The 72089-nt window shown below is 39.3% G+C and overlaps 1 protein-coding gene across 6 annotated transcripts; it reads right to left on the bottom strand.

Moving 5' to 3' along the window:
* Positions 1–14159: 14159 nt before the first annotated feature.
* Positions 14160–70941, bottom strand: LOC137628721 (uncharacterized). Of its 6 annotated transcripts, none has more exons than XM_068359881.1 (17): positions 70811–70941; positions 63210–63393; positions 61096–61359; positions 50064–50273; positions 49451–49540; positions 48721–48816; positions 46473–46553; positions 45021–45110; positions 40805–40906; positions 35463–35561; positions 33182–33283; positions 24854–24961; positions 23979–24070; positions 23645–23701; positions 20350–20551; positions 18557–18723; positions 14160–16569 (listed from the first exon to the last, which is right to left on the bottom strand). In XM_068359881.1, exons 2-17 carry the CDS (start codon positions 63378–63380, stop codon positions 16551–16553), a joined length of 1950 nt encoding a protein of 649 aa, XP_068215982.1. In that variant the 5' UTR covers positions 63381–63393; positions 70811–70941; the 3' UTR covers positions 14160–16550. The 6 variants fall into 6 exon arrangements, with proteins under 6 accessions (XP_068215982.1, XP_068215983.1, XP_068215984.1 ...); XM_068359882.1 differs by having other exon boundaries at positions 24854–24958; XM_068359883.1 differs by having other exon boundaries at positions 35487–35561.
* Positions 70942–72089: the final 1148 nt, after the last annotated feature.

Below are 72089 nucleotides of genomic sequence, written 5' to 3'. Positions count from 1 at the left end.
GTCCCCGCGTGCAAGCCCTGTTTGTGAGCACGGGAAGGACGAAGAGGAGGGTCACCAAGAATACCATCTCAGCTTGGATTCGAAGGGTCATCCACCACGCCTTGAATCCAGATCCTCCTCCGTCACGTCGTCCCAGAGCACATGATGTCAGAGGTATCGCAACATCTCTGGCTTTTAAGAGAAACTTCTCGGTGACGAAGGTGCTACAAGCTGGGGTCTGGAAGCGTCAAACGACCTTCACAGCCCACTACCTGCAGGACGTGACCCACAGGAGCCTTGATACATTCTCTATTGGCCCTGTGGTGGCTGCACAACAGCTGGTCTAACCTCAGGATCCTTAATGGACAGGTAGCAGAAGGTTGAGGGCATTGTTACCCGGTTTTAGACTGCATGAATGAAAGAGTATGTCTGGCCCTTGCTTCTTTCTTCATCCTCCCCTCTCTTGGGGAAAGCAGCATCCTGGATTCTCTGCATAGCTGACCTCAAACCTCTGCAGGTAAACCATGCTTCCTTGTGTTCCTAGTATTTAGATAATACTGTCGCATCCCCCATACCCTGACGAGGTGGTATTGGGAACGTCCTAGCCTAGAATTCCATCTAAAGGACTTCAGGTCAACTTCCTAGGACGAGTCACTCTTCATTCCTCCACACACAAGCTTATGTAGGCCGCACGTTCCTTGCGGAGCAAGGAACTTGCGAGGGGTAGGGACTCCTTTTCTCGAGTGCTGCTCACTCGGATTCTGAGTCCCCGGGCAAAGCCAAAGCCAGTAAGGATGGGACTTTCCACCCTACCTATGGGTTAAGTCACCCTATGTAAATAGCGTGGTTTGTATTTCGGTTACGGAACAAATGACAAATTCAGAGATAATTTGTATTTTTCCTAACCATACAAACCTTAGCTATTTACACATATTTGCCCGCCAGCCCTGTCCCCCAAGGGAAGTCCTACCTCTAAGTGAAGTGAAGCAGTTCACCGGTGTGTGAGGGGGGGGAGGGGTAGCTAGCTACCACTCCCCTACCCCCTTGCTAACTAGCGCGGGGGTAATTTACCCTCGTTAAAATTCTAATGGCTCGTCATTTCAGCTACGCCGAAAGTAATACCCTATGTAAATAGGTAAGGTTTGTATGGTTAGGAAAAATACAAATTATCTCCGAATTTGTCATATTGGCAAGGACTTGCACCCTCCTAATGGGTAATTCAGCCCCTATATATAGCATTGGTTTGTACTTGGTTACAGAACAAATGACAAATTTGGAAGTACTAATTTGTATTTTTCCTAGCGACACAAACTTGTAGGTATCTGTACAAATTGGCCCGCCAGCACTAGTCCCCCTTGAATTCCCACCTCCATGCAAAGGGAGGTTCACCACTCAGGTGTGTGAGTGAGCGGGGTAGTTCCTTCCCCCTCCTTCCACTACATTCTGAAAAAAGATGATGTTTTGTATCTATAAAACCTTAGATACATACATACATACAGATACCAAGGGGTAGCCGACATCAAACAAAAGAAACAAAAAAAGGGGACCTCTCCTCTGTACGTTTCTCCCAGCCTGACAAGGGACTCAACCGAGTTCGGCTGGTACTGCTAGGGTGCTACAGCCCACCCTCCCCCGTTATTCACCACAGATGAAGTTTCATAACACTCAATCCCCTACTGCTGCTACCTCCACGGTCATCTAAGGCACCGGAGGAAGCAGCAGGGCCTACTGGAACTGCGTCACAATCGCTCGCCATTCATTCTTATTTCTAGCTCGCACTCTTGCCTCTCACATCTATCCTCCTATCACCCAGAGCTTTCTTCACTCCATCCATCCACCCAAACCTTGGCCTTCCTCTTGTACTTCTCCCATCAACTCTTGCATTCATCACCTTCTTTAGCAGACAGCCATTTTCCATTCTCTCAACATGGCCAATTACCTCAACACATTCATATTCACTCTAGCGGCTAACTCATTTCTTACACTGTTCTCACCCTCACAACTTCGTTCCTAACCCTATCTGCTTGAGATACACCAGCCATACTCCTTAGACACTTCATCTCAAACACATTCAATTTCTGTCTCTCCGTCACTTTCATTCCTCACAACTCCGATCCATACATCACAGTTGGTACAATCACTTTCTCATACAGAACTCTCTTTACATTCATGCCCAACCCTCATTTTTTTTTACCACTCTCTGAACTGCCTCCAACACTTTGCATCCTTCATTCACTCCCTGACATACATCTGCTTCCACTCCACCATTTGCTGCAACAACAGACCCCAAGTACTTAAACTGATCCACCACCTCAAGTAACTCTCCGTTCAACATGACATTCAACCTCGCACCACCTTCCCTTCTCGTACATCTCATAACCTTACTCTTACCCACATTAACTCTCAACTTCCTTCTCTCACACACCCTTCCAAGTTCTGTCACTAGTCAGTCAAACTCCTCTTCTGTGTCTGCAACCAGTACAGTATCATCCGCAAACAACAACTGATTTACCTCCCATTCATGGTCATTCTCGTCTACCAGTGTCAATCCTCTTCCAAGCACTTGATCATTCACCTCTCTCACCACTCCATCAGCATAGAAGTTAAACAACCATGCGACATCACACATCCCTGTCTCAGCCCCTCACTCCGGAAACCAATCGCTCACTTCATTTCCTATCCTAACACATGCTTTTACTACCTTTGTAGAAACTTTTCACTGCTTGCAACAACCTTCCACCAACTCCATATAACCTCATCACATTCCACATTGCTTCTCTATCAACTCTATCATACGCTTTCTCCAGATCCATGTCAAATGTGTTTAAAAAATTTAACGTTATTTTGAGCTGTGGGAATTATATACACTAATAGAATTTAGAGTCAATATGTTGGAAAAGACACTGTCAATTCAGAGCAAATTTTTTTTTAAATAGAAATTTTATTACTTTAGATGAGTATTAAAACTTGATTACCAGGGATACATTTCTTTTTTTTTTTATAATTTTTTTTATTTTAGATTATTTTACCCTATTCAGTGATTTGTTTACAAAGAATTTTATATCTTCAACAGATACTCTCAAAACTACCCTATTTGAAGAAGTACTGTAACTGCTTTAGTGACATATTTTGCAGAGCTATTTTCAAGACTACAGCATTTGTAAGTACCTAGCAGAGATTTATTTGTATTCTAATAAAAATTTCTGTAATAAAGTACTAAGTCCTTTATATTACGTGAAAGATGATTTTAGGGGTACTGTCATAGATGGGATATTTAAGGCATCTGACTTGCGTACTTTGGAGATAATGTAGCGTAATGGTTGATTCTAGAATAAGTTCAGTCACAAAGTAGTGGGAACAAGGAAGGTAGCTGGTTGTAAGTGAAAACAGTTGGAAATGGGTTTATTTTCAAGCTGGAATGTTAGAAGGGATTCTTGGATAACTTTTCCTCGGTATAAGTTTCTTGGGAGTGAAAATGAAAATGCTAAGACTGTTATGATTTAATGTTAGAAGGGATTCTTGGATAACTTTTCCTCCTTTAAGTTTCTTGGGAATGAAAAAGAAAAAGCTGAGACTGTTTATGATTTAATGTTAGAAGGGATTCTTGGATAACTTTTCCTCGGTATAATTTTCTTGGGAATGAAAAAGAAAAAGCTGAGACTGTTTATGATTTAATGTTAGAAGGGATTCTTGGATAACTTTTCCTCGGTATAAGTTTCTTGGGAATGAAAAAGAAAAAGCTGAGACTGTTTATGATTTAATGTTAGAAGAGATTCTTGGATAACTTTTCCTCGGTATAAGTTTCTTGGGAATGAAAAAGAAAAAGCTGAGACTGTTTATGATTTAATGTTAGAAGGGATTCTCGGATAACTTTTCCTCGGTATAAGTTTCTTGGGAATAAAAAAGAAAAAAGCTAAGACTGTTATGATTGAATGTTAGAAGGGATTCTCTGATAACTTTTCCTCGGTATAAGTTTCTTGGGAATGAAAATGAAAAAAGCTAAGACTGTTATGATTTAATGTTAGAAGGGATTCTCTGATAACTTTTCCTCGGTATAAGTTTCTTGGGAATGAAAAAGAAAAAAGCTAAGACTTATGATTTAATGTTAGAAGGGATTCTTGGATAACTTTTCCTCGGTATAAGTTTCTTGGGAATGAAAAAGAAAAAAGCTAAGACTGTTATGATTGAATGTTAGAAGGGATTCTCGGATAACTTTTCCTCGGTATAAGTTTCTTGGGAATGAAAAAGAAAAAAGCTAAGACTTATGATTGAATGTTAGAAGGGATTCTCTGATAACTTTTCCTCGGTATAAGTTTCTTGGGAATGAAAAAGAAAAAAGCTAAGACTTATGATTGAATGTTAGAAGGGATTCTCTGATAACTTTTCCTCGGTATAAGTTTCTTGGGAATGAAAATGAAAAAAGCTAAGACTGTTATGATTGAATGTTAGAAGGGATTCTCGGATGACTTTTCCTCGGTATAAGTTTCTTGGGAATGAAAAAGAAAAAAGCTAAGACTGTTATGATTGAATGTTAGAAGGGATTCTCGGATGACTTTTCCTCGGTATAAGGTTCTTGGGAATGAAAAAGAAAAAAGCTGAGACTGTTATGATTTAATGTTAGAAGGGATTCTTTCCTCGGTATGTTTCTTGGGAATGAAAAAGAAAAAAGCTGAGACTGTTATGATTGAATGTTAGAAGGGATTCTCGGATGACTTTTCCTCGGTATAAGTTTCTTGGGAATGAAAAAGAAAAAAGCTGAGACTGTTATGATTTAATGTTAGAAGGGATTCTTTCCTCGGTATGTTTCTTGGGAATGAAAAAGAAAAAAGCTGAGACTGTTATGATTTAATGTTAGAAGGGATTCTTGGATGACTTTTCCTCGGTGTAAGTTTCTTGGGAATGAAAAAGAAAAAAGCTGAGACTGTTATGATTTAATGTTAGAAGGGATTCTTGGATGACTTTTCCTCGGTGTAAGTTTCTTGGGAATGAAAAAGAAAAAAGCTAAGACTGTTATGATTTAATGTTAGAAGGGATTCTCTGATAACTTTTCCTCGGTATAAGTTTCTTGGGAATGAAAAAGAAAAAGCTAAGACTTATGATTTAATGTCTATGATACAAATCGATTTAAAAAAATTGAAATGGTGAGATATTAAGTGATTCAAAAAAGTGGTAATCAATGTACCGAAGTAGTCTAAGAGGAGTAGGAAAGTGTGTCAGTGAAAACAGTGCTTGTTATAATAAGGGATTAGATTTTCATGATGATCTGTAGTTTCTTTATAATTATACATATATATCCCTCTTGAGATCAATATTGTATAGTTCTAGTGATAAATTGATGGTCTATGGTTTATATTACAATCGGCAGGCTGTGGTCAACTGTGGACAACCATTCGTACAGACATAAAAAACTTCATGTTAAATAATGTAGTGTTAGGTGTCCACTAGATTGGTTATGGTGACCTGACCAATCAAATCACACAAGGTAATTGGTTTTGGATATATGGATTAAGTGGTATTTTTGCTTTATGTGCCATTTCTGCCAAAATTGGACATTTTAGTTTGTATGTGGAAGTTAAATTTTCCATATATTGTACAGTAGTTGCTATTGAAATTTATGAAGGAAGTACTCTTTGCCTAAATGATGATAATCATGAGTCATTCACAAGTAATTTACACTGCTGGGATCCATTCTTATATGTGAGCAATTTCCTTAGGTTTCTTAATTTTGTAAAAGATATATTTTTCATCTTATATTTTCTTAATCTATTTAATTCATAAGGTTCGGCATATGAAGGAGAGGAAGACTTAGTAAGTGCAAAATAGACGAAGTATAAGCGGCATATTAATGTAATGCCTTTGTGTATCAAATAGAAAGTGTGTGCTTGTAAGTGAATGGTGCTATACAGGAAGGATATTTCCGTAGCTGCAAAGGAACTGTGTTTGACTAGTTGCGAAGGAACTGTATAGCTTCATGTTGAGGCTGATTTTGTACAGATTTCTTGTAAAGTATATGAAGTTCATCTTTGGTATTGAAAAGATGAATGTGGTCATGCCTTGCTTTTAGATGGCTTATTACTAAAAGTTATTGTGTAACCCAAACTTGCTAGTTAACATTTACTTAATCTTGCGGTCAGGTTACTTAGGATAGTCTCTAAAAGTAGAATAAAATGGTGCCGGTTTCTTTCTAGTATGTGGCCTAATCTTACCTAACCTAACAAGCCAGGTAGGCCACATACTAAAACAGAATAAAAAAGGTAGGCTACATACTATACCGGCACCATTAAAACGTTATTTAGGCCAGATATCCTACCGTTTATTTCCTCAGATGTTCTCAATGGTAGTTAGGCCAAGTAATTTCCTGTGTATTTAGCATACAAGCGAACCCTTTCTGCTATTTTTTCACCCTTTGTAAATACACCTGATAACCTTTTGAAGTACATACTATTGTTCATTGCTACTACTGTAGTGTATTACATCCTGAAGAGCAGATTTTTTTTTCTATGATTCTCAAATGAGGCTCATAAGGATATTGGCATCAGTGACCTTTTGATGTCAGAATGCCACAGAACTCAAAATCAATCAATCAATCAATCATAAGGCTTTCTTTTCAAAGCTACCTAAATGTCAACATCTGTTTAAAAGATCAGAAATTTCCCTTTTTTTTTATTGTACAGGAGTAGCCATGTCCCTCTAGTGGCGTACAGTATTTATATGGCAATTTATAGTAATAAGAGTGCTGGAGAAAGCCAAATCGATACTAGCTGTAATAATTGGTCGTAATTCTGGGAGTGTATGTATGATAGCAGCCACCTGTATGTATGATTACAGCTAACTGAGAATATGGTTAGGTAAGTAGGTAAGGACATGGCTTGTAGCTTAGGTTAGGGGGGAAAATTTAGGATAGTTGATGTCAATTTTTAATCCAAATGGGAGGAAACTGGCTGCTGATATGCAAAGGTTCCCAGTTCTGTTTTGCGAACCCACGTTGTGTTCTTCCTATAAAGGTGGTATTTAACTTCAGATTGATAGGGAATGTCTTCTTCTGGCTTCCCTTGACATTCATGTGTTAAATATTGAAGGGGTTTATTGCTAGAGGCCAAAGATCCTTATTCCCTTTGTTTGACATGTTGAGGACAAGAAGTTGATTTTGACAGCATGTTAGCTTACCAGTCCTTCTTATGGAACAATATGTTTAGCTTATGGCTGACCAGGTTTACGTAAATGACTTCAAATGGAAAAGGAAAGCATTTTTTAGTTTAGTATAAGGGAAAATCAAGAGATGTTTGGCTTGTGGGTTATAGTTATAATGATGGTGATAGTTCTCAGGCTATGACTTGAGTATCATGGGTTGGTAGTAGTAAGCTGCATAAGGTTTCTACTGAATTTGTGTTTCTGCGATTTGAGAAGGCCAACACACTTTCGGACAGAGGCAGTGATACTAGCCAAGTCTGCATTGATCCAAATCATAGGCTAACCTATCATCTTTTGCCCATTATTCCAGTGTACCAGATACTCCAGTAAGAGTTCTGATGGTCTAAAAGGCATTAAAGTTGATAGCTTTATCACGAGCCTCGCTCTCTTAATTTATTTCAAGCCCTTCCAGTATGGAACCCTCTCTCTTTTGTGATCCAGTCAGCTCTTTATGATCATTGGATTCCAAGATTCCATCTACCTGCTGAAGTAATTGCTCATGAGTAATGTTTCTTATCGTATATGGTGCTGTAGTTCCTAGGGAACCAGGAATCGTTATCATCATCTCCTCCTACGCCCACTGATGCAAAGGGCCTTGGTTAGATTTCGCCAGTCATCTCTATCTTGAGCTTTTAAATCAATACTTCCTCATTCATCATCTCCTTCACGTTTTATATTCCTCAGGCATGCTGGCCTGGGTCTTGTAACTCTTGTAGTGCATATAGAAGAAGAAGAACCAGAAGATGAACAAGAAGAAGAAGAAGAAGAAGAAGAAGAAGAAGAAGAAGAAGAAGAAGAAGAAGAAGAAGAAGAAGAAGAAGAAGAAGAAGAAGAAGAAGAAGGAAAAGAACAAGAACCAGAAGAAGGAAAAGAACAAGAACAAGAATACCAACAAGAACCAGAATAAGAACAAGAAGAAAAAGAACAACAACAACAACAACAACCAGAAGAAGAAGAAGAAGAATAAGGAAAAAAACACGAACAAGAAGAGAAGAAGAAGAAGAAGAAGAACAACAACAACAACAACAACAACAACAACAACAACAACAACAACAACAACAACAACAACAACAACAACAACAACAACAAGAACTAGAAGAAGAAGAAGGAAAAGAACAAGAACCAGAAGAAGTACAAGAAGAAGAACAAGAATCAGAAAAAGAACAAGAACCAGAAGAAGAACAAGAACCAGAAGAAGAATAAGAACCAGATGCAGAACAAAAAGGAGAAGAAGAAGAAGAAATAAGCACCAACTAATCTTGGACTGGAATCCACTTGCTTAAGAGGTGTACAGTTCCCGTTAACTTGCCAAATTGGTGTATATTTATTAGTCCTACTTTTTTCCTTATCACTAATCCAACTGTCTGTTGCGATTACCTAATTTACATAGCTAGTATGTATTAATCCTTATTGTTAATTGTGACAATTTGTTGTACGTTACGTTTTTCTCATCTCAGCTGTGGTTATATTTGCCTTTGAAGTTTTTCTCCATGGCGGCAATGCACAAGTGGCACCTGTCAGCAGTCCATCTAGCAGGAGTCCGGAATGTGGTAGAGGACTTACTTTCCCGGACGACCCTGCTAGAGTCGGAATGGTCACTAGACAATCGATCTTTCCAGTGGATGATATCTCAAGTCCCGGGTCTCCAGGTGGATCTGTTTGCGACGGAATCCAATCGCAAAATAGATTGTTACGTAGCCCCCAACCTGGACCCTCAGGATTATGCCACGGACTCTATGATTCTAGATTGGAATACCTGGAAGACGATTTATCTGTTTCCTCCGGTGAACCTCCTGCTGAAAGTTCTGCACTAACTCAGATCCTTCAAAGGTCAAGTGGCTCTCGTAGCCCCCAACTGGCCCAAGAGAAATTGGTTCCCCTTGTTGCTAGAACCAGGTCTCCGCCCTCGGCGGATTCCCAGTCCGGTGTTAACAAAGACAGTGCAAACTCGCAATGTGTTCGCTTCCTCAAGGATTCTGAATGCCCTAACTTTATGGTCTTCATGAAGTTCGCAGCCCGACGGGGTGCAAACATCGATCCTTTGAATACTATTTTCCTGGAATCTGACAAAAGGGAATCTACTCTCCGTCAATGTGACTCGGCTGTCAAGAAATTAGCTAAGTTCTTGAAAGATTCCCAAGTTGAGAAAATGACGATGAACCTAACTTGCTAGTAGTAGTATGATGTTGAACGGCACCTCGCTGTTCGGGGATGTTGACAGGAGATATCTAAATGGTGCGAGGCCTCTGGTTGTGATTTATTCAACGCCCCCGTAGTATACCGACACCTTATTAAGGTGAGCGAGCTGGGTTCAACCTAGCATTCCTATACAAATTTTTCTCTGGTAAATTCATAGCAGTTTTTACCTTAGAAATGATGTTAAAGGAGCATTTCACTGGGCGGCACGGGTCTCTCGCCTAGAAATAGATTTTTCCTTCATCAAAATCCCTTTTTTTTATTATTTTTGTTTGGGCATTCAATTCTTCGGAAGCATGTTAAACAAGTTCAAGGCCTTTTGGCTTATCCCAGAAGACTACGTGCATATTATAAATACTATTATAAATTTATCCTTAGTCTGGTCCCACATAGATTTCCTTGTGGAGCTTGCTTACATCCTACATTACAGTATCGTACACTGTACTCCATACTTTTTATACAGCGCAATGAATCTTAGAATATTTACAAAACACTTGCACTTGTAGAGCAATTTTCCTAAACAGCATTGAATTACTGAATTAAGATTCAAGAACATTAGAATTAACAAAAACGTACAAGATCAACTGGATGGAAAAAGTTGCTTTTCAACTTCCCAGTCTATCAGAAAGATGATGATCAACATTCACTGTTAATATAGTTGTCTCTACAGCATAAGATATTTTATAACTCTGACCATCCTTTACATTCAGATCTCCCTGGACAATTCTATTCTGTTCGTAATACTAGGCAGGCAGTTAATTCTAATAGCCAGGCCTTCTCCATCATGAGGCTCAATACTACACAGTATTCTAGAAGTTTTATTCCAGCTGTGACCAAGTTGTGGAATGATCTTCCTAATCGGGTAGTTGAATCAGTAGAACTTCAAAAGTTCAAACTTGCAGGAAATATTTTTATTTTGACCAGGCTGACAAGAGACTTTTTATAGTTTATATATGACATATCTGTTTGTGACGTTGTTACTGTTTTTAGAATGATTTATTGTTAATTTATTCTCATCATTTATTTATTTCCTTATTTCCTTTCCTCACTGGGTTATTTTTCCTATTGGAGCCCTTGGGCTTAGAGCATCTTTCTTTTCCAACTAGGGTTGCAGCTTGGCTAATAATAATAATAATAATAATAATAATAATAATAATAATAATAATAATAATAATAATAATAATGTATGAAAGTCGGTAAGCAATACTGTAATTTGTCTCTAACCACTAAGAAATATCACGTCACTTCTTAATAAACATTTACATAAGTCATTACGGCTGAGGTATTGAAATGATGGTCTTCCACTGCCTTGGGTTAGAGTTCTCTTGCTTGAGGGTACACTCGGGCACACTTTTCTATCTTATTTCTTTTCCTCTTGTTTTGTTCAAGTTTTTATAGTTTATATAGGAGACATTTATTTAATGTTCCTCATCTTGAAGTATTTTATTTTTCCTCAAGTTTCCTTTCCTCACTGGGCTATTTTCCCTGTTGGAGCCTCTGGGCTAATAGCATCCTGCTTTTCCAAATAGGGTTGTAGCCTAGCAAGTAATGATAACAATAATAATAATAATAGAAATTATGAATGTATGTACTGTATTGCAATAGGTAAAATTAGTGTGTATCAAATCTTTAAAGAACTTTAATTTAAAATTTACAAGCTTTCATTTAATGAAAAATGACCACCAGACAGTCAACTGTTTAAAGCGCTGTAAAAATACTATTTACTCTTAAAGTATGTAGTGATCCATTTAACATGCATTCACCTTTCTTCAAATAACCTTGGAGAAAATAGAAACAGTTGAAAGAATATTTAAAACTGAATCTACTTCACTAGGCTAATACTAGACCAAAGAATTTACATTGGAATGATTCAAGTTTTCTACTGATTAAAAAAGGAGTTCTCTTAAAGAGAGAAAAACTGAAAAATAAACCTACATTAATGCATGTTAACCCTTTTATCCTCAGGCCATTTGGAACTTTCCAACCCTTCCCCCAGGGATTTTTTTTTCAAGCACATTTTGCGATATATATTTTTTAAATTGCTCTAACAGCCTTAATTTTTGTCATAGAGAGGTCAGGTTGGTGTCATTCCCTTGGAAAATGCCTGAAGTTTCTCAAAAAATTATCAGAAATATGCAAAAAAAAATTTAAACAGCAGTTTTTTGCAAGGACGTACCAGTACGTCCATGGGTGTAAATGGATGAGTTTTGTGAAACGTACCAGTACGTCCTTTGGGGGGAAAGGGTTAAAGAGAAAAACTGAAAAATAAACCTACACTAATGCATGTTAATGCAAAGCTAGTCTTACACTTACTATCACAATATACCAAAAAAAAGGTGGGGTATAAAATACTTTCAGGCCTGCTGTTCAGTAAATACAAAACCAGTGTTTCATAGTACTTTATACAGAATATGCACTTGATTCTTATATTTTATTGATTTCAAGACCATGAAAAAATCTCAAAGGAAACTAGGATAGTAAGCTCTGCGTGACTAAAAATAACCTGAGCTTGAACTAACATTGCATTGGAGGATAAAATGAAAAATTAGATTTAGGTAAAACAGTTTTCACAATATTTATCTATACCATACTTGGCAAACAAAATACAGTTGTTTTGCAGCATACAGGTAAACTGATTCTATAAAAGAAGGGCATTTTAAAATAGCACAATATGCATTTTAACATCTACACTTTCCTCTGGAAATGTTGAATATAGCAGGAAATCCGTGCAAAATGATGTGAAGAAAGTTTCTATAGTTTTGCTATACTGCGGTGTACGAGTACATTTCAAATTTAAATATTTTAACCCTTTTACCCCCGGGGTATTTGGAAATTTCCAACCCTTAACCCCCAGGGGGCTATTTTTTTTCCCAGCACATTTTGCAGTATATATATTTTTTAAATTGCTCTAACAGCCTTAATTTTTGTCATAGAGAGGTCAGGTTGGTCTCATTCTCTTGGAAAATGCCTGAATTTTCTCAGAAAAATTATCAAAAAAATATGAAAAACAAATTTTTATAGCATTTTTTTGCAAGGAGGTACCGGTACGTCCATGGGGGTAAAGGGATGAGTTTTGTGAAACGTACCAGTACGTCCTTTTGGGGGTAAAAGGGTTAAAAGGGATGCCTTATCATGTCTAGGGCTCAGTTTTTAGAATAACTATCGACTAATGAATCTAAGATTAGTTATGTTGCACTTTCAAATAAAATACATAACATTTGCTCACCATTATAAAGCCCTGTCCACACGATCGAGCATGCCCGACGGGCAAACAGTGATACCAGACCACAACAGTTAGTAAGAATGAGGGTTAATGACGTCAGAAGCGGGAAAACCACAGACAGGGATCTGGCATCATACAGTGTTGCCAGATCCCTGCCTTTAGTTTTCCCGCTTATGACGTCATCAACCCTCATTTTCACTAACTATTGTGGCCTGGTATCACTATTTGCTCGTCGGGCATGCTCGATCGTGTGGACAGGGCTTAAGAGCTGTAAGTCAGTTACACATGGTTAAAGAAACTTTAAAACAAAAGCAATTCAATGTAATTGGCTATCTTCAGTTTTAGTTTTGCATTGTTTTTTTATTACCTTTACTTTGCCCGATATTTTTATTTAAAATTTTTTTTTGTTGTATATTTTTTATTACTTTCAATAATCATGTATAGTAATAAAAGTCCAGTGCCTTCATGTTTTCCAGCCTACATATTTGTTAATAAAATCATTATGCTAACCTGAATTTACCAATGATATTCACATTAGTCTCCTAATAATTCACTAGTTTCTAAAAATTAAATAAAAACCCCAAAAAGCTTTTAACCCTTTTACCCCCAGGCTATTTGGAAATTTCCAACCTTTAACCCCCAAGGGGTTATTTTTTTCCCAGCACATTTTGCAGTATATTTTTTTAAATTGCTCTAACAGTCTTAATTTGTGTCATAGAGAGGTCAGGTTGGTCTCATTCTCTTGGAAAATGCCTGAATTTTCTCAAAAAATTATCAAAAATATGAAAAAAAAAATTTTATAGCATTTTTTTGCAAGGACGTACCGGTACGTCCATGGGGGTAAAGGGATGGCTTTTGTGAAACGTACCAGTACGTCCTTTGGTGGTAAAAGGGTTAATAAAATCATTATGCTAACCTGAATTCACCAATGATATTCATATTAGTCTCCTAATAATTCACTAGTATCTAAAAATTAAATAAAAACCCCAAAAAGCTTTTAATGGTATACAGTAATGTAGAAACTACCAACAGGAAAGTTATCCCTGATCTTCAGAGACATCTAAAGATGATTACAGCGATGTTATGTACAAAATATTCATATTTTTTTTATTTTAATGTCGTAAAGACAAGTTTTAAATAATCCACTAACAGATGACAACATAGTAATTCATTAGGGAATTCTGCTCTTATAAAATTTAGTAAAATACTATTTGTATATGAAGGCCTACAAAGAGTTCTGAAACCTTCTAACAGTATTATTATACTTGACCCTTCTACCCCCAACGCTATTTGGAACTTTCCAACCCTTAACCCCCAGGCGTTTTCTTTTTCACGCACATTTTGCAATATATTTTTTTAAAATTGCGCTAACAGCCTTAATTTTCGTCATAGAGAGGTCCGGTAGGTCTCATTATTTTGGAAAATGCCTGAAGTTTCTCATAAAGTTATAAAAAATATGCCAAAAAAAATGTAGAGAGCAGTTTTTTGCAAGGACGTACCGGTACGTCCATGGGGGTAAAGGGATGAGTTTTGTGAAACGTACCAGTACGTCCTTTTGGGGGTAAAAGGGTTAATGTCGTAAAGACAAGTTTTAAATAATCCACTAACAGATGACAACATAGTAATTCATTAGGAAATTCCACTCTTATAAAATTTGGTAAAATACTATTTGTTTAAGAAGGCGGTACAAGTATTCTGTAAATGGCCTACAAAGAGTTCTGAAACCTTCTAACAGTATTATTATACTTAACCCTTTTACTCCCAACGCTATTTGGAACTTATCAACCCTTAACCCCCAGGCGTTTTCTTTTTCACGCATATTTTGCAATATATTTTTTGAAAATTGCACTAACAGCCTTAATTTTCGTCATAGAGAGGTCCAGTTGGTCTCGTTATTTTGGAAAATGCCTGAAGTTTCTCACAAAGTTATCAAAAAAAAAAAATAGCAGTTTTTTGCAAGGACGTACCGATACGTCCAAGGATGAGTTTTGTGAAACGTACCAGTACGTCCACTGGGGGTATAAGGGTTAACAGATTGCAATCTATAGACTATAAAAAAGAGTATGGGAATGGCGGCATATTATTATACTGTCCATATCACCTCAAAATTTTTCCTCTAGGGAAATAAAGTAATGTATGGCTGGGAAAAAGTATATCATTATATCACCATGAAAAAAAAAAAAATCTTGTGGTATAGCATGAGGACCAAAATTCATTTTAAATGAATCCGATTCCAAATCTCCTTAAAAATATTCATCTATTAGAGTACTTGACAGAAAATTCCTTATGTACATACATATTTTTTCTGTTGAAACTTACATTTAAATCTAAGGAATTCAAGAACTCGAATGAAAACATACGAATGGGAAATAAATTGCAAACTGCTAAACTAAACAGTATATGGCATTCAATGAAAATCATGTTATAGCACCTATTAAGCAAAATTATTCAAGATTTTTTTTCTTTTTCATTATTTCTAAATAATTTATTTGGTACTGGATTCCCTTTTCTAACTGGGCTACTTTCCCTGTTGGAGCCCTTAGGCTTTTAGCATTCTGCTTTTCCAAACAGGGTTGTAACTCGGATAGTAATAATAATAAGAATAAATGCAGATATGAAACCTTAGAACTACTTTTAAGCATCATTTAATTGTGACGATAAAGTGATGTACAGTACTTTAGTCCTGCGAGTTATACTGTACTGTTCTCGTACATACAAGTTCTAGGGACAGGTATTCCAGAAGTTTAAAAAAAAAGGTACTTAGCTTTACCAAAAAAATATTTAAGGTTATTCTGTATAACAATAATTCATTCAAATTATTCTGTAAAACAATAATTCATTCAAATTATTCTGTAAAACAATAATTCATTCAAAAAAAAATTAAAGAGAAGCTTTAAGAGATTTTTACAAAGTACTAAATTTAATGTTGAAGCTAAACTACTTTTGCGCACTATACGGTATTAGAAATTATGAAGCATGATCTCTGAAATTATTAGGACAAGTTGATGTCACATGATTGGTCCCTAAACAAATGAAAATATTAAGTGTCATAATTGGTCCCTAGAAATAATTTAGTCTTCTTAGTTGTTATTCAGAGGTAAAAAATATATTGGTTCCTGTGCATAATACAAACATTCCGCTCTTTGCTGAGGAGTATTATTTCGGCGAAAGAATACTCCTCGGTAAAGAGCTCCAGCTTTATATTGCTAGGAAAAATACAAATTACTTATAAATTGGTCATAGTTACAAAACGATGTACGTGCATTGCTTGCATTGCTGTACGTACCTATTGTGTCAATGTTCTTACTTTCCTTTTCTTAATAAAAAAAATATTACAAGTATATTTGGGAAGATGGGGAAAAGCACCTATTAGATTCCCTCAAAGCTACAGCTTTCAGCTTTGTAATACCAGGCACTAACTTAGTTTTCTACTTGAGTTATACTCTTAGAATATTAAAACAACAAACCCATCTAGAGCTCCAATTTTTAAGAATTCTTGACAGTTTTACAAAACTTGCAAAGCCTTCCCATAGACATTGAAGTGTTGTAAGTCCTTTAAGCCTAGATTTAACCCTTTTACCCCCACCATAAGGTTAAATTTCAAGCACATTTTGCTATACTGTATATTTTTTTTTAAATTGCTCTAACAGGCTTAATTTTTGTCCTAGAGAGGTCAGGTTTGTCTCATTCTTTTGGAAAATGCCTGAAGTTTCTCATTAAATTATCAAAAATATATAAAAACATGTAATTAACAGTGTTTTGCAAGAACGTACCGGTACGTCCTTTGGGGGTGAAAGGGTATTATACATAGGCCCAAAAATTGAGCAAAAGAAGAAATTTCCTAGAATTTCAAATACTGCACAGCATTGTACTTTTCTAAATATGGCAACTTCTCCTGAGACTTGATTTAAGAAGAAAACAGCTTTCCAAGAGACTTCAAATATCGGCATCAGTGTGATTGTTAGTAGTCGGGAATAAACCTGGAAAATAAGAAGCAATTTTCACAAAAAGTAAAATATAATAAAAAATATTCATTATTGAATGTATAACTATGGGAAATTCAAGTTTACTTTGACATCACAATTTAAGAAATTAGTATAACTCAACAGACTATTAAAACTATTAAGCCTGAATGCAAATGCTAGCGAAATAACTGAAAAGATACAGAGCAAAATATTAACTGGAAAGAAATTATTTTCACACACCAAGGCCCGCCTGAACAGACTTTTAGTGTCTGATGGAGGGCGAGAAATAAACCCGTAAAAGTATATACATCACCCAAGGCACCCAAAACCTTGTTTCCTACTACATTCATTCTTATAAATGTATAAGGGATAGGAAATTTTAATAAAGGGTTTAAAACTGGAATGAAATGATATAAAAATGTAATAACCCATGTAAAAAGTGAAGGGTCAAAGGAGATTGTACTTGTCTCACAATGAAAAAAATACCCAAGACACTACAATAGAGTACCTCCTCATGTGCAGTATTTAAGGTTCGGTGAAGTTTCACTTCAGCCCAGTTCAACCCTGATTGGTTTCCAGTTTACAATTTTCAGTGACAAGTGGGACCTGTTTCCAGTTTACTATTTTCAGTGACAAGTGGGACCTGCAGAATCAGATGATGAGGTTATAGAATTCTTAAAAATTAAAGAGTGAAATGGAGAGAAGATTGAATATCAACGTATGTAAAGAAAAGCTTTACTCTCTTTAACCCCTAGTAGACCAGCCACAACAAATATGTCCTAATGGTCTAGAAATACAACTCTGGTCTAACTAAACTAACTCACGATATGGAAATCTATAGGAAAAAGAATCTACCTAAACTCTGCATAACATGCGAATGTCTTATTTTTTTAAAGGATTATCCAAGTACCTTTTAGAGTAAAGTATAGTCATTTAACCCTTTTACCCCCGGGGTATTTGGAAATTTCCAACCCTTAACCCCCAGGGGGTTATTTTTTTCTCAGCACATTTTGCAGTATATTTTTTTCAATTGCTCTAACAGCCTTAATTTTTGTCATAGAGAGGTCAGGTTGGTCTCATTCTCTTGGAAAATGCCTGAATTTTCTCAAAAAATTATCAAAAATATGAAAAAAAAAATTTTTTATAGCATTTTTTGGCAAGGACATACCAGTACGTCCATGGGGGTAAAGGGATGGCTTTTGTGAAACTTACCAGTACGTCCTTTGGGGGTAAAAGGGTTAAGTGACTATTAACTCGCATGTCGACATATGGATTTGTTCCTAATAAAATAAAGTTAAAATCAGAGAAGGAGTTGAAGAATTTGGGGAGAGACGTAAAAAGACAGAAAATGATGCAATTTGGAAACTTATTGTATAGCTCCTCAGTGTTTTCAAAATGAATCGGTCAAATATCACATTACAATACCAAGACACAAAAAAAAAAAAAATTTCCTCTCAAGTTTCTAAGGGAGATTACCGGGTAACCGTTTCAAGATTTCAGAATCCGCTTAAATCGGTTCACTAGAAAGAGAGAAAATACTATTATGAAACATAAAACAAAGGGGTAAAACATTATAATACACAATTTCCTGTGTATTTATGATAAATAAAATAACCCACAATGTATGAAAAATGAAATTTATTTAGCTTTCGAAGGGACCATCTCCCTTCCTCTTCAGAATACAAATGGTTACAAATTTTTGAAAAAGAGGTACAGAAAGGTTCGTAGAGTTAAAAAGCCTGTTACAGTCTTAGCGATCATTAACAGAATTTCACGGTGGTATGTTTACATCTTTTAACAATTCCTTAACAATAGTTACATTGTTTTTTATAATATTATTTAAAAAATTATTTGTAACCATTTGTATTCTGAAGAGGAAGGGAGATGGTCCCTTCGAAAGCTAAATAAATTTCATTTTTCATACAAAGGGGTTAAACCTTACAAACTCCTACTAAAGGAACATTGCTCTTAAAAGGAAAAACTAAGGATGAAATTAACTTACACTCCCAGGACAGGGTATGACTGCTTGAAGTGACGGTAAAAGTCTAGAGTTTGGTGGTTGAAGATTCTTTCGATGTCAGAAGGATTTTGATAAATGGTTTCACAGATGAAGTTCACTACTAGCTGAGAATGATTGACTTTCAATACACTGCTTAACAATGTGTCACCCTGAAAATAATTAATTTTTCTAAATAATATATCATACCATTTTGGCTGAAGATAAATTAATACATTTTAATGACATTAAAACATTAAAGTAAACAGGATTTTGGTTATTTTTACTTTGCAAACACCATACCGAATTTGTCATAATGTTTGAACTATGGATATATTCTCAATGCCACACAGGATCAGTCCTTGAGTATTTAAAATGCAATAAATTCCTTGGAACAAAACATTTTATATGCTGTAAAAGATTCAATTATCTCAAAACAGGGATAAATGAATGCATGTAGATAAGAGTTACGGGACATTAAAATAGTGTTATTTTGGGTTGCATTAAACTCCTACTACTTTTTTGTATCTCGATCCATCTTTTCTATTTAAAAACAATTATTATTGTTATTTTTATTATTATTATTACTAGCTAAGCTACAACCATAGTTGGAAAAGCAGGATGCTATAAGCCCATGGGTTCCAACACGGGAAGTAGCTCATTAAGGAAAGGAAATAAGGAAACCGATAGATCAGTATACCTGAGTGTACCCTAAAGCATGTGAACTCTAACCCAAGACAGTGGAAGACCATGGTGTAGAGACTATGGCACTACAGATAATTAGATCCTGCTTGGGAGACCAATTTACACAAACACAATATTACTGGTTTTCGGTGAAGGAGTCGCATGTGTCATGACATATTTACATAAATTAAACAAACATGCTGAAATGTATATGATACTTTCGGTTAAAAGTAGCATTCAAATATAGTACCCTGAAGAACCACACCACTTAATAAGTAAATGTCTCTTGAAGTGGGTAACTCAAACACAGTTGACAATGAAGACACTAATTTTCTAGTGTTTACAAGGCTAGACAATATCAAGTCAAATTGTGGCATTATTACTGCTACAGAAAATGAATCTAATACCATATACGTACTGAAAACATACTTTCATGTAATGATTGAAATTGGAAAAATACCTTTAACTTGCAAACTCTTTTAGTTTTCATTAAATAAAAGACCGACATGAATTGAATATGATCCCCTTTTCAGAAATTATTCCTAGTGGCTACCTCCTTTTATGATTACTTTTAATGCTCTGTATAAGGAGAACCAACACACTACCTGTAACTAACATCAGTAGAAAGGTACTATAGTACATTGATATATAAATTATTGTTGAGAATACGCAAATCTGCATCAAATATACCACCAAGGCAGTAATAAACTGACATGGTTATCCCTTTCACCCCCAAAAGGACGTACCGGTACGTTCTTGCAAAACACTTTTAATTACATATTTTCACATACTTCTGATAATTTTACGAGAAACTTCAGGCATTTTCCAAAAGAATGAGACCAACCTGACCTCTCTAGGACAAAAATTAAGCTTTTTAGAGCAATTTAAAAAAATTATATAGCAAAATGTGCTCGAAATTTAACCTTATGGTGGGGGTAAAAGGGTTAAGACTCCATCGTAGCAGTAAATATCAACCATTCGTCTCGTACACAATTTTTTTTCTTTTATATATCACCCTAAAGATAAATCAATTCTTAACCAATACTACAGAGTAGTAAAATGTGAATATATAATTTTTTCAGCTTAAAGGCTACAAATGCATTCAATTTACTAACCTGGTTGTTGACCATAGCAAATGGAGAGTAGAAAGTCTGCTCATTCGAGTTACCACATATCATGCACCTTTTAATGGGAGTTTTATTATTTATTGGGTGTTCACAGCACATTTTAATGGTCTTTGCTCGATTCACCATTGCGCATAAATTCTCGCGGAATCTGTCGCTGTCTTCTTGCTGGCAAGCCACTACCATGCAAGGGCTGCAAAACAATTTTTGAATCAATATTCCCTCATACAACATTTTGAGATAAAAATCCTCTCTGCATTCAGTGATTACATGTTATCTCATTTATCCCTTTTACCCCCAAAGGACGTACAGTACTGGTACCTTTCACAAAACTTATCCCTTTACCCCTATGGACGTACCGGTATGTCCTTGCAAAAAAACTGCTATTTAAATTTTTTTTTAATATTTTTGAAATTTTTTTTTGAGAAACTTCAGGTATTTCCCAAGAGAATGAGACCAACCTGACCTCTCTATGACGAAAATTAAGGCTGTTAGAGTAATTTAAAAAAAAAAAAAATATACTGCAAAATGTGCTTGAAAAAAAATAACCCCTGGGGGTTAAGGGTTGGAAATTTCCAAATACCCTGGGGGTAAAAGAGTTAATCTCCAGTTGTCTACATTAAAAAAAATTGATTTTTCTAAAAACAAAATTACAATATTCATTCTAACTCATTACTTGTTATTAACCCAATTTCATGGATGGCTTTTAGTCATTGTTTAATTTATAGCTTTATGTATGAGCCTACCAATCCCCGAGTCTCCCAACAGCCAATTCAATTACTCTTCCTATTGTCTGATCACTTAGATGCAAGAATATTAATTTTAGAATTAGGGATTCAAACAAGTAATGGCTTTATATCTAAAGTATAAATCAATTTTCATTATTTAAAAATCATGGTCTTTGCACAATTACTCCATTATTTATACATACATACATATACCAAGGCCCTTCCCCCAATTTTGGGAGGTAGCCGACATCAACAAAGAAACAAAAGCAAAAAGGGGACCTCTACTCTCTACGTTCCTCCCAGCCTAACCAGGGACTCAGCCGAGTTCAGCTGGTACTGCTAGGGTGTCACAGCTCACCCTCCCACATTATCCACCACAGATGAAGCTTCATAATGCTGAATCCCCTACTGCTGCTACCTCCGCGGTCATCTAAGGCATCGGAGGCAGCAGACGCCTACCGGAACTGCGTCACAATCGCTCGCCATTCATTCCTATTTCTAGCACGCTCTCTTGCCTCGCTCACATCTATCCTCCTATCCATTATTTATAACTGGCACAAATTGCAATTTAGGCAAGGAAGGATGTAGCTTTTGAAAACCTCAGGCTTGCAGATTGAAAATTAAGAATTTGTCTTGGAGCTCCTGGGGTTTGAACCAAAGACAGTACAGGGAAGACAGAAATGTCACTTGGATTTCTGAGCATTTGTCCACAACAGATGACGCTGACATATTGTGCACTTGTCTTCTGCTACTTGCTTACTCAAGTCAGTGTTGCCAGAGGGAAATATTTCACCTGCGTTCTTTTCAAACTATGATGGGTGTTTTTTTTATAAGGCATGATACAAATATATGCTACACCATGAATAAAACAAAATTTAACTTTGAAAAAAAAAATTTACTCATTGTTTTTCTATTTAAATTTCAGCTCATGATTATATTTTATTTCCATCCTTCTTAGGGGAATTTAGAAATTAACAGTCTGGTAACACTAACTCATTTGTAGAAATGCTGTCGCCATATGTAAAACAAGAAGCATATGTTGAATATATTGCCCCTCAAGCATAAACTATCATTTAATAGTGCATTTTTTTCTCGCAGATATCATTGCAAAGTTAAGATAAGGTTGCATATAAAATGTATATATGATTATAACTTGCAGAACGTGTATTTTACCAAAGTCCGAGATTATACATTGAAAGAGGGCCTAATAGATGCTAAAACCACTTTGAGAGGGCCTTATTTTACTAATGTAAGCGCAAACTCGTACCCCTAGAAACAAAAATCACAATAAATGCAGAAAAATTGGAGCATCTTTCCTGACCATATCTCTATATGGTATGAGAAAAATGTGACTTAACAAGCCTGAGACAAGACTAGACCACCCACCAATAATCTTCACCTCTCCTAATTTAGTCTTACGCAAAGGTCCTATTTTGGATGCGTGTCTTTCACATGTTCTGTAAGTTATATTTGAAATATTATATGCAGTATACATGAAATACACACTTTAACCTTGACTTGTATTTTGTAAATGAACAAGCAACAAGCTACTGTATATAATTATGGAAAAGAATATAGGTAGTTTAATGATCAATATGATTTAATATAGATCTATGGAAAATCACTAGATGAATGATAATAGACCAATTACTGGATAACTTTTATAGTAACATGTGAACCTTCTGAAATACCGAAACCCTGTAGAATTTTTTTTTTATAGCTAATTAGTAGGGCACATCAGCAATAGATGGCACTGATCATGCATGGGTTTCGTATAGGTAGGCTTTTCTGTCTTCCCTTTAATGTCTATGGTTTGAACTAAGCAACCTGTTTTCTTTATGGTTTGAACTATGCAAACCATTTTCTTTAAAACCAACTGTTATTCTTCATTGACATAAAATCTGGGTTATTTATAGGTAATTAGTTTATTACATAACAAATATAGGAACAAATAAAACAACAATATTCAAGGCAGTAGGACCCTTCAGTACACATCACATATATACCAAGGCACTTCCCCCAATTTTGGGGGGTAGCCGACATCAACAAATGAAACAAAACAAAAAAGGGGACCTCTACTCTCTACGTTCCTCCCAGCCTAACAAGGGACTCAACCGAGTTCAGCTGGTACTGCTAGGGTGCCACAGCCCACCCTCCCACATTATCCACCACAGATGAAGCTTCATAATGCCGAATCCCCTACTGCTCCTACCTCTGCGGTCATCTAAGGCATCGGAGGAAGCAGCAGGGCCTACCCGAACTGCGTCACAATCTCTCGCCATTCATTCCTATTTCTAGCACGCTCTCTTGCCTCTCTCACATCTATCCTCCTATCACCCAGAGCTTCCTTCACTCCATCCATCCACCCAAACCTTGGCCTTCCTCTTGTACTTCTCCCATCAACTCTTGCATTCATCACCTTCTTTAGCAGACAGCCATTTTCCATTCTCTCAACATGGCCAAACCACCTCAACACACTCATATCAGGTCCGGAGCTAATGTGGACGAATCATGGTTACTAAGAATGACCCTTCAGTACTAAAAGATTAATAACTTACTTGTCTCCCTCCTTGTCTTTCTGTGTGAGTTCTTCATTGCTTATCTTTGCCATTTTCCTGAAAATTTAAATACGAATGACTTTATATTCAAACGAAACCTTAGCCGTAAAGACCTGAAAGTTGAGATCAATCATACATTTTCAATGCCCTTTAATAATATCCAAACAAATGTTGAAAATATTCTCCCAGTAAATTTGAATATTTCTTCAAGGATTTCTTGTGATAAACTGCAAACACACTTATTAAAGTAAAGAAAATGAACAGCATTAACAATTTTCACTAACAATTTTACATTACAAACAGATTAAGCTCAATAATTTAATGCAATACATACTTGGATGCCTTCTCGTACAGCTTCTCATTTAGAAATTTGTGAATTTCCTTCCCAGCTTCCCTTCCGGATATATCAAAATCAAGCAGTGGTGGCTGTAAAGATACACAAATTGTAATCAACTTGGCAAACGTATTTGTTTTTAAACAAACAACCCTTGTTAAAATCAAGTTATAGTTGATTCCAAAATTAAAAATGTTAGGGGAAATCTCTGCATTTCCCGTCATTTAACCCTTTTACCCCCAGGCTCTTTGGAAATTTCCAACCCTTAACCCCCAAGGGGTTATTTTTTTCCCAGAACATTTTGCAGTATATGTTTTTTAAATTGCTCTAACAGCCTTAATTTTTGTCATAGAGAGGTCAGGTTGGTCTCATTCTCTTGGAAAATGCCTGAATTTTTAAAAAAAAAAAAATATAAAAAAAAAAATTTTTAGAGCATTTTTTTTGCAAGGACGTACCGGTACGTCCATGGGGGTAAAGGGATGGGTTTTGTGAAACGTACCAGTACATCCTTTGGGGGTAAAAGGGTTAATCTATCTTTTGCTGAAATATATGCTTGTCATTAACTAGAAGGCACAAACACCTCACTTTCAACTTTTAGCAACATAGATGATATAAACAGCTATGCTGTTTTTGGTCTTTACACCATAAGAAATTAATTCTATGATGCGATAGACTGAGGAAAGTGTTGGTACCCTTAATATTTCTTAGGAAAAAAGATGAAAATGGGGAGTACAGTACAGCTAGAATTATGAGAATATCGCTAACCACCAAAATCGTAAACAATACAAGCAACTATGTGAGGGTAGGCAGTATATATTTTCGTATTTCTACTATGCCATCATCTGTCAAAGTACTGTACAGTAATATTTACATACCGTTGGTTCTGCTGGTGGATAATTGAAGAAATCAATACCATTCTGAACACCATTTTCAAAGTAAGTTGCGATGTTCACATCGTCACAACTGTCACAACTATAGTCCTGCTGAAAAAAAAAAAAATTATAAGAAAATTTTAGATTTAGTATTTCCATTATGGTACAATAGGCTAATCCCCATTTGTTCCGGCAGAGATACAAACCTTCGCTATTTATCAGGGTATTACTTTCGGCGCAGCTGAAAGACGAGCCATGATAATTTTAGTGAGGGATAACTACCCCATCCGCTAGTTAGCGGGTGGGGGGTGGGGTAGACTGGCTACCCTGCTCACTCACACCTCTCGGCTGAGTAACCACTTTACTTTCTGGCTCGGTAGAGGACGGACGTACTGCCCTTCTCTCCAGCAAAGACTGGCCTTGATGTTTTTCTGTTTATTCTTTATTTTTTGTTTTTCTTGTGTGTTTTCATTTATCTTACATATATTTGAGTGTACTGTATATATGTATAAATGGAAATATACGTTGCTAGGTACGTGTAACTTTAATTGCTGTTGACATCGTATCCAACTGCCTCCGCCGTAGGGAATTGTCATTGCCGCCCTTCCCTGGGACTGACGGGCGGCAGGTTCTCAACACTGCCGTGTGTTTGTTTCGTTACAGAATTAAAGTGTATAACAGTTCAGCTCCCCTTCAAGGAATTATCTTAAGAAGGTGACTTATTCCCCGAATAGTGTATTTTGTGCTACGGAGCATGAATTGTAATTGATAACAACTTCCTTTTTTTTTCCACAGGTAACAGCGACGTAGAACACAAGGCTGAGTGCAACATGCACCCTGTTCGTTATCCTGCGCTCCATGTGGTAGCTTGTGAGCTGCCCTTATTATGAGGTAGCATTCGCTGTTGACCTTCAACTTGATGTTCCTCCTCTGAGGGGACACACACACACACACACACACACACACACACACACACACACACACACACACACACACACACACACACACACGCACACTCTCTCTCTCTCTCTCTCTCTCTCTCTCTCTCTCTCTCTCTTTCTCTCTCTCTCTCTCTCTCTCTCTCTCTCTCTCTCGAGAGAGAGAGAGAGAGAGAGAGAGAGAGAGATATTTTTATTTTTGCCTATGCTTTTTTCCCATAGAGCTGGGAGAAAGCTTTACTTAGGCTATGTCCTCTTGCGGGAGTACTTCTCTCGCGTTTGCGAGAGAGATTTTTACGCCTACGATTTTTTCCCATAAAGCTGGGAGAAAGCTTGCCTTAGGCGATGTCCTCCTTCGAGAGGATTTCTCTCTCGTTCTTGAGAGAGAATTCTTACGCCTACGCTTTTTTCCCTTAGAGCTGGGAGAAAGCTTGTTTTAGGCAATGTCCTTCTTTGGGAGGACTTCACTCTCGTTCGCGAGAGAGAGATTATTAAGCCTACGCTCTTTTCCCATAGAGCTGGGAGAAAGCTTGTCTTTGGCGATGTCTTCCTTCGCGAGGACTTTTCCCTCGTTCGCGAGAGAGATTTTTTACGCCTACGCTTTATTCCCATAGAGCTGGGAGAGAGCTTGTCTTAAGCGATCTCCTTTGGGAGAACTTCCCTCTCGTTCGTGAGAGAAATAACTTGTAGGAGCTGGCTGATCCACCAGGGGCGGTGGCAGAGCTTTCTCCGAAGCAGGTTATCCCTTTGGGGGAACGAGTCTCTCGTCCTCGAGAGAAGACCGCCTCTGAGCATCGGTGGTCCCCCGTTCGCTTATGGTTCTCCTTCAGGGGCGGAGCGAGAGCCTTCTCTTAAGCGACTTTCTCCTTCGGGAGAACAAACCTCTTATGTGGAGGTGTTATCTTGAACCTTCGTCATGTTGATACCTGTGGGGTTTCATGACAGTAGGAGTCCTTTCGGACTCCGCTCGAAACCTTCGGGTTTCAGTTACGCTGAACCTTCGGGCTCTTGTAACGATGATAAGGTTGAGCCTTCGGAACTTGTGCCATCAATCACGCTGATCTTTCGGGGTCTTGTGACAGAGGTTCCTCGTTACGCTGATACTTCGGGGTCTCGTAACATTAATTGTGCAGAACCCTTGGGCTCTTGTAACTTTAGTCACTCTGATACTTCAGTGTTTTGTGACAGGAAAACTGCGGTTTCTCGTAACGCTGAACCTTCGGGGTATCGTAACATTAGTTACGCAGAACCCTTGGGCTCTCATAACTTTAGTCATTCCGACACTTTGGTTTTTAGTGACAGGGGAACTTCGGTTTCTCGTTGCCCCGACCCTTCGGGTTTGCGCAACACAGTTCATGCTGAACTTTCGGGTTCTCGTGACCTGAGTCATTCTTTTTATGACAGTTTTCAAATTCTCGTTGTGTTGATCGTTCGCGCTCACACAACACAAGATATCGTGAACCTTCCGATGAGCGTAGCAGTGAGTTCTCTCACCAACCTGAGAGCTCTCGCGCTCACGACCAAGTTGGCGCACGGCCAAATTAGCGCGCACGACCGAATCGGCGTGCACGACCGACTTGGCGCGCACGACCGACTTGGCGCGCAAGCAAAATGGCGATCATGGCGCACGGGTTCATCCTTTTATGCGCGAACATCCTGTTGCTCGCCATGCATGCGAACACCCTGTGCCGCGCCATGCGCGCGAACAACATACTGCGCGCCATGTGCACGAGCAACCTTATGTGCGCCAGGTGCGCGAATAACCTCATGCGCTCCATTGTCGCGCCTTGTCGCCGCAAGCGCCTGGTTGTAGCCATTGGAGCAGTCCGGAGCGTTTTCTTTCTTCTGAAGAAGGTTCTCCTGCTAAACGTCCTGTTAGGACGTCGGATTCTGACAAACGTCTAGTCCAGCCTGTTGCAGATCAAGTTCTTGAGTCTGGTATCACTTCGGTGCATGCTCCGCCGCCACCGTCAGACTGGTTGTCGTCTTCTGGACACACTGCGCGTTACATGAGCGATGAAGAGGGCGAGTTTGTGGTTGAAGTAACTTCTCCCGCTTTACCACAAGTTGACCCGAATTGGAGTATGCTGCAAGATATAAGCAACACCTCTCTTCTTTTATGCAAATATATCAACCTCCGGACAGCAAGAAAGTGGCTCACCAAGATCCCGAGCGTCGGGAAACTTCGCAACTTGAGACTAAGCGTAGTAAGGCGGTTAGTCAAGAGGCTCTTGACGATGGACAGCTTTCCAAGTGTCAAGCAATTGAACACGGCGCTGTACGACGTGATAAGGTTTTTGTGAAACGTCGAGACCCTGATCCACTTGATAGCAAACGTCAAGCGTCCAGGCGTGACTGAGCATTAAGTGATCAAACGTGACGACGACCGGCAAGCAGCTAAACGTGATGCCGAGCTTCAAGTTAAACGTGACGTCGAGCGGCAAGCACGTGATGTTGAGAGTCAAGTAGAACGTGACGCCAAACGTCAAGCAGTCGGACATGACGCCGAGCGTAAGAGCCTCAGACGTCATGATGACACCAGTCGTTTCGAGCGTCAAGATCGCGGGCGCCTTAGTTCTGATCGTAATGATCGTGAGCGACTTCCTTCTGAGCGTCGAGCGTTGGATCAACGTAACGTCGGACGTGATGACCCTGCACCTGTGGATGACAGAAGTCGAGCCTGTAAGGACGTCTCTACTTCAGTTAGAGTTTTATCAGAGGAAAAGATTGATGATCACCTTTCCACGGCTGACCTTTCAGAAGAATTCTCGGAGGGAGAAGAGACTAAGACCCTTCATCATCCAGTTGATTTTAAGAGGATTATGAAAGTTTTTACGGAAGAATTAACAGATCATTTTGTTCCTGTTGCTCCACGTTCCCCACCTTCGGAGTTTACCCTGGGGAAGGCAGCAAAGATGTTTCTCTCTCGGTCATCGAAGAGAGCTTTAAGGATGTTGGGAGACTGGATGCAGTCCAAAAAAGACCAAGGCAAGACAGCCTTCTCTTTTCCTCCAGCTAGATTAGCCTCCAGGTCAAGCGTGTGTTACGAGACGGGAGAAGTTCTTGGCTCGGGAGTTCCTGCCTCTGCCCAGGGAGCCTTTTCAAGCCTAGTACACTCTCCTCGTTGGTCGGCCATGAGAAGGACCAAGATTCTATGGTCTACTTCTGAAATCGATCATCTTCTCAAAGCTTTCGTCAGAGCCTTCGAGGTTTTCAACTTTCTGGATTGGACTCTGGGAGCCTTGGGGAAGAAAGTTTTAATCCTTAAGGATACTGACACTGATAGTATTATCCTGATCATGTCTTGTATGGACAAAGCAGTTAAAGACGGCTCTAATGAGTTGGCAGCCCTTTTTTCAGCTGGGGTTCTTAAAAAAAGAGCACAAATGTGTTCTTTTCTTTCCATGGGGGTCACACCCTTTCAGAAGTCTGAGTTGTTGTATGCACCGCTTTCTCCCTCTTTGTTTCCTCAGGAGTTAGTGAGAGAGGTTGCTTCTGCTTTGACCTAGAAGGCTACTCAAGATTTAGTCTCTTAAGACTGCAAGGAAGGTCTTACCGACTTCCTTTACTAGCCACAACCCGAAAGAAGAAACTCCATTCCCTCAGTTTTCACAGCCTTTTCGAGGGAAATCCGTCAGTAGGGGTAGTTCCAGACCCGACGGGAGGAGAGCAAGGAGGAGAGGTTCCAAACCTGGGCGAAGCAGAGTCTGACTGCTTTCGCCTTCAGACAGCAGTAGGAGCCAGACTGAACAACTTCTGGTGAGCGTGGCAGAAAAGGGGAGTAGACCCTTGGTCCGTTCCTGTACTGAAGGAGGGATACAAGATTCCTTTCATAATGAAACCTCCTTTAGTTTTAGATCCGGTAGATCTCTCTCCCAGATACAAAGAGAAGTCGAAGAGGCAGGCTATGCATCTCCAAATGTCTCTCGTTGGAGAAGAAAGCAGTAGAGAGGGTACGAAACTTGCTGTCACTAGGGTTCTACAACCGCCTATTCCTGGTTCCCAAGAACTCGGGGGGATAGAGACCAGTCCTGGATGTAAGTGCACTCAACGACTTCGTTCAGAAGACAAAGTTCTCCATGGAGACACCAAAGACTATGCTAGAAGCAGTAAGAAAGGGCGACTGGATGGTCTTTTTATACCTCCAGGACGCTTACTTTCATATCCCCATTCATCCGAGTTTCAAGCATTACCCGAGGTTCGTTTACAGGAAGGAAATCTTCCAGTTTCGAGCCTTGTGTTTCGGCCTCAGCACCGCTCCTCTAATTTTCACGAAGCTCATGTTAAATGTAGCGAGCATAATGCACTCGAGAGGCCTCAGAGCCTCCTTGTATCTGGACGACTGGCTACTCAGCTCATTCCTTTAATCGCTGTCTGGAGGATCTGCAAATGACATTGAGATTGTCAGAAGAACTGGGTCTTCTTGTAAACACAGAAAAATCCCAACTGATTCCATCCCAGAAGATCCTTTATTTGGGGATGGAGATTCAGAGTCTAGCTTTTCAAGATTTTCCGCCACCCTCAAGGATGGAACGAGCCCTCCTGAAACTTTGTACTTTTCTAGAGAAAAGAATATGTTCTGTTAGAGAGTGGATGAGTCTGCTAGGAACCCTCTCCTCGCTGGAGCAGTTTGTTTCCCTGGGAAGACTGAATCTCCGTCCCCTTCAATTTCACCTCAATCATCATTGGGACAAGGAAAAGAGCCTAGAGATGGAAAGCATTCCCCTTACAGTACCAGTAAGAAGTTGCCTCCAGTGGTGGAACAATCCGGGCAAACTTCAGGAAGGTCTCTCACTGGAACAAAGGAGCCCAGACCTTGTGTTGTGTTCCGACGCCTCGGACTCGGGGTGGGGAGCAACACGGGCACGTTGGTGATCTCGGGTCTGTGGACAAGAGATCAGGAGAGCCTTCGCATCAACCAGAAGGAGCTGTTAATAGTCCTGTTGGCCTTCAAAGGTTTCGAAGGGTCGGTATTGAACAAAGTGGTGCAGGTCAACGCCGACAACACTACAGCATTGGCCTACATAGCCAAACAAGGCGGAACTCACTCGAGGTCCCTTTACGAGACTGCAAAGGTTCATCTCGTTTGGGCAAAGGAGAGGAATGTAACCCTTCTTACAAGGTTCATCCAAGGAGAAAAGAACGTGATGGCAGACAGCCTGAGCAAGAGGAATCAAGATCTGTTCATGGAATGGACATTGCATCAAGAGGTTTGCAAGAAACTTTGGCGGATTTTGGGTCGTCTGTCCATAGACTTGTTCACAACCTCGAAAACGAAAAGGATGGAGACATACTGCTCCCCAGTTCCACATCTCGAAGCGGTCCACAGAGATGCTTTCCTGCTGGATTGGTTTCACCTGGACTTGTACGCGTTCCCCCCATTCCAAGTTCTGTACAAGGTGTTGCAAAACTTTGTGTCACACGAGGGAACCAGATTGACTCTAGTGGCTCCCTTTTGGCCATCAAGAGAATGGTTCACAGAGGTACTACAATGGATGGTGGACATCCCAAGAAGCCTTCCTTTAAGAGTAGACCTACTCAAACAACCACACTTGGAAAGGCACCATCAAAACCTCCGAGCTCTACTGCCTTCAGACTATCGAAAAACTCACAAGAGCTAGAGGATTTTCGAAGGAGGCAGCTAGGGCTATCGCTAGAGCAAGGAGGACTTCTACCATCAAGGTTTACCAGTCCAAGTGGGAGGTTTTTAGAGAATGGTGTTGAGTCAACTCAGTTTCTTCATCCAGTACCTCTTTGACTCAGATTGCTGACTTCCTTTTAGACCTTAGAAGAAAACGCAAGTTTTCTTCCTCTACCATCAAGAGGTACAGGAGTATGTTAGCGGCCGTCTTCAGGCACAGGAACTTGGACCTCTCTAATAATAAAGACCTATGGGATCTTCTCAAATCCTTTGAGACTTTTAAGGAGCGACAACAGGAATCACCAGCCTGGAATCTGGATGTTGTCTTAAAATTCCTCATGAGTGACAGGTTTGAACCCTTACACTCAGCTTCTTTTAAAGACCTCACTTTAAAGACTCATTTCTTGGTTAATATGGCGACAGCTAAGAGAGTCAGTGAGGTTCACACTTTTAGCAAGAATATTGGCTTCAGAAACAGCAAAGCTATCTGCTCCTTGCAACTTGGATTCCTAGCCAAAAATACAACGCCCTTCTCATCCATGGCCTAAGTCTTTCGAGAATCCGAACCTTTCCGATGTGGTTGGTGAAGAATTGGAGAAGGTCCAGTGCCCTGTAAGAGCACTGAAGTTCTATCTGGACAGAACTAAAGAATTACGAGGCGAGTCAGAAGCTCTTTGGTGTTCGGTCAAGAAGCCCTCGTTACCGATGTCAAAAAACGCCCTACCATTTTTTATCAGGCTCTTGATAAGAGAGGCTCACACACACTGCGGTGAGGTAGACCTCAAACTGCTGAAAGTAAAGATGCATGAAGTTAGAGCTTTAGCAACTTCTGTAGCTTTCAACCAGAATCGATCTTTGCAGAGCATTATTGACACAACCTTTTGGAGGAGTAAATCTGTGTTCGCCTCCCATTACTTAAAACGTGTCCAGACTCTTTGTGAGGACTGCTACACTCGGGTACCATTCGTAGCAGCGAGTGCAGTAGTGGGGGAAGGATCTACCACTACATTCCCTTATCCTAGTACCCTTTTTCTTCTCCTGGAACTTTTGTTTTTTATGGTTGTTTGTGGAGATTGGTCGTCAGTCTTCCACAATCATTGATTTTAGTCAGGTGGTCAATTTTGTTCCTTGAGAGCTCCCAGAACAAGGGTATTGGATGAGGTCCTGTCAACATAGTGGTATTTACACTAGTTTGACAGCTCCTAGAGGTCTTCAGCCCCCTGGGTGGATCTCTGGATCTCATAAGGAAAGCGGACATAAGGAGGCAGAGAATCATTGAAGTCAGCTTCCTTATCAGGTACGAATCCTTAAGTTTGTTTATTAACTCTTAAGTAAAATTCCAACAATGTTGGCTGTCTCTGACCCTCCACCAAGGGTGTCAATCAGCTATATTTATATAACCACCGTGTAAGTCATCTGTTTAAAAACGATATTTTCATAATAAAATAAATTTTTGAACATACTTACCCAGTGGTTATATAAATTTAATTCCCTCCCTCCTCCCCTCTAGAGACCTATGGACATGGAAGATCTGAGGAATCATGGAATGGTTCCAAGTACCTCGCGAGAGAGGGCGCTGGTGGTACACCTGGCTACTCAATCTGCGATTGCCGCGAGTTTTGAATTTCTGCTGGACGTCAGGGACTAAAGCTATATTTATATAACCACCGGGTAAGTATGTTAAAAAATTTATTTTATTATGAAAATATCATTTATGGCCAGTTATAAAAACAAAGATTACTTTAAACTTACAGGCATCACACCTTCCAGTGACTCCTCTAGACTCTTTGCGATGGGGAGCACTTTGTCTTCAGGAACGGTAGTATTTGGACTGTTCAATACCTTAGCAATTGCCTGAAAGAAAGATAGAGTTTTTAAACATCTGACTTACGTGGTAGTTATATATATAGCTTTAGTCCTTGACGTCCCGGCAGAAATTTCAAAACTCGCAGCAATCGCCGATTAGATAGCCAGGTATACCACCTGTGCGCCCTCTAGTAAGGTACCTAGAACCATTGCAGTGATTCCTCAGATCTTCCCTGCCACTCACGCCGACAACATCCTTGGATTTTTCACTCGCTGTAAAATGTATAATTGCAGTTATCTTGGTGGCTTTCGCTTGTTTGTTTTTATTTTTGAGAGAGTTAGTGTTTGGAATATGATCGCTATGTTCGTAGCTTAAAAGGGGTAGGATTAGGAGTTTTTTCCACCTACTGTAAAACTAACGAACCTATTGTTTAAAACATGATGGCGGAAGGAAAACACTCCGCCAACACTATGACATCACAATCATACGACGTAAACTACGTACTTCTACGTAGTATGACTTGCATATTCATTTCTTTTTTCTATGCAGAGAATGAAAAGTAAATTCTACTTAACAACCAAAAGTATTTAAGTTTTTATAATTAAAAGGAATATTTTATTTTTAAGAAAATATTTGTCCTATTAGTATACTTTCTTTAGTTAGTAGCTTGCTGTCCAATGCTCTGACGCTCGGCATTACGTGTCATGACTTCCAGCTACTCGACGCTTGGCGTGATGTAGTCCATTCCTTAACGCTCGGCGTCCTACTTGAAGCTAGCGTTATGGTGTTAAGAATCTAAACGCTCGGCGTCATGACAAACAACTCTTCCTGTCTAGAAGGAAGGGAGATACATAAGACGCCAACCCTGTCTGTGAGCTGAGTCAACCGACGACGAAGATAACACTTTTACCTCGCCTTTCCCACGGCGAGGGCAAGCGTTCTGGGAAGCGTCAACAGGAACGTTTGAGGGGACGTCTGCTCGGGTGCTAACGCCTCTCGTTTCTTTTTGCCGATCGACATTACTTCTCCCAAGGGTTGAGGAGCTTGGAAGAGGTCTAAGGCTAAGATTATGACAGGGTCGAGCAGACGCACCCTCCACTGACTGATAAAATTCACTGCACTAATTTAGCACTGAAAATTGCACTTTTTATACTTTTTCACATAAGACCATAATTAGACCTGCCCGCTGCGAGAGATATTACTCTTCCGCTAAGGGCTTGAAGGAGAATGCAATAGGTTATCTGATTAATATTAGAAATCCCAATATCAAAAACAAAAATAAATAACAATACAAAGTAATTTGTGTGACTGTGTCGATTGTCATGAGAACTACGTAGCGCAACTTTAGCTGTACGCTAGTTTTATTTAATCTCTGAAAATAGATCGATGATTATCTAAAGAAAGTATACAAATAGGACAAATATTTTCTTAAAAATAAAATATTCCTTTTAATTATAAAAACTTAAATACTTTTGGTTTTTAAGTAGAATTTACTTTTCATTTTCTGCACAGAAAAAAAAGAAATGAATATGCAAGTCATACTACGTAGAAGTACGTAGTTTACGTCATATAATTGTAACGTCATAGCGTTGGCGGAGTGTTTTCCTTCCGCCATCATGTTTTAAACAATAGGTTCGTTAGTTTTACAGTATACAGTAGGTGGAAAAAACTCCTAATCCTACCCCTTTTAAGCTACGAACATAGCGATCATATTCCAAACACTAACTCTCTCAAAAATAAAAACAAACGAGTGAAAGCCAACAGTATAATTGTACATCACCAAGATAACTGCAATTATACAGGTTACAGCGAGTGAAAAATCCAAGGATGTTGCCGGCGTGAGCGGCAGGGAAGATCTGAGGAATCACTGGAATGGTTCTAGGTACCTTACTAGAGGGCGCACAGGTGGTACACCTGGCTATCTAATCGGCGATTGCCGCAAGTTTTGAAATTTCTGCCAGGATATCAGGGACTAAAGCTATATATATAAATACCGGGTAAGTATGTTCAAAAATTTATTTCATTATGAAAATATAATTTTTATCAGGGCATAATTACTAAAGACCTTAATTTCAATTGAGTTTTATACTTATCATTAGTTATTCAAAATTTATTTACGAGGAAAAATCTAAAAGGCAATTAAATATTACTAAAGTAATAATAACAGTATAGTATATAACGTATCTTATGAATATATAATGAAAGACGAAATTATGAAAAATACACCTCTTCATGTAGCTGCTCCATTACCTCCAAAACATCCTCAGGAGAAGGAAAATGTGTTTCTCGCGTTAGTGGCGATGGCTGTCCTAAATCACAATTATCCTGAAAAAAATGTTTGACTTTAAAACACACACATAAAAAGGATCACATGACTAAATACTACACGTTAATGTTGTATAAAATATCGATATCATTCATTCAGTCAAAATAGTGTAATTATATAGTGTAATGATGAGTTTGGTAACGATGCTGAAACAGCTTTGAGTAAAATTATATAAGTACAATACAGTAAATCAGGCTCTTGATAAGAAAGGCTCACACACACTGCGGTGAGGCAGACCTCAAACTGCTGAAATTAAAGACGCATGAAGTAACAGCTGTAGCAACTTCTGTAGCTTTTAAGCAGAATTGATCTTTGCAGAGCATTATGGACACAACCTTTTGGAGGAGTAAATCTGTGTTCGCCTCACATTACTTAAAACGTGTCCAGACTCTTTATGAGGACTGCTACACTCTGGGACCATTCGTAGCAGCGAGTGCAGTAGTGGGGGAAGGATCTACCACTACATTCCCTTAATCCTAGTACCCTTTTTCTTCTCTTGGAACTTTTGTTTTTTATGGTTGTTTGTGGAGATTGGTCATCAGTCTTCCACAATAATTGATTTTAGTCAGGTGGTCAATTTTGTTCCTTGAGAGCGCCCGGAACAAGGGTATTGGATGAGGTCCTGTCAACATAGAGGTATTTACACTGGTTTGACAGCTCCTAGAGGTCTTCAGCCCCCTGGGTGGATCGCTGGATCTCATAAGGAAAGTGGACATAATGAGGCAGAGAATCATTGAAGTCAGCTTCCTTATCAGGTACGAACCCTTAAGTTTGTTTATTAACTCTTGAGTAAAATTCCAACAATGTTGGCTGTCTCAGACCCTCCAACAAGGGTGTCAATCAGCTATACAGTGGAACCTCTACATACGAACGTATCTACATCCGAATTTTCCAACATCCGAAGTAAAATTCGAGCAAATTTTTGACTCTACACCCGAATTTTATTTCGACACATGGAAGTAGGCAATTTTCGTCGTACCGGTTGTATCCGTATTTTTCGACACGCGAAGTACAATTCAAACACGTTCCTACTCTACACCCAAATTTTTTTTCGACACCCGAAGTAAACAATACCCGTACGCGTAGTTGGTACTCATAGCGCCGGATGTGTTTTTTATTTCCGCCGATAGAAGGCAGCACTTCGACCTCGGAGGGACCCTCAATTAGCGTAGCTTGGGTCAGTCCTCTGTTCTCGTCGGCTTCGTGTGGTTGTGCCCTGTGCGTTCTGCTATTACTGTACTGTTTTAATCGTGATTTTTTACGTGCATCCTTTTACGGTAATTTACGTAAAGCATGGGTCCTAAAAGGCTTAGTTTTGCAAGTGGTAGTGATAGTGGTGAGCAAAGGAAGAAGGAAATGCTTTCTTTAGACGTAAAGCAAGAAATTATTGAAAAATCTGAGCGTCGCGTCCGCGTGAGTGAACTTGCTAAAGAATATGGCCGTAATATGTCGACGATCTCGACAATCCTGAAACAGAAGGAAGCCATTAAAGCAGTGAAACCTTCTAAGGGGATCACCATCATTTCAAAACGTCATAGCCCTATCATAGAAGAGATGGAACGACTTCTGCTAATCTGGATCAAGGACAGAGATTGTTGGCGACACCATCGCCGAAACCATCATCTGCGAGAAGGCGCACGCCATCTTCACGGACTTGAAGGAGGAGAGCTCTGGGGGTGATGCTGGGGAGAGTTAAACCAAACCTTCCTCAGACGATTTCAAGGCATCTCGTGGCTGGTTTGAGAAATTTAAGAAACGGTCTGGGATTCATTCAGTTGTTTGCCACGGGCTGCTAGTGCAGACACAAAGGCTAGAGCTGACTTTGTCAAGAACTTTGAAAGGATCGTGCTGGAAGAAGGCTACGTAGAGCAGCAGGTGTTTAATTGTGATGAAACCGGGCTGTTTTGGAAGATGATGCCCAGTCGAACCTACATCACTGCCGAAGAAAAGAAATTGCCTGGGCATAAGCCAATGAAGGATCGGTTGACTCTTGCCCTATGTGCCAACGTTAGCAGGGACTTTAAAGTCAAGCCCTTACTGGTTTACCATTCTGAGAACCCTAGGGCCTTTAAGGCACACAACGTCGATAAGGACCAGCTTCATGTTTTCTGGCGATCCAACTCGAAGGCCTGGGTCACTAGGCAGTTCTTTGTGCAATGGGTTAACTAAGTTTTCGGCCTTCTGTGAAGAAGTATCTTCATGAGCAGAAATTGCCTTTAAAGTGCCTGCTATGCCTTGAAAATGCACCTGCTCACCCCCCCCCCACCCCCCCGGATTTGAAGATGATATCTTCGATGAATTTAAGTTCATAAAGGTGCTGTATCTTCCACCGAATACCACCTCCATCCTCCAGCCCATGGACCAGCAAGTCATCTTGAATTTCAAGAAGCTCTACACGAAGCACCTATTCAAGCAGTGCTTTAATGATACGCAAAGCACAAACTTAACTTTGCGTGAATTTTGGAAAAGCCACTTCAACATCGTGCACTGCTTGAAGATCATAGATCAGGCTTGGGTGGGATTGACTCGACGAACCCTCAATTCTGCCTGGAAGAAGCTGTGGCCTGATGCAGTTTCTCCCCGAGATTTCGAAGGTTTTGACCCCGAACCTGATCCCGTGGTGGGTGCAGCAGAAGACGTAGAGGAAATCGTCTCCCTTGGCAAGTCCATGGGTCTGGAGGTCGACGCAGATGACGTTACGGAACTCGTCGCCGAACATCACGACGAACTTACCACAGAGGAGCTCAAGGAACTCCATGCTATGTCTGAGCACATGAGTGATGACGAGGAAGGGATCGAGGAGGTAGAACATGTGTTAGGTTCGGCGCAAATAAAAGAGGTGTTAGGAAAATATCAAGACGTGGTCGACTTCATCGACAAATACCACCCAAAAAAAAAGCAGGTTTGTCGTGTAGTTGCGCAGTTCGATGAAGTTTGCCTAACTCATTTTCGAAACATTCTGAAAAGTCGTACCAAGCAACTATCTATCGATAGCTTCTTTAAAAAAAACTACGAAGCGAACTCGTGATGAAGAGGATGGAAGTGGTTCAAAGAAAAGGGCAAAGAGTGAAGCGAAAGAAATTCAATCAATTTTAATCATCAAAAAGAAAATGTAAAAAAAAATATAAAATATAAAAATAAAAAAAATAAATAAGCTAAGTTAGGTTAAAGTTCACTTAGTGTAAGTTAGAATAAGTTACGGTAGTGTACGCTTATCGTAGTTAACCTCTCTACCTCCTCGCCGCCCGTCCGTCTCCTCTCTGAGTAGCAAGACCAACAACACCTGCGCTGGAGTTTCTGAGGTAAAGTGACGCTAAAAACCCATTTCTTATTTATCATTTTTTTATAATTATTCTTTTTTACATGTCTATTATCTAATTTAATGTGCATTATTGTCATGGGTAATTATGTGTAGTAATTTATTAAGGAGTTATCATAGGTTTTTGGGCTCAACCACGGATTGAACCTATTTCAATGTATTCTTATGGGAAAATTTGTTTCAACATCCGAACATTTTATACATCCGAAGTCGGTTGTGGAACGGATTAAATTCGTATGTAGAGGTATCACTGTATTTATATAACCACCGGGTAAGTCTTTTGTTTAAAAAACGGATTTTGAGTGTTGCGAAAAATCTATTTTTGGGTGAGATAGCCATGACGTCCTGATGGAAGGTTCCTTCAGTAGCTTCCTGAGGGTATATATGACTACAGTAGATATTCCCAGAGAATTAAACTAAAGGTTACACAGAATTTTAACTTCTGGCGCGAGTACCCATAAGGTTTCCCTTTAGGATATTGTATAACAGGGGACGTATGCTTGACACGCCACATAGCTATCTGCACCCCACATAACGTTTACGCTTCGAGGGGGAAGTGTGGCAATTATGGGAGGAGCCGTTACAAAACTCCCCTCCTGCGTTACTGTTACGGTACCTAAAGATGTAAACAAACGGCCGCCATCTTGACTGACGTCACATCCGCACGCCTCATTCCTTCCGGCATCTCTGTCGGCCTCCATGATACAATAAGAAAGGGAGGGGCCTGACAGGCCAGAATAGAGAACTTGGGCGGGTCCATCAGGACGTCATGGCTATCTCACCCAAAAATAATTTCTGTTTTATGGGCTCAAGCCAGGACGTCTTGATGGAAGTGTACCAGAGAATTAGTATATCGTGGATTTTTTCCATTTTGGTGGTGCCTTCGACTTCTATACAATATTCCTTTGGTCTGATGACCTTAGAGACCGTGACATCTCCGTTACATGTCACTACCAATGGCATAAACTATGACATGGCTTCCTGCCTCCCTGGCAGGGAAGTCCTATTAGGACGAAAGGAACATCTCAAAGTAACCTGATGAAGAAAACTCACCTGTAGAAGAGGATCTTGTTGATCTCGCAGACAGATGAGGAAAGCGAAGTACTGTACAATACAAAAATATGGTACTCAACTTTCCAGAAGAAGGCGAGGCTGAAGATTGCGACATGATGAAAATTACTTAGCGAGCACTGGGAAAAACACCTAGTCAGAGACGCTACGTAAAAAGGAATGAGGCTCGCGGATGTGACGTCAGTCAAGATGGCAGCCAGCTATTACGGCCGTTTGTTTACATCGTTAGGTTCCGTAACAGTAACGCAGGAGGAGAGTTTTGTAACGGCTCCTCCCATACTTGCCACACTTCCCCCTCGAAGCATAAACGCTATGTGGGGTGCAGATAGCTATGTGGCGTGTCAAGCATACGTCCCCTGTTATTATACGATATCCTAAAGGGAAACCTTATGGGTACTCGCGCCAGAAGTTAGAATTCTGTGAAACCTTTAGTTTAATTCTCTGGGAATATCTACTGTAGTCATATATACCCTTAGGAAGCTACTGAAGGAACCTTCCATCAGGACGTCATGGCTTGAGCCCAAAAATGATATTTTCATAATAAAATAAATTTTTGAGCATACTTACCTGGTGGTTATATAAATTTAATTCCCTCCCTCCTCCCCTCTAGAGACCTATGGGCATGGAAAATCTGAGGAATCATGGCATGGTTCCAAGTACCTCGCGAGAGAGGGCGCTGGTGGTACACCTGGCTACTCAATCTGCGATTGCCGCGAGTTTTGAATTTCTGCTGGACGTCAGGGACTAAAGCTATATTTATATAACCACCGGGCAAGTATGTTAAAAAAGTTATCTTATTATGAAAATATCATTTATGGCCAGTTATAAAAACAAAGATTACTTTAAACTTACAGGCATCACACCTTCCAGTGACTTCTCTAGACTCTTTCTGATGGGGAGCACTTTGTCTTCAGGAACGGTAGTATTTGGACTGTTCAATACCTTAGCAATTACCTGAAAGAAAGATAGAGTTTTTAAACATCTGAACCCGGTAGTTATATATATAGCTTTAGTCCCTGACGTCCCGGCAGAAATTTCGAAACTCGCGGCAATCGCCGATTAGATAGCCAGTTGTACCACCTGTGCGCCCTCTAGTAATGTACCTAGAACCATTCCAGTGATTCCTCAGATCTTCCCTGCCGCTCACGCCGGCAACATCCTTGGATTTTTCACTCGCTGTAACCTGTATAATTGCAGTTATCTTGGTGATGTACAATTATACTATTGGCTTTCGCTCGTTTGTTTTTATTTTTGAGAGAGTTAGTTGGAATATGATCGCTATGTTCGTAGCTTAAAAGGGGTAGGATTAGGAGTTTTTTCCACCTACTGTAAAACTAACGAACCTATTCTTTAAAACATGATGGCGGAAGGAAAACACTCCGCCAACGCTATGACGTCACAATCATATGACGTAAACTACGTACTTCTACGTAGTATGACTTGCATATTCATTTCTTTTTTTCTATGCAGAAAATGAAAAGTGAATTCTACTTGAAAACCAAAAGTATTTAAGTTTTTATAATTAAAAGGAATATTTTATTTTTAAGAAAATATTTGTCCTATTAGTATACTTTCTTTAGATAATCATCGATCTATTTTCAGAGATTAAATAAAAATAGCGTACAGTTAAAGTTACGCTATGTAGTTCTCATGACAATCAACACAGTCACACAAATTACTTTGTATTATTTATTTTTTTTTTTTATATTGGGATTTCTAATATTAATCAGATGACCTATTGCATTCTCATTCGAGCCCTTGGCGGAAGAGTAATATCTCTTGCAGCGGGCAGGTCTAATTATGGTCTTATGTGAATAAATATAAAAAGTGCAATTTTCAGTGCTAAATTAGTGCAGTGTCTGCTATCCCCTGTCATTATCCTTGCCTTAGACCTCTTCCAAGCTCCTCAACCCCTGGGAGAAGGAATGTCGATCGGCGATAGGAAACGAGAGGCTTTAGCTCCCGAGCAGACATCGCTACCTGTTGACGCTTCCCAGGACGCTCGCCTTCGTCATAGGAAAGGTGAGGTAAAAGTGTTTTCGTCATCTTCGGATGACGCAGCGCCCAGATGGGGCTGGCGTCAAACTTCCAGACCTCTGAAGAGGAAGATAGACACTGTCTATCAGTGTCCTATCATGACACCGCAAGGTCCTGGTGGTAGTTTTTGGAGCAGTCCTGAGTTTTTCATTCTACCGAAGAAAGCTCTCCTGCCAAACGTCCTTTAAGGACATCGGCAACTGTCAAGATACGTCCAACTCACCCAGTTGCAGGACAGTTGTCTGTGCCTGGCATGGCCTCGGTTCATGCTCCTCCTCCACCGTCAGACTGGTTATCGTCCTCTGGACGCTCTACGCATTCTTTAAACGGCACAGAAAGCGAGCTTGTGGTAGACGTGACGTCTCCTGTACCACAACAAGTTGACCCTAAATTTAATATGCTGCAAGATATGCAACAGAAACTCTTTGCTCATGCAAGTTTATCAGCCTGCGGACAACAAGAGAGTAGCATGCCTGGACCCTGAGCGTCAGGAAGCTTCACACCTGGACGCCAAGCGTCGTAAGGCTACTAGTCGAGATGTTCTTGACGACGAACGTCTTTACAACTTCCCCGTTAAATGTCGTGTTTCAGCCGCTTTAACTCAAAGGAGTCAAGCAACCAGACGTGACGTCGAGCATTCAGCAGAGCGTGACGTCGAGCGTCTAGCAAGACGTGACGTCGAGCATCCAGCAGGATGTGACGTTGACCGGCAAGCAGCTAGACGTGATGTCGAGCGTCAAGCGGGACGTGACGTCGAGCGTCAAGCGGGACGTGACGTCGAGCGTCAAGCGGGACGCGACGTAGAGCATCAAACAGCTCTTGACATGGACGTGCACGCATTTCCACCGTTCAATATTCATTACAAAGTGATGCAAAAGTTTGTGTCACACGAAGGGACCAGATTGACTCTAGTGGCCCACTTTTGGCCCTAAGAGAGTGATTCACAGAGGTACTGGAATGGATGGTGGACACTCCAAGAAGCCTTCCATTAAGAGTAGATCTACTCAAACAACCCCACTTGGAAAGGTACCATCTAAATCTCCAAGCTCTTCATCTAACAGTCTTCAGATTATCAAAAAACTCACAAGAGCTAGAGGTTTTTCGAAGGAGGCAGCTAGGGCTATTGCAAGAGCAAGGAGGACTTCTACCATCAAGATTTACCAATCCAAGTGGGAGGTTTTTAGAGAGTGGTGCACGGTCAACTCTTTTGCCTCGTCCAGTACCTCTATAACTCAGATTGCTGACTTCTTGTTGTATCTTCGAAGGAAACGCAATTTTTTCCATCCTCTACCATCAAGGGATACAAGAGTATGTTAGCAACCATATTCAGGCACAGAAACTTGGACCTTTCTAATGTTAAAGACCTACAGGAACTTCTCAAATCATTTTAAACATCATAGCAACAGCACCAGGATTCACCAGCTTGGAATCTGGATTTAGTCCTGAAGTTCATTATGAGTGACAGGTTTGAGACCTTGCATTCAGTTCATTTAAGGATCTCACAATGAAGACTCTATTTTTGGTCAGTCTGGCGACAGCTAAAAGAGTCAGTGAGATTCATGCTTTTAGCTAAAACGTTGGTTTTCGAGATAACAAAGCTATCTGCTCATTGCAGTTAAGCTTTCTCACCAAGAACGAACGCCCTTCTCAACCTTGGCCCAAGGCTTTTGAGATTCAGAACCTTTCGGATGTGGTTGGCGAGGAGTTGGAGAGGGTCCTGTGCCCAGTAAGAGCCCTGAAGTTCTACCCGGACTGAACAAAAGAGTTGCGAGGCAAGTCGGAAGCTCTTTGGTGCTCGGTCTAGAAGCCCTTGTTACAGATGTCGAAGAATGCACTTTCATTCTTCATCAGGCTCTTAATAAGAGAGGCTCATACACATTGCAGTGAGGCAGACCTCAAGCTTTTAAAAGTCAAGACGTATGAAGTTAGAGCTGTAGCAACTTCGGTGGCCTTCAAGCAGAATAGATAGTTGCAGAGCATTATGGACACAACCATTTGGAGGAGTAAATCTGTGTTCGCTTCACATTATTTGAAGCGTGTCCAGACTCTTTATGAGGACTGCTTCACTCTGGGAACATTTGTAACAGGTAGTGCACTAGTGGGGGAAGGATCCACCACTACATTCCCATAATCGTAATACCCTTTTCTTCTCTTGGAACTTTTGTTTTTTTATGGTTGTTCGTGGAGATTGCGACAGTCTTCCACAATCATTGATTTTAGTCAGGTGGTCAATTTGTTCCTTGAGAGTGCCCAGAACAAGGGTATTGGAGAAGGTCCTGTCACATAGAGGTTTTTAGACCGGTTTGACAGCTCCTAGAGGTCTTCAGCGCCCTGGGTGGATCGCTGGATCTCATAGGGAAAGCGGACATAATGAAAGAATTCATTGAAGTCAGCTTCCTTATCAGGTACGAATCCTTAAGCTTGTTTATTAACTCTTGAATAAAATTCCAACAATGTAGGCTGTCTTTGACCGTCCACCAAGGGAGTCAATCAGCTATATATATAACTACCGGGTAAGTCAGATGTTTAAAATTATTTTCATAATAAAATAAATTTTTGAACATACTTACCCGGTAGTTATATATAATTTACTGTAATTCCCCCCCTCCTCCCCTCTAGAGACCTATGGGCATGGAAGATCTGAGGAATCACTGGAATGGTTCTAGGTACCTTACTAGAGGGCGCACAGGTGGTACACCTGGCTATTTAATCGGCGATTGCCGCAAGTTTTGAAATTTCTGCCGGGACGTCAGGGACTAAAGCTATATATATAAATACCGGGTAAGTATGTTGAAAAATTTATTTTATTATGAAAATATAATTTTTATTAGGCATAATTACAAAAGACCTTAATTTCAATTGAGTTTTATACTTATCATTAGTTATTCAAAATTTATTTACTAGGAAAAATCTAAAAGGCAATTAAATATTACTAAAGTAATAATAAGAGTACAGTACTTAACATATGAATTTATAATGAAAGACAAACTTATGAAAAATACACAAACTCTTTATGTAGCTGATCCATTACCTCGGAAACCACCTCAGGAGAAGGAAAAGGTGAAGAGTGCATTTCCATATCTAGCGTTAGTGGCGATGACTGTCCTAAATCACAATCATCCTGAAAAAAATGTTTGACTTTAAAACACACACACACAAAGGATCACATGACTAAATCCCATACATATACCAAGGCACTTTCCCCCAATTTTTGGGGGGTAGCCGACATCAACAAATGAAACAAAACAAAAAAGGGGACCTCTACTCTCTACGTTCCTCCAGCCAAACAAGGGACTCAACCGAGTTCAGCTGGTACTGCTAGGGTGCCACAGCCCACCCTCCCACATTATCCACCACAAATGAAGCTTCATAATGTACAGTAATTCTTGCATAGCCTTCAAAATTTATATTTTTGGATTTCGATGGTATAAAATGCACTACTGTAATGATAACCCTTAAAATAATGGAAGAATTCCTGAATCATAAAATACATGATACTGACATAATTTATATCTAAAGCTAGTAAACATGAATCAAAAGGCCCATCAACTATAAGAATGTAGTGCATACCCAAATGTTAACCCTCTTACCCCCAGGCTATTTGGAAATTTCCAACCCTTAACCCCCAGGGGTTAATTTTTTTCAAGCACATTTTGTTGTATATATTTTTTTAAATTGCTCTAACAGCCTTAATTTTCGTCATAGAGAGGTCAGGTTGGTCTCATTCTCTTGGAAAATGCCTGAAGTTTCTCAAAAAATTATCAAAAATATGCAAAAAAAGAAAAAAAATTTAAAGGGCAGTTTCTTGCAAGGACGTACCGGTACGTCCATGGGGGTAAAGGGATGAGTTTTGTGAAACGTACCAGTACGTCCTTTGGGGGTAAAAGGGTTAAGACATCCTAGCACTGTTAACAATAAATGATGACTTAGTCTTTAAACCCATCTTGTTTACTGTATGTAAATGCCTACCATAAGAACTGTTACATAATAAATTCACCCTTTACAAAATATTCGCTCGAAGGATATAACATCGTAGAATTTGTTATCAATATCGTGTTCATTTCCAATAAGAAACTGAAAACCCCCCAAAAAAGAATAAAGCAGACTTAACCCAAGACTCAACACTAAGAAAAATTCTCAATAGTTTTGGTAACTGTGATGCAGTTCCGGTAGGCCCTCCTGCTTCCTCCGGTGCCTTGGATGACCACGGAGGTAGCAGCAGTAGGGGATTCAGCATTATGAAGCTTCATCTGTGGTGGATAATGTGGGAGGGTGGCCTGTGCCACCCTAGCCGAACTCGGTTGAGTCCCTTGTTAGGCTGGGAGGAACATAGAGAGGAGAGGTCCCCTTTTTTGTTTCATTTGTTTGATGTCGGCTACCCCCCCCAAATTGGGGGAAGTGCCTTGGTATATGTATGTATAAATACAAGAACCAAAAAGTCTGCACTATACAGTACTGTATAAGTTTTCTATAGGAATCTTACCTGCATAGAATTGGGGCTTTCAGGCAACATGTACTGGCTGAAATTGATGTTGCACATTCCATCCATGCTACTCATACCATTCTGTACAATAAAAAATATACAGTATATAATTATTATTAAATATTACAGCAAAAGTTAATATATATAAAAAGAATGTGACTTTCTCAGCCATGCGACTATGTCGATGAAAAGCTACGGTCACAAAGTTCCCCCCGTTTTTTAAGTCTAAGGGGATGATCTGAGGCTTCATTGGTTTTCAACAAATAAAGTACTCTTTCCTTCCATTCAAATCACTATATTAGCTGTAGTACAGTCTTTGACAAATCATTAATCTTATACATCTTTGTTGACTCAAAAATATTTTTAGAAATTTCATATTTTGATTAAATACACATTTTATACATTAAAAATGGAAATGGGTAACATGAAGGATTTTTCAACAATCCATAAATTTTCTATAAAATAAAATAAAATTTAATATTTCAATAACACAAACAACAACGATATCGAAAGTACAAAGCATAAATGAATTATTTTAGTCGGAATTACTTCTTCTAGGGTGACATAAGCGAGAGATGAGGATTGGTATAGTTTACCAAAGTTCTACCTGACATGTGTTGATCCTATCCTTGTGGTTCCCTTCAGAAAAAATAGTTTTGAACTAAAGATACCAGCCTCTCTTAATATATTATGTTCATTTACATAATTCTAGTTAATGTAAATAACAATCTCAACATAATTTTGGTTAATGGAAATAATGAGGTCAAGAAAATTAAAAACAAATTTCAATAGTAATCTGGGATATCTTATAATTTCAATGTCTTTGCCAATTAACGTGAAATTTGGGAGAGATATTTGACGACCACTGTATAAAAAAATGTGACAACTCGTGTAAAGATTGGCAAACTTCAGCACACTCTAGCAAAGGACCAAATCTCTAGCTATAAAACTCTTGTAAAAGATCAAATTTGTAACTTGTAAATGCTAGTATAGGAACAAACAAACTCTCATAAAGGATTAAATCTGTAACAAGCAGGCTAGTGAAAAAATCACATTTGTTATAGGCAAACTCAAAAGTCTGTAACAAGCCGTACTATAGTGAAGGGTTAAATATGTAAAAACTAATGTTTGCAAAGGATCAGATATTTAACAGGTAAACACTTGTAAAGGATCAAATCTGTAACCAGCTGACGGTAGTAAAAAGATCAAATCTGTTACTAACAAACTAAAGTAAATGATCAAATCTGCAACCAGCAAATTCTAGTAAAGGATCAAATCTGTAACAAGCAAACCAAAGTAAAGGGTCAAATATGTAACCAGCAAACTCTAGTAAAAGATCAAATCTGTAACCAGAAACTACAGTAAAAATATCAAAGCCGTAAACTACATTAAGGATAAAATTAGCTACTAGCAAACTGGTAAAGGATCAAATCTGTAACAAGCAAACTCAAGTAAATGACCAAAACTGTAACCAGCACCCACTACTATAGTCAATTCTTTTTAGTGAGGCAGATTTGCACTGACTTGCAGGGGTGCCTTTTTAGCTCGGAAAAGTTTCCTGATCGCTGATTGGTTAGAATTTTCTTGTCCAACAACCAATCAGCGATCAGGAACCTTTTCCGAGCTAAAAGGGCACCGCCGCGAGTCGATGCAAATCTGCCTTGCTAAAAAAATTGACTATAGTCAAAGATCAAATTAGTACCCAGTAAACTTTATTAAAGGATCAAATCTGGATCAATGAACAGTGACATCAAAGACTAATAATTATCAAAATCTTGAGTTCATGCTTGGATTAATATCAAAAGTTTATTTGATTACATACATGAAGTAATCCAGGAGCTAGTTGGCATGAGAGAGAAGTATGGTACATTAAAAAATAAAGTAATTAAGGACATACACTAAAAAATCCTGATGTTTATTAAAACCTAATATTTGAATGATGATTTTGTATTTTCAACAATATATTAATATGAAACCTTTGAAATCAAAGTAAAAATTCAAGCTCTAAACACAATAAAAATTTTAATTGTATTGTAGTATATTACAGTATATGTTTAAAAAATCAATATCCACAAGATCACTGAACAAGCTTTAAATTTTATGAACAAAAACTATCAATACACGACACACTTTTGAATTTCAGTGGCAATAAGAAGGCAAACTTCAAAATATTTAACACGGTATTCCCCAATGGGCTGAGTGAACTATGGCTTTTATATAGATTAGGTCTTTGGAAAACAGTACTCACCATAGGGCTGAGTAAACTGGGCTCATTGTATCCCGACATAGGCGACACTGCCATCCCCATGTATGTGGGTGACATGGCGTACTGGGGGCTCATGGTCTGCAAAACATACAACATTTGATTATTGAAATTTAGAATATTATTTGTGCAAAATTCTTTGATATTTTATCGTAAAATATCAAATTTTGACATTATTAACCCTTTTACCCCCAAAGGCCGTACTGGTACGTTTCACAAAACTCATCCCTTTACCCCCATGGACGTACCGGTACGTCCTTGCAAAAAAATGCTATTTAAAATTTTTCTTGCATATTTTTGATGATTTTTTGAGAAAATTCAGGCATTTTCCAAGAGAATAAGACCAACCTGACCTCTCCATGACAAAAATTAAGGCTGTTAGAGCAATTTTTAAAAAAATATACTGCAAAATATGCTTGAAAAAAAAAAATAACCCCTGGGGGTTAAGGGTTGGAAATTTCCAAATACCCTGGGGGTAAAAGGGTTAATCATAGTTACAATCTCGTAAGAAGATTTTTTGAGAAAATTCAGGCATTTTCCAAGAGAATGAGACCAACCTGATCTCTCTATGACAAAAATTAAGGCTATTAGAGCAATTTAAAAAAAAAATATATTGCAAAATATGCTTGAAAAAAAAAAAATAACCCCTGCAAATTTCCAAATAGCCTGGAGGTAAAAGGGTTAACAAACGATAACAAGTGAAAATGAACAATACCTGAGAAAAGGGCCCTGTCGGTACGCTTGGCACATCACCACAAGAAAATTCAAATTCCTGTAGATATGGGTATGGATACTGCTGGTCACTCTGGGATATTTTGTAACAAACCATTAGTGTTTTTGAATAAATGAGACAAATGCTATTGTTATATTTGAAACCAATAGTTGCTAGACAAGCAATGACTAGTGTTGCTAGACAAGCAATGACTAGTATTAGAAAATTACATATTTCTTAAAATTTTCGAAAAGTATAAGAAATTGACATTTACCAAACCTGATAATGACCCATTGAAAATTTTTTAGTTACTAGTATTAAAAATTATATTAAGATGAGATATGAGCATTACAAGTTTTGAAAAACATAGAGTAATTACTTAGTATTATTTTGTTTTGAAATACACCTCTATAGAATTCAAAATAAAAATTACAGTAACCATTACATTAAACCATGTTACATTAAATCAGAACACTAAAGTTTTTATGTAATTAGGTGCATAGATATAAAAGCTTTTACCAAACAATGAAGGAAAATATAAAACTTATATCTTTGTAAGTGAAATCTCAGCATTGTATACAATTTATAGGGATATAAAATAACTTCATACACTTACCGTTCCGGCGCCTAAGCCCCTTGGCAATAACTTTTTGCCTGTCGGTGCAGCTTCCTCGGGAGGGCTGTCGCCAGAGGACTTCTTTTCCAGAGCATTCTTTGTACTTTTCTTCTCTTCCTTCCCTTCTGGTTTTCCATCATCCTTCTTTTCTTTTTTGTCGGTTGTGTCTTCAACATATGCTTTTCCATCATCAACAGCTTCATCTGAGGACTATATAAAGAAAGATGATCTTTCTTGCAAATAACTTTAAAACAAAAACTTCAAATATTGTCACCTTCATAAACTAACTGCCTAAGTCATTTTCTCCACTTGTTGGGACATAAAAAAAAAAAAACCTTCTCATTTCCTAATTCTTTATATCATTGTATTGAGTTTCAATTCACAAATTCTTAACAGAAGAATTTGCGAATTAGAATTGGTTAATTGAAGCTCAACACAATGATATAAAGAATTAGGAAATGAGAAGGTTTTTTTTTATTTCCCAACAAGTGGAGAAAATGACTTAGGCAATTAGTTTATGAGGGTGACGATATACAAAAGAAGAAACTGAGAAACTTTTGAAAAGAAAGTAACAACGGTTTTGGTTTAAAGTACAACCTTTAAAAGCATTCCAACCTATCAAATACTGTTTAACCCTTCCTATACTATAAGTAAGGTCTCATCTTACTGTCATCTATTCCAAACAAAGATTACTACAGTATACTAGAGCTACAGTATTTATAATAGCGTCTTTGAATCGCTTTCTTGTTGGTATCTATTCCTTTATCAAAAATATACTTATTTTTTTAACTTTAGTCTTTATTTTCATTGTTTTTAAATTTGTGAATAAACAATGAAAGTATTACAAAGAATTCTTACAGGAAAACAGAAACATTAATGTCGCCACATACATATTTACTGCAAACGTTTTGACATTTCAAATATCATCAGTGTTACCTAAAGTGAAGATAAAAGAAACAATACAATTTCATACTAAAAATCACAAAATAAGTAAAGAATTATTAAAAAATACAAATTGATTAAAAAATCAGTCTGTTATGAAAAGGGGACAGCAGAGATATTACAATTGAGGTCAGGCCTACAATATTTTATGAGAAGAGATTCTAAAATTCTTGTGTCACCTACAGAAGAACAAGAGTCGACTATCATAAAATACTTGTGACGTAAAATGAACTTGCATAATTCCGAGTGTTATCTAACAACTGAGTGAGGTGAATTAATTCATAAGTGGCTACTTTCCTCTTGGTAAGAGTAGAAGAGACTCTTTAGCTATGGTAAGCAGCTCTTCTAGGAGAAAGACACTCCAAAATCAAACCATTGTTCTCTAGTCTTGGGTAGTGCCATAGCCTCTGTACCATGGTCTTCCACTGTCTTAGCTTAGAGTTCTCTTGCTTGATGGTACACTAAGGCACACTATTCTATCTAATTTCTCTTCCTTGTGTTTTGTTAAAGTTTTTATAGTTTATATAAGAAATATTTATTTTAATGTTGTTACTGTTCTTAAAATATTTTATTTTTCCTAGTTTCCTTTCCTCACTGGGCTATTTTCCCTGTTGGGGCCCCTGGGCTTGTAGCATCCTGCTTTTCCAACTAGGGTTGTAGCTTAGCAAATAATAATAATAATAATCAAGAAGACCCTACCTTCTCCCATCCTAAAGAGACACAAGCACTCAATTCTTTATATAGGAAAAAGAGAGACTTGGTTAAGGCCAACTCAATCGAAAACTAATAACCTTAGAAGACTAACCTCTTCCTCTAACTATCAAGTAGATAGTCAACCACTTCAACGAATAAGAGTTGAAACCCTTGGGTAGGAAAAGATGACTGGATATTTCAAGTAAGTTCACATCGAGTAGCCTTCCCCTCCCTACTAAACCTATGTCATAATACAGTAGATATGGGAAGGAGGTGTCTCCAATCCCAAAGAGGGAATATTTTCTGCAAATGCCTTCCCCCCACACTTAAACAACCTAAGTCTTGGAGGAGGGGACAGGTCATCACCTCTCAGACTGTGTTTGTACTGTACATTCAAACCCAACATAGGTAAAGTTTAAATACAACAAAAATAAGATAATGAAAATATATTATGTGGGTTACTGTACAGTATTCACTTATCCATTTATATCTTAGTTCCCAAGTTATCTATTATGTTTTGCATATTAGCAAGAAGGGGTTCATTTTGCACTTGTTGGAAAATTTGTAACGTTACTCCATTAGGCAAATGTGTTTGTGGTAGCTGTAGATGTTGATTACCAACCAATTTCCTTAACTCCCATATTAACTAAAATTTTCAAGTGTCTTTTGGCAGAATGATTTAATAGATACAGTGTGCTAAACTGTTCCCTAGTTTGTACTTTGGAAAAGGCCTTGGAACATGTTATGCCTTCTTACAATTTCCAAAGCTGTACAGAAATTCACTGATTCTGGTCCGGAAGTTCATATGATTGGCCTTGATTTTGGTGCTGCCGTTGATCATATTAATCCTAAGGCCCTTGCTTTCAAAGTCAAACAGATAGGAGTAGGTGGGTCTTTTCTTAGCATCATTATTAAAGTTTTAAGTAATAAATTACAAGTAGTTGTTGATGGTCACCATAGTGACTATATGAATGTAATAGCTGATGTTCCTCAGGGTAGTTTTTTTGGCCCATTACTTTTCATACTATATACTGTATGTGCAATATTTGGTTGGCCTAGAAAACTAGCCTATTGCATATGCAGATGATGCTACTCTCTAGCCCACTATTTCTCTACATTCTCTCTAATTCAGCAATGAAATTCACCTAGTAAATAAACTTTTTAAAAAATTAATGTAGTAAAAAAATCTTTTGTGATTATAAAATAACACCGAGACAAACGAAAAATAGACTGGTTCAAATTCCAAAAAGTAAAAAAGTCTTTTGTAATTATAAAATAACATCGAGACAAAAGAGAAATAGACAAGTTTAATTTCAAATAGTAAACAAATCTTTAGTAATTATAAAATAACACTGAGACAAACGAGAAATAAACGGGTTTAATTTCATATAATGACATTGTTTTGTCTTGTCCACATGCAGTTTGCATTACTTTGTTCGTCCTTTTTATTTGCTTTGATAATACAAGGACTAGTTTACTTTTCCTATTATTATCAACATTGCTCAATTACATTTAGTATGGTGTTTTTATGAGAAAGGAAAAGATTTTTCACCAATTACATTTGGTACGGTGTTTTTATGAGAAAGGAAAAGTTTTTTTCACTTGTTCTCTACAAAAGAAATTTTGTGAGTCATTGTATTTTATTTGGGAACATTTGACAAGATGGCTCATTTACGGTTCAAAATCAATACAGCTATACTGTATATTATACATCATGTTTAATGTTGTACTGTATAATTAATTATTAATTCAAATTAAATGCAAATATACAGCATTTACTTTTTAAATAAAGTATATGGAAAGCTTATTCAATTAACCCTTTTACCCCCAGGCTATTTGGAACTTTTCAACCATTAACCCCCAAGGCGCTTTTTTTTTTTTTTCAAGCACATTTTGCAATATATATTTTTTAAATTGCTCTAACAGCCTTATTTTCAATATTAATCTTACCCGATGATCATGTAGTTGTCAACTCCGTTGCCCGACAGAAATCTACGGTCGGGATACGCCAGCGATCGCTATACAGGTGGGGGTGTACTCACCAGCGCCATCTGTGGTCAGGTACTCAAGTACTTCTTGTCAACAAGACCTCAATTTTTCCTCTGTCGTGCCACCGGCAAGACCTACATGGATACGCTGTTGATTTTGGAGTCTTTTGTTCACGATTTGGTGAAGTATTTGCTCTGAAATTTAGCCTTCGCTGTACAGGAAGCTTTATCCTTAGCTTAGCAAGCTTTTGGAATTAATTTGATTCATTGGTTAACGATCTTTGCTTTACTTTGGAATTCCCCCTTGACTACTTCTAAAATTCAAGATGTCTGACCATTCCCAAGTTCCTAAATACAGGCGATGTAGTGTTAGGACTTGTAATAGGCGTCTTCCGAAGGCCTCTGTTGATCCTCACACCGTATGTTCCAATTGTAGGGGAAAATCCTGTCAATTGGAAGATCGATGTGGGGAATGTGCTGGGCTTTCGGAATTCGATTTTAATGAATTCCTCAGATATACACGTAGGTTAGAGAAGGAGAGAGATAGGAGGAGTTCTTCTCGCTCTGTGGATTTTTCCTCTCCCCATGCCCCTCAACCTTTTCCTTCCCCTGTGGTGGTGACTCCCGAACCTGCTACGAGTGCTCAGCCTGCAATGGCTGATATGTTGCGTGCCATTCAGGCTCTCGGTGATAAAGTGGAGTCGTTGGTTAGTGACCGCAATCAGCTCTTGGCAGATGTCAGAGAGCTGAAAGCGAAGAGTGCAGTGGGAAGTGTTAGTGCTAGTGCTGTGCATAGTGTCAGTGTCAGTGTTGCGCATGAGGATACATCTGTGCGTGCCAGTCGTCCTCCCAGTCCGGGACCTCTTGCAAGCTCCCAAGCCCAGGGGAGAAGCAATGTCGAAGGACCAAAGGGTTCGGCAGGCCTTGATCGGCGCACGGATGTATCCTCAGTGGTTGCGGACGCATCTGCTAAGGATCGTCCCTTCCACTCCCAGACGAATGAGCCCTTACATTCCTCGTCTGTGGAAGAGGTTTCCAGGAGGAAACGGTGGACCAGGGTCTCACGACCTCTCAAACGTAAGGTCCCTTCCGAGCTAGTCCAACGGCCCAGGTGTAGCCACTGGGTCAGTTCGGACTCGCCGCAGTCATCTGATGACTGCACACCTCCCAAGAGAGGTAGAGTGGTCCCTCAACAGGCCTCTGCTCCGTCTGTTGTTGCCCCAACCACAGTAGACCCTAAGTGGTCCATGCTGCAGACTATGCAGTCTCAGCTTGCGGCTTTTATGCAGGAGTATCATGCAGAGAAGGTTAACACCTCTCCTGTTATTCTACAACCTGCAGAGGTTGTGCGCTCTGCAGATACTGCGGCTGCCTGCTCCCACTCCCTACCTGTGAGAGCTCCTCCACCGATGCGCAGTCCTCACTGCCAGACGCATGTTCTTGCTGCACCATCTGCTAACATGCGTGAGCTGCCGCATCAGGAGTTGCCGGGTTCCAGCACTATGCGGCATTCTCCTCAGCCCATGCAGCATGCTCTGCAGACCTTACAGCATGCTCCGCATACCATGCAGCATGAGCCGCATACCATGCAGCATGAGCCGCATACCATGCAGCATGAGCCGCATGCCTTACAGCATGCTCTGCATACCACACCGCATGCTCCTCAGCCCACCGCAGACCCTCCCACACACCGACCCTCTGCTTTTATTGTTGCCAGCTCACAGTCTGTCCAGCAGAGGCATGATGATGGATCCGCAGGTACGCATGCACCCGTTCTGCAGGATTCAGCCGTTCAGCTTGCTGCTCTGCCTTTGCCACTTACTACTCAACTGTCGGATGAGGAGGTTTCGGAGGATGAAGCTGCTCATCTGGATGATCCTCACTCTGATGTTGAAGGACGCAAGTCTTCGCCACCCTCCTTAGACTTTCGCAAAGTCCTTGCTTTGTTCAGAGAATTGTACCCTGAACACTTTGTGTCTGCAACCCCTCGTTCTCCTCCCTCCGAGTTTGCTCTGGGCATGCAGTCTACTGCGCCTGCCTTCACCAAGCTTGTTCTCGCCAGATCATCAAGGAGAGCTTTGAGGATTATGGGGGATTGGTTGCATTCCAAGAAGCAACTGGGAAGGACCTCTTTTGTGTTTCCTCCTCCCAAGCTGGCTTCTAAGTCGAGCGTCTGGTATGCCACGGGAGAGGAACCTGGCTTGGGGGTTCCTGCCTCTGCCCAGGCCGACTTCTCAAGTCTGGTTGACTCTCCCCGCAGGTTGGCTATGAGACGTTCGAAGATCTGCTGGTCCTTTTCAGATCTTGATCATATGTTGAAGGGAGTCTTTCGTGCCTTCGAGATATTCAACTTCCTCGATTGGTGTTTGGGAGCCTTAAGCAGGAAGACTGCCCCTTCTGACAAGGACTCGGCCATGCTGATCATGTCCAGCATGGACAAGGCAATACGGGATGGGTCTGGCGAGCTTGCGGCTTCTTATGTATCAGGGGTCCTCAAGAAGAGAGAACATCTGTGCTCCTTCTTATCTGCTGGTATCACCCCTTGCCAGAAGTCAGAGTTGCTGTTTGCTCCTCTCTCCAAGTGTCTGTTTCCGGAGGAGTTAATTAAGGGGATGGCTGCCTCTCTTATCCAGAAGGATACGCATGACCTCATGGCTTCTTCTGCACGTAAGGCTAAAACCTTACCTTCCGTGCCTAGACCCGTCCGCCCCTTAGCAGTTGATACACCTGCTTCTAGGTTCATCCCGCCCTTTCGTGGCAGAACCTCCAGCAGCGGAGGTACCCGTGCAGACAGTCACCGTGGCAAGTCCAAGAAGGGTTCCAAGTCCGCAAGAGGCAAGTTTTGACTGCCTTCCTCTCCAGACAGCTGTAGGAGCCAGACTCAAGACCTTCTGGCAAGCTTGGGAGAGCAGAGGTGCAGACGCTCAGTCTGTGAAGTGGCTGAAGGAGGGATACAGAATTCCGTTCTGCCTCAATCCCCCTCTAAGTACATCTCCCATCAACCTCTCTCCCAACTACAAGGAGAAGGACAAGAGGCTAGCGTTGCAACAAGAGGTGTCGCTCTTGCTACAAAAGGAGGCAGTGGTCTTAGTCCGGGACCATCAATCCCCGGGCTTTTACAACCGTCTCTTCCTGGTAGCCAAGAAGACAGGAGGTTGGAGACCGGTGCTGGACGTCAGTGCGCTCAATGCTTATGTCACCAAGCAGACGTTCACGATGGAGACGACGAAGTCGGTCCTAGCAGCGGTCAGGCAGGAGGACTGGATGGTCTCGTTAGACCTGAAAGACGCATACTTTCACGTCCCCATCCATCCAGACTCCCAACCTTTCCTGAGATTCGTCTTTGGAAAGGTTGTGTACCAGTTCCAAGCCCTGTGCTTTGGCCTAAGCACGGCACCTCTTGTGTTTACGCGACTGATGAGGAATATTGCGAAATTCCTTCACTTGGCAGACATCAGAGCCTCCCTCTATTTAGACGACTGGCTTTCAAGAGCTCCCACAAGTCGTCGCTGTCTGGAGAATCTCAGATGGACTATGGATCTGACCAAGGAACTGGGCCTCCTGGTCAATTTAGAGAAGTCCCAGCTCGTCCCATCCCAGACCATTGTTTACCTGGGTATGGAGATTCAGAGTCGAGCTTTTCGGGCTTTTCCGTCGGCCCCAAGGATCAACCAAGCCCTAGAGTGCATCCTGAGCATGCTGAGAAGGAACCGATGCTCAGTAAGGCAGTGGATGAGTCTAACAGGGACACTTTCATCGCTGGCCCTGTTCATCGAGTTAGGGAGACTCCACCTCCGCCCCCTTCAGTATCATCTGGCTGCTCACTGGATCAAGGACATGACGCTAGAGACGGTCTCAATTCCTGTTTCCAAAGAGATGAGGTCTACTCTAACGTGGTGGAAGAACAGCATTCTTCTCAAGGAAGGTCTTTCGTTGGCTGTTCAGACCCCCGACCACCGTCTCTTCTCGGACGCATCAGACTCGGGCTGGGGTGCGACATTGGACGGACAGAAATGCTCGGGAACATGGAATCAGGAGCAAAGGACACTTCACATCAATTGCAAGGAGTTGTTGGCGGTTCATCTGGCCTTAATGAACTTCAAGTCCCTCCAGCTAAACAAGGTGGTGGAGGTGAACTCCGACAACACCACAGCCTTGGCTTACATCTCCAAGCAGGGGGGGACTCATTCGAGGAAGTTGTTCGAGATCGCAAGGGACCTCCTCATTTGGTCAAAAGATCGAAGGCTCACGCTGGTAACGAGGTTCATTCAGGGCGATATGAATGTCATGGCAGATCGCCTCAGCCGGAAGGGTCAGGTCATCCCCACAGAGTGGACCCTTCACAAGAATGTTTGCAGCAGACTTTGGTCCCTGTGGGGTCAGCCAACCATAGATCTGTTCGCTACCTCGATGACCAAGAGGCTCCCATTGTATTGTTCTCCGATTCCAGACCCGGCAGCAGTTCACGTGGATGCCTTTCTGCTGGATTGGTACCATCTCGACCTGTATGCATTCCCGCCGTTCAAGATTGTCAACAGGGTACTTCAGAAATTCGCCTCTCACAAAGGGACACGGCTGACGTTGGTTGCTCCCCTCTGGCCCGCGAGAGAATGGTTCACAGAGGTACTGCAATGGCTGGTCGACGTTCCCAGGACTCTCCCTCTAAGAGTGGACCTTCTGCGTCAACCTCACGTAAAGAAGGTACACCCAAACCTCCACGCTCTTCGTCTGACTGCCTTCAGACTATCGAAAGACTCTCAAGAGCTAGAGGCTTTTCGAAGGAGGCAGCCAGAGCGATTGCCAGAGCAAGGAGGACATCCACTCTCAGAGTCTATCAATCTAAATGGGAAGTCTTCCGAAGCTGGTGCAAGGCCAATGCAGTTTCCTCAACCAGTACCACTGTAACCCAGATTGCTGACTTCCTGTTACATCTAAGGAACGTTAGATCCCTATCAGCTCCTACGATCAAGGGTTACAGAAGTATGTTGGCAGCGGTTTTCCGCCACAGAGGCTTGGATCTTTCCTCCAACAAAGATCTACAGGACATCCTTAGGTCTTTTGAGACCTCTAAGGAACGTCGGTTGTCCACTCCAGGCTGGAATCTAGACGTGGTCCTAAGGTTCCTGATGTCATCTAGATTTGAACCGCTCCAATCAGCCTCTTTCAAGGACCTCACATTAAAAACTCTTTTCCTCGTATGCCTAGCAACAGCTAAAAGAGTAAGTGAGATCCACGCCTTCAGCAGGAACATAGGTTTCACATCGGAAACGGCTACATGTTCCTTGCAGCTTGGTTTTTTGGCTAAAAACGAGCTTCCTTCACGTCCTTGGCCTAAATCGTTCGAGATCCCTAGCCTATCCAACTTGGTGGGTAACGAGCTGGAGAGAGTACTTTGCCCAGTCAAGAGCTCTTAGGTACTATCTAAAAAGGTCAAAACCCTTACGAGGACAATCAGAAGCCTTATGGTGTGCTGTTAAGAAGCCTTCGCTACCAATGTCTAAGAACGCAGTTTCTTACTACATCAGGCTTCTGATTAGAGAAGCTCATTCTCATATGAAGGAAGAAGACCTTGCTTTGCTGAAGGTAAGGACACATGAAGTGAGAGCTGTGGCTACTTCTGTGGCCTTCAAACAGAACCGTTCTCTGCAGAGTGTTATGGATGCAACCTATTGGAGAAGCAAGTCAGTGTTCGCATCATTCTATCTCAAAGATGTCCAGTCTCTTTACGAGAACTGCTACACCCTGGGACCATTCGTAGCAGCGAGTGCAGTAGTAGGTGAGGGCTCAGCCACTACATTCCCATAATCCCATAACCTTTTTAACCTTTCTCTTGAATACTTTTATTGTTGTTTTTGGGTTGTACGGTCGGCTAAGAAGCCTTCCGCATCCTGGTTGATTTGGCGGGTGGTCAATTCTTTCTTGAGAAGCGCCTAGGTTAGAGGTTGTGATGAGGTCCTTTAGTATGGGTTGCAGCCCTTTATACTTCAGCACCTAAGAGTCGTTCAGCATCCTAAGAGGACCGCTACGCTCAGTAAGGAAGACGTACTTATTAAAGGCAGAGTAATGGTTCAAGTCGACTTCCTTACCAGGTACTTATTTATTTTATATTGTTATTTTGAATAACTAATAAAAATGAAATACGGGATACTTAGCTTCTTTGTTAACATGTATACTGGTCTCCACCCACCACCCTGGGTGTGAATCAGCTACATGATCATCGGGTAAGATTAATATTGAAAAATGTTATTTTCATTAGTAAAATAAATTTTTGAATATACTTACCCGATGATCATGATTTAAAGGACCCGCCCTTCCTCCCCATAGAGAACCAGTGGACCGAGGAGAAAATTGAGGTCTTGTTGACAAGAAGTACTTGAGTACCTGACCACAGATGGCGCTGGTGAGTACACCCCCACCTGTATAGCAATCGCTGGCGTATCCCGACCGTAGATTTCTGTCGGGCAACGGAGTTGACAGCTACATGATCATCGGGTAAGTATATTCAAAAATTTATTTTACTAATGAAAATAACATATTTTCGTCATAGAGAGGTCAGGTTGGTTTCATTCTTTTGGAAAATGCCTGAAGTTTCTCAAAAAGTTATCAAAAATATGTAAATAGCAGTTTTTTGCAAGGACGTACCAATACGTCCATGGGGGTAAAGGGATGAGTTAGGTGAAACGTACCAGTACGTCCATTGGGAGTAAAAGGGTTAATTGAAAGTAAATGCAAGAACACATATTTCTAAGGGTTAATCGTTAAATGTTACATGTATGGGACAATGTGGGAAAATGGTGTTTTTTCTAACACCCTTAAATAATGTAAGCTCAGATGTCTCTGTAATCTGATAACCAATCCTAGAATAGTTTCAAGTTTTGTTACAAAATGTTCTCTAATAACTCTTTAAATTCTAATAGTTTAACAAATGTTGAGTATCGATATTACACTGGAAAAAATTACAAACTACAGTACCTTACTTGCCTGACATTAAAAACCTCCAACATACACTTCCTAGTTAGTTGTTACCCCAAATTACATGAATTTTAAAATTCTAGCAACACAAACATTTTAACCCTTTAACCCCCAATGGACGTACTGGTCCGTTTCACAAAACTTGTCCCTTCACCCCCATGGACGTACTGGTACGTCCTTGCAAAAAACTGCTATTTACATTTTTTTTTTCATATTTTTGATAACTTTATGAGAAACTTCAGGCATTTTCCAAAAGAATAAGACCAACCTGACCTGTTTATGACAAAAATTAAGGCTGTTAGAACAATTTAAAAAATATATATTGCAAAATGTGCTTGAAAAAAAAAATGCCTGGGGGTTAAGGGTTGGAAAGTTCCAAATAGCCTGGGGGTAAAAGGGTTAAGAACTGCATAAAACAACAGTTATTTGTCACTAACCTTTTTCTCATCCAATGATTTTTTCTCTTTCACTTCTTCAGTAGACAAGCTGTCCTCTTTTTCATCACCCTCCTCTTCCTCCTTCTCTGTTTCTGTTTCAGTTTCAGTTCCATACCCAGCATCATCTTTATCGCTGGAATGTGGAGCAACATCATCATCATCTTTTTCCGAATGAACATCGGATACACTTTCAGTCTCGCTTCCCGAGGTGCTTGTGTAGGGTATTTCTGAAGGTGTCTCTTCCTTGCTTCCTGTTTCGGCCTCCTGTAAACAAAATGACTTTTAAGAGAAAAAGTACTATACTGGATATTCATTTATAATGCTTGTGACTATGCACTAATCACTGGTGTACTTTAAGTATACACCTAATATTACAACTATATAAAAGTGATGTGTAATGGAATACTAAATAAATAAATTTATAAAGTTTGAGAGTACATTAAAAGTATGAGTGTAATGGAATGCTAAATAAATAAATTCCTTGGTTTGAGAATTTACAGAGCATATCAATAGATTTGTACTACAAGTACAGTATTTACCATAAAGGAGTCATGTCATGGATTATTCAAAGCTCACAGACATTGCATGAAGAAAGTTTAGGGCAATTACTTTATGTGAGAAGATTTATGTAAAGAAAAGACAATCTCAATACTGTAATATAAATCAAAATACTGTACCACAGGGGCTAAAGTACCAAACAAAACAGTTGTATAATCAGAATACAGTAATGAGAGTACAGTATACTGTAATTCACAGCTCTCACCTATATCTTAACATTATCACATCTGGTATTACAGTAAAAAATGAGTAAATCCTTGAATATCCTCATGAGTCATGTATAAAATCTAAATAAAAAGGAACAGCTGATAGCCATAATCGTCTCTGAATTCAGCGCTTCAATTAATGGTGAACTCCCTCAAATCGATTGACTAAACTAGATAATGCCGTCTCTTTATATTTACCTACGAAGAGATATTCAATCATTTATATTTGACAATGAAACTCCATTCGTGATATGAATTATTGATTTTAAAAACTATAATGCAGAAACAGAATCACAAATGGAAAAACCCCTTTCTTCTAATGAAAAAATTGATCAATAAAGGCTCCTTTAAATTCAAAAGGGTGGTAATTATAATCACAAGATGGTAAAATTATAATCACTTCAATACTTCAAATTACTGTGGTACATATGTTAGGTATGTGAAATAATCTCCTTTATAATTCTAATGTCAATTTTATAATCTATAAACTGCATACGTTTCTTTGCCTTACTGTTTATGACATGTTTTGGTATTATGATTTTGTAAAAACAAAAATGAGGGAGCTATCGATTGCTTAAATGATCTTAATGCCACCCTGTCGCCTTCAATCGCACCTTTTGCCTCACCGATCCCCTGATATTGGGGGCGGTTCCACCCATTTAGAGAACCACTCATCTAGAGCTTATTTTTACAGTACAAAAAGGTTTTAAAATCCTGGCAAGGTTGTTTTGTATAAAATAGCATAACAGGATTTACCAGTCTTTCTCATAGTCTCTCCAAAATTGTAGAAAAAAATATTAACACCAATCCATTGAAAACACAAAACCAACACCTCATTTCAGGTGAGCATTACAATGTAACATTAAAGATATTCATAGAAGAAGAGACTCTTTAGCTATGGTAAGCAGCTCTTCTAGGAGAAGGACACTCCAAAATCAAACTATTGTTCTCTAATCTTGGTTAGTGCCATAGCCTCTGTACCATGGTCTTCCACTATCTTGGGTTAGTTCTCTTGCTTGAGGGTACACTCGAGCACACTATTCTATCTAATTTCTCTTCCTCTTGTTTTGTTACAGTTTTTATAGTTTATATAGATATTTATTTTTTCCTTGTTTCTTTTCGTCACTGGGCTATTTTCCCTGTTGGAGCCCCTGGTCTTATAGCATTCTGCTTTTCCAACTAGGGGTGTAGCTTAGCAATTAATAATAATAATAATAATATCTCTCTTCTCAAAATGGGATATATTAATATCACGCCTTCAGAAGCATTCCTTAATAATAAAGTTTTCTGATTTTCTGCGTAAAAGATAACATTCACAATTCCTATACAGTACCATAATACTATACATACCTCATTTTCACTTGAGTGGTCCTCCTCACTTTCCTTTAATGAAACCTTCGAGATGGCATTTTCCAAATCAGACAATCCTCTCTTCGTGTCGTACACTGAGAGAGTCTGCATGGATGACTCCAACTCGGTCAGACCCTGGTCTTCCGGGGTCCCAACGTCCGTTAGCACCATTTTGTCAGAAATTCTGTTAAAAGATAAATTTACCGGTATGCATTAATATTTACAGTAATATATCTGATTCTCATCAAACAACAATTTATATAACATATCAAAATATCATGGAGTACTGTATTGATATTGTATTCAAAACTTGAAAATCTTAAAAATATTTCAGGTTTGTACATACAAACCTATTGCATTTAGTAAACTTTATTCCAAGACTAGAATGAGCAAACTCTTGATTTTTACTACAGTATAGTTAATGCACTAAGCTTAAAAGAAGTTTTACTATATGCAGTAAGGCATGTACGGCAAACGACATACTCATGTATACAATTTGGTATCAGATTACACATTATTTTGTCAAGCGCAACTTGCTAGGTAAAAATCCTTCCAGCTGTATAATTCTTCATATCTTTATGTGCTCATTATTAATTTGGGGTAAAAGCTCTACCTCCCTGCCCAATTTGCTTAGTGCAAATTTGGCAAAGTTTCATTAATGGTGATATCTCGGTATAGGTAGCCATTGTTACTGCAAAGCTAGTAAGAGTTGTTACTAACTGCTGATGCTGAAAAGGTCCGTTTCAGCTACTCAAGGGCACAGACCTACCACAGGAAAAGTCCAAAGACTAGTAACAATTATTTTTGTGTAAACTATTCACAATTTGGATACGAATAAGAATTCTACAGAGACGACTTTACTGCATATTTTGTTAATTCGCTCCTTTAACTGCCTTAGTTTATGATACTATTGATTAAACTTCAAAGAATCTAGCACTGTCTCCAAACTTACTCCTGTCCTTGGCCAGACATGTTGGGCATTATATGGTTATTCAAGTTGGGCATTATATGGTTATTCAAGTTTTGAGGTTTTAATACCCTCCAGGCTGGTACACATATCCTATAAAGGCTTGTGTGAATATCAGAGGCTTCTGGTTAAGAGACATGTTCGTTATCCGATGATCCAAAGACCATTCAGAAGCTACAATCAGAGCTTGTTTGCCAGGAATGAACCTGGCTGATATTGCTATCGAGTTGACCTCTGCCCATCACAGTATTTCGACGGATAGCTGGCAAAGTTGCCATTTAATAGTACATCATTCTTTGTTTAGATGTGCCACTACGGCTGTGTTGTCGCTCATCTTCACAGCCAAGTGACCTGAAAGGAGCGGTGCAAATTTTCGAGAGCCAGGAAGGCTGCAAGGGAGGCCATCAAAACCCGAAGGGTCGTAAAGCACAGCGAGCACTTCCTCTCCGGGAAAGAAATCAAAGAGGACGAAGGTTCCGTAGGTACGAGACTGCGCAGGAGGGATTCCCTCCTGTCACCTCTAGAGTGGGAAAAGCAGAGACCAACCCCAGCAGGAGCAGACATCCTCTCCTGCTGTGCACTCATTGCCAACACCAGTAGTCAATCCTTGGAGGTTGGGCCCGAGAGTTCTATAGACAGCCACAGAAGATGCAAGGCATCTTGTGACAAGGTCTCCCCATGGAGGGCTGTTCCTTCCACCTAATTAGGGGAGGGGGGAGGAAACAGCCTGATCCGTGGGTTGACCAAGAGTCAACTACTCACACTCGATCATTCCCCGGAGGAGACTGATGGAGTGGAATCAGAGATGAGGGTATCCTAGGGGAGGAAGAGGGGTCGAGACTTCTTCAAGTTTAGGGAAACCCAAAGGCAAAGAATCCCTTTTTGACTTCTTCCTCCTCCTGCCGTACTGCTCCTACTGGGAGGATGGCCAGTCCCTACAATCTGGGCAAGGGAAAACTTGTGTGCAGTCATGCTCTCTGCACATAGGACAAAGACAGTGAGGTTTTGTGTCCTCCTTTGAAATGAACATGCTGCATGGGTGATCCACCTTGTCTGGGCAAACGCGCATGCTGTGCCCTCAAGCACTATCACACTTGCAAAGAAAGAGAGAAAGTTTTTGTTAACGTGGAAGTGAGAAAGGTATGAGTGAGCGGGGAAGGTAGCTTCTCCCTGCTACCACTGGCTACACCTAGCTGAAACTTTATAGAGCCGTATGTCAGCTAGCACTGATTTCCTCTATTGTAAAGAATGTAGGGTTTGTACGCAGTGTAGAAACAAATACCGTTACTGTAATATCATGACACCTAAAACAATACACAGTATACATTATTAAGAAATTACAAATTAGTATTAGCATTGCTTGCTAAGCTACAACCCTAGTTGGAAAAGCAGGATGCTGTTATACCCAAGATCTTCTCTTAGCTGAAGTTAAGTGTGCATCAAAGTTTGACAATCAAATAATCCAGTGCTGGTTGTATGTATGGTTGGTCTCTAGGACACTGGATGTGCAATGAACTGTCCCTTAGCTCTGCTGTTCATGGGCAAATTTCACCACCAAAAACATTCAAGTACAGTACATGAAGAATCTGAATCTCCAACTTCATTGGTTCAAGTTATTAGGGAACCAATGTGAAATGCAAAGTCCAAGACACCAACCTACCTTAGTCAGGTAGAACCCAGACGAGGTTAGGTAGGTTTGGTTTCCGGAGAAGTGAAGCCCTCTAGGTCAGGTAATGAGGCAATGTCGCAGGTTGGCTTGTATGAATGGTTTCAAATTCTTTAGGGCAATTTTCCCCATTTTTTACTTTTGCAATTATGAATATACAGTGTACTGTACACCCAAATGGATTATATGGAAATTCTTTTCCCACAGCTTCCCTTGTACAGTACTTGGGAACAGTGTGTTGTACTATTCTGATCACTTCCTTCCCTCCCTTATGCCCAGTTCCTCACTTCAGTCCCCTTATTCTGTATTATTGAAATGGGGGCTCACTTCAGTCCCCCTATTCTGTATTATTGAAATGGGAGCTCACTTCAGTCCCCCTATTCTGTATTATTGAAATGGGGGCTCACTTCAGTCCCCCTATTCTGTATTATTGAAATGGGAGCTCACTTCAGTCCCCCTATTCTGTATTATTGAAATGGGAGCTCACTTCAGTCCCCCTATTCTGTATTATTGAAATGGGAGCTCACTTCAGTCCCCCTATTCTGTATTATTGAAATGGGGGCTCACTTCAGTCCCCCTATTCTGTATTATTGAAATGGGAGCTCACTTCAGTCCCCCTATTCTGTATTATTGAAATGGGAGCTCACTTCAGTCCCCCTATTCTGTATTATTGAAATGGGAGCTCACTTCAGTCCCCCTATTCTGTATTATTGAAATGGGAGCTCACTTCAGTCCCCCTATTCTGTATTATTGAAATGGGAGCTCACTTCAGTCCCCCTATTCTGTATTATTGAAATGGGAGCTCACTTCAGTTCCCCTATTCTGTATTATTGAAATGGGGGCTCACTTCAGTCCCCCTATTCTGTATTATTGAAATGGGAGCTCACTTCAGTCCCCCTATTCTGTATTATTGAAATGGGGGCTCACTTCAGTCCCCCTATTCTGTATTATTGAAATGGGGGCTCACTTCAGTCCCCCTATTCTGTATTATTGAAATGGGAGCATAAGTTTTGTTATGCCAAAAAAAACAAGCAGTTTGCATCAATGATAATAGCGAAAGATATATAAAAGATTTTGACGATTGGTATTTTTCTTAAGCATACAAACCCAAATATTCATTCAAATTATCCTTCAGCATCAGTTGTGGGATACTCGTCGATAGGATGTACGAGTTTATATTTCTGTAGGAGCAAATAAGCATCATATTCCTAACGTGAAATTGAATTTACTCCGGACATTTAGGCTATACAGTATACCTAAATAATCAGTCTAATTATGGAGGTTCTTACTAGCAGAATCCAATAATGTACATAGAGTATATCTGTTGATACTGGATAAACTGACCTAGAATATGTGGATTTATTTAATTACATTTCTTATATTAAAATAAAAAATTTTAAAATGTTAGAATCTAGGAATTCGCTATAAGAAATGGACAACTGTTGCCCGTTTTAGTGTCTTTCGTTTGAAGGGGTTGAAATATGGAAATATCAACTTTCATTACAGTGCAATATGTAAAACAAAATTGTAGTCAGACTACCGTTCTTAAAATCGATCATTGATTTTTGTTCGCAATCCGATGTGGGAGCTTTTCTGTTTTCCATCTGCCGTAATCATTACCTAATGTTTAGAGCTAAGTATAACTTGCAAAATTTTAACACTAAAGTTCCGAGATATTTTGATATTACAAACATATTTTGGACCACCGCATCAGTTAGTCTTTGGATACAAGATTTTTTGTGGAATTTAGTCATTTAATAATATAAAATATTTATGAAATCCTCTTCATTAACCCAGCATATTATAATCAACTATAAAGATATTTAAAGAAAGTAGAAATTACATAATGTTTTATTTAAGGTTTACGAAGTAATATGGTATCGTAGGTTATGTTAAAGAAGGGGGCTGCAAAGCTGCCTATCTGCGAAAACCTCATAAGTAGTAAGACGGACGACCCAGCACTCTAGATTAGGTTAGGTTTGAAAAACATCGATGTTTTTCACCACCCAATAACCCCAGTGGTCCCTGTTTCCCATGACGCATGAGCTATGAATTTTTCCAACTAATTTGGATGTCATTCCCGGGTGTATGCATGTTAGCTACCACCTGTATGTATGATGACGGCCGACTAGGGGTGTATGTATGATAGCGGCCACCTGTATGAATGATTACGGCCAACACAGAATACGGCAGTGTAAGGGGGGTCGCAGGGATGCCCCCCGTTAGGTAAGGAGGTAAGGACATGGCTTGTAGGCTAGGTTAGGGGGGAAAGTTTAGCTTAGTTGATTTCCATTTTTAATCTACACGGGAGGAACTGGCCGCTGATATTCAAATGCTCCCCCGACTAAGAATATGGCATTGTAAGGGGGATTGCATCGGGGCGTTAGTAGGTAAGGACACGGCTTGTAGATTAGGTTAGGGGGAGAAGTTTACGTTAGTTGGTGATCATTTTTAACGCACGAGAGAGGAACTGGCCGCTGATATACAAAGGCTCTGTCATTCCTGTCTTTAGTTATGGTATAACCACCTGTTTCCCACCATTATACTGTATACTGTAAAGGTGGTGGGAAAACACAATAACCAGTGGTATACTTTCATAGAAGTTATCAATGTCATAACTAACAAGATAGCTAGTTGGAAAAGTACATATTTCCTGTATTTGTTGATAAATTAGAAAATCAGTAAAGATATGTTATTGGAAAAGAACAGTACATAATTCATGTATTTGTTGATAAGTTATAGTTATCACACCATTGCCCATCACACACTGCAGTATATAATTATGATCGCTTCTTTTGTTACTTTAGCTTAATAAAAAAGGTTTTTATTTTTATACTTATCAAGATACTTGTCTGTAATAAATCCTGTATAGCCTTTTGGGTTACAGAAATGTGTGGGTATATGGGGTATTGGACAGATATATTATCTGATCGCAAAAATGACATACACAAGATGTTCTGATTGCAAATTTGACTTACACAAGATGTTCTGATCGCAAAAATGTCATACACAAGATGTTCTGATCTCAATAATGACTTACACAAGATGTTCTGATCGCAAAAATGTCATACACAAGATGTTCTGATCGCAAAAATGACTTACACAAGATGTTCTGATCGCAAAAATGTCATACACAAGATGTTCTGATCGTAAAAATGACATACACAAGATGTTCTGATCGCAAAAATGACATACACAAGATGTTCTGATTGCAAAAATGACATACACAAGATGTTCTGATTGCAAATTTGACTTACACAAGATGTTCTGATCGCAAAAATGACATACACAAGATGTTCTGATCTCAATAATGACTTACACAAGATGTTCTGATCGCAAAAATGTCATACACAAGATGTTCTGATCGCAAAAATGACTTACACAAGATGTTCTGATCGCAAAAATGTCATACACAAGATGTTCTGATCGTAAAAATGACATACACAAGATGTTCTGATCGCAAAAATGACATACACAAGATGTTCTGATTGCAAAAATGACATACACAAGATGTTCTGATCGCAAAAATGTCATACACAACATGTTCTGATCGTAAAAATTACATACACAAGATGTTCTGATCGCAAAAATGACATACACAAGATGTTCTGATTGCAAATTTGACTTACACAAGATGTTCTGATCGCAAAAATGACATACACAAGATGTTCTGATCGCAAAAATGACATACACAAGATGTTCTGAGCACAAAAATGACATTCACAAGATGTTCTGATTGCAAAAATGACATACACAAGTTGTTCTGATAGCAAAAATGACATACACAAGATGTTCTGATAGCAAAAATGACATACACAAGATGTTCTGAGCACAAAAATGACATTCACAAGATGTTCTGATTGCAAAAATGACATACACAAGTTGTTCTGATAGCAAAAATGATATACACAAGATGTTCTGATCGCAAAAATGACATACACAATGTGTTCTGATCGCAAAAATGACATACACAATATGTTCTGATTGCAAAAATGACATACACAAGATGTTCTGATCGCAAAAATGACATACACAAGACGTTCTGATCGCAAAAATTGTATACACAAGATGTTCTGATCGCAAAAAAGACACACACGATGTTCTGATCGCAAAAATGACATACACAAGACGTTCTGATCGCAAAAATGACATACATAAGACGATCTCGTCGCAAAAATGACATACACAAGACGTTCTGATCGCAAAAATGACATACACAAGATGTTCTGGTCGCAAAAATGACATACACAATATGTTCTGATTGCAAATATGACACACAAGAGATGTTCTGATCGCAAAAATGACATACACAAGATGTTCTGATCGCAAAAATGACATACACACGATGTTCTGGTCGCAAATTTGACATACACACGATGTTCTGGTCGCAAATTTGACATACACAAGATGTTCTGATAACAAAATTGACTCACAGAAGATGTCCTGATCGCAAAAAATGACATACACAAGATGTTCAGGTCGCAAAAATGACATACACAAGATGTTCTGATAACAAAATTGACTTACACAAGTTGTTCTGATCGCAAAATTGACTTACACAAGATGTTCTGATCGCAGAAATTACATACACAAGATGTTATGATCGCAAAAAAGACATATACAAGACGTTCTTATCGCAAAATTAACTTACACAAGATGTTCTGATAACAAAATTGACTTACACCAGATGTTCAGGTCGCAAAAATGACATACACAAGATGTTCTGATCGCAATAAATTACATACACAAGATGTTGTGCCTTCACAATTTTCATTAGAGAATGTTCTTTTCTATATGAAAGTCTTCAATATCACAAAAAAAACACGCAGTATAAAACACGTCCAGAAAATGTTAACCACCTGAAATAAACTAAGTATAATTTCTCGAGAGATATCACTCATGGGGTATAATTGCCTGAATCACTTATAAAAGAAATCTCGCCTCTGACTTAAAGTTCGAAATACGTACTGATCCAAAATAGAGAGATTAGCGTTGTTGCACAGACTGTGCAATTGCAGACACTGCAGAGATGGACTTTACGTCGTAGATTCTGTGAAACTTTCAGCTCTGAAGAGACTGTATTTTCAACAGAAGTTTCCTCATAGGCGGTTGCCGATCGGTGATATTTTCTAATATTTTTTACACCTATTTTTTACACGTTTGAGAACTGATGTTCTTCAGTAGTCTTTATATTGACTTAAATAATACCTGTCACTCATAACATAACAGCTGAAATTATGTAGTTGTTAAAGAATGAACTTTAGATAATATGGCAACGTCATTCATTCGAATCGTTTTCATTTTGGCTTTATCTTAATATGTGCTTATCATACGATATTTTTCCTATTTTTAAATTGTATATATATCCCAATATCAAGGTTATTTAAAGAGATATTTAATACATTTTATTATATATTACTGTATGCCTTATTTTGCCTGGTATAACAGTATAGTATACATAAATGAAACTTACGGGAATCGACACTGTATATATATCCCAATATCAAGATTATTCAAAGAGATATTTAATAATTTTTATTATATATTACTGTATGCCTTATTTTGCTTGGTATAACAGTATAATATACATAAATACAACTAACGAGTATCGAACACAATTGTTTTTCTACACTGCATATTACATAAACAAATACAAAAGCAGATTGTTGCTGAACTAATGCACCCATAATACTAGGGTGCTTTCAGAATGTGATGAGTCATGGTATATGTACTCTCTTTTTTGCAAACTTGTGCTGTCAAAAAAAAAAGAAACCTTGAAAAAGTAAAAAAAAAAATGATAATATGGGTGAGATAGAGAAAACTGCCCAGATACAATGAAATTCCATAATGCACCCATAATACTAGGGTGCTTTCAGAATGTGATGAGTCATGGTATATGTACTCTTTTTTGCAAACTTGTGCTGTCAAAAAACAAAGAAACCTTGAAAAAGTAAAAGAAAAAAATTATATTATGGGTGAGATAGAGAAAACTGCCCAGATACAATGAAATTCCATAATGCACCCATAATACTAGGGTGCTTTCAGAATGTGATGAGTCATGGTATATGTACTCTTTTTTGCAAATTTGTACTGTCAAAAAAAAGAAACCTTGAAAAAGTAAAAGAAAAAGATTATAATATGGGTGAGATAGAGAAAACTGCCCAGATACAATGAAATTCCATAATGCACCCATAATACTAGGGTGCTTTCAGAATGTGATGAGTCATGGTATATGTACTCTTTTTTG

The sequence above is a fragment of the Palaemon carinicauda genome, chromosome 36, assembly GCF_036898095.1.
Source record: "Palaemon carinicauda isolate YSFRI2023 chromosome 36, ASM3689809v2, whole genome shotgun sequence".
NCBI classification, from domain to species: Eukaryota; Metazoa; Arthropoda; class Malacostraca; order Decapoda; family Palaemonidae; genus Palaemon; species Palaemon carinicauda.
The sequence above is the reverse complement of the archived record's forward strand: the minus strand, read 5'-3'. Positions and strand labels throughout refer to the sequence as shown.

What these genes read in the sequence shown, in the direction of transcription:
- LOC137628721 (XM_068359881.1), bottom strand. Translation starts at nt 63,380, where the DNA reads ATGGTGCTAACGGACGTTGGGACCCCGGAAGACCAGGGTCTGACCGAG. An exon ending in CGACAGGGCCCTTTTCTCAG is followed by an intron (nt 48,817 to 49,450) that starts GTATTGTTCATT and finishes TATGTTTTGCAG; the next exon opens with ACCATGAGCCCCCAGTACGC. An exon ending in CCAGTTTACTCAGCCCTATG is followed by an intron (nt 46,554 to 48,720) that starts GTGAGTACTGTT and finishes TTTATTGTACAG; the next exon opens with AATGGTATGAGTAGCATGGA.